The sequence below is a fragment of the Chiloscyllium punctatum genome, chromosome 21 (genome assembly GCF_047496795.1).
Source record: "Chiloscyllium punctatum isolate Juve2018m chromosome 21, sChiPun1.3, whole genome shotgun sequence".
NCBI lineage: Eukaryota > Metazoa > Chordata > Chondrichthyes > Orectolobiformes > Hemiscylliidae > Chiloscyllium > Chiloscyllium punctatum.
The window spans coordinates 18755144-18827232 of record NC_092759.1 but is presented as its reverse complement, the minus strand read 5'-3'; the positions used below and the strand labels follow the sequence as shown (position 1 = coordinate 18827232).

General features: G+C 54.8%; 1 protein-coding gene across 1 annotated transcript; it reads right to left on the bottom strand.

Moving 5' to 3' along the window:
- Positions 1-17548: 17548 nt before the first annotated feature.
- LOC140492469 (polyamine-transporting ATPase 13A3-like) lies at positions 17549-63219 on the bottom strand. The gene is made up of 20 exons (XM_072591358.1): positions 63190-63219; positions 59641-59814; positions 56757-56828; positions 54631-54701; positions 54354-54434; positions 54193-54262; positions 48464-48598; positions 47664-47736; positions 42397-42528; positions 39744-39917; positions 38476-38633; positions 32068-32256; positions 29858-29919; positions 28681-28837; positions 27540-27650; positions 24404-24566; positions 23094-23214; positions 20869-20993; positions 17749-17912; positions 17549-17641 (listed from the first exon to the last, which is right to left on the bottom strand). Exons 1-20 carry the CDS (start codon positions 63217-63219, stop codon positions 17549-17551), a joined length of 2355 nt encoding a protein of 784 aa, XP_072447459.1.
- Positions 63220-72089: the final 8870 nt, after the last annotated feature.

Genomic DNA, 72089 nt, shown 5'->3' with positions numbered 1-72089 from the left:
CAGTGCGTGACCATCCGTGCGGGACCGTCAGTGCGGGACCGTCAGTGCGGGACCGTCAGTGTGTGACCGTCAGTCTGTGACCGTCAGTCTGTGACCGTCAGTGTGTGACCGTCAGTGCGTGACCGTCAGTGCGGGGCCGTCAGTGCGGGACCGTCAGTGCGTGACCGTCAGTGCGTGTCCGTCAGTGCGTGTCCGTCAGTGCGGGGCCGTCAGTGCGGGGCCGTCAGTGCGGGGCCGTCAGTGCGGGGCCGTCAGTGCGGGACCGTCAGTGCGTGACCGTCAGTGCGGGGCCGTCAGTGCGGGGCCGTCAGTGCGGGGCCGTCAGTGCGGGGACCCTCAGTGCGTGACCGTCAGTGCGTGACCGTCCGTGCGGGACCATCCGTGCGGGACCATCCGTGCGGGACCATCCGTGCGGGACCATCCGTGCGGGACCATCAGTGTGTGACCATCAGTCTGTGACCATCAGTGTGGGACCATCAGTCTGTGACCATCAGTGTGGGACCATCAGTGTGTGACCATCAGTCTGTGACCATCAGTCTGTGACCATCAGTGTGGGACCATCAGTGTGGGACCATCAGTCTGTGACCATCAGTCTGTGACCATCAGTGTGGGACCATCAGTGTGTGACCATCAGTGTGTGACCATCCATGCGGGACCATCAGTGTGGGACCATCAGTGCGGGACCATCAGTGCGGGACCGTCAGCGCGGGACCGTCAGCGCGGGTCCGTCAGCGCGGGACCGTCAGCGCGGGGCCATCAGCGCGGGGCCATCAGCGCTGGACCATCAGTCTGTGACCATCAGTGAGTGACCATCAGTGAGTGACCATCAGTGTGTGACCATCAGTGCGTGACCATCAGTGCGTGACCATCAGTCTGTGACCATCAGTGAGTGACCATCAGTGAGTGACCATCAGTGAGTGACCATCAGTGTGTGACCATCAGTGTGGGACCATCAGTGCGGGACCATCAGTGCGGGACCATCAGTCTGTGACCATCAGTGAGTGATCATCAGTGTGTGACCATCAGTGTGTGACCATCAGTGTGGGACCATCAGTGTGTGACCATCAGTGTGTGACCATCAGTGCGGGAGCATCAGTGCGGGACCATCAGTGCGGGACCATCAGTGCGGGACCATCAGTCTGTGACCATCAGTGAGTGACCATCAGTGTGTGACCATCAGTGTGTGACCATCAGTGTGTGACCATCAGTGCGGGAGCATCAGTGTGTGACCATCAGTGAGTGACCATCAGTGTGTGACCATCAGTGTGTGACCATCAGTGTGGGACCATCAGTGAGTGACCATCAGTGAGTGACCATCAGTGTGTGACCATCAGTGCGTGACCATCAGTGCGTGACCATCAGTGCGTGACCATCCGTGCGTGACCATCCGTGCGGGACCATCCGTGCGGGACCATCAGTCTGTGACCATCAGTCTGTGACCATCAGTCTGTGACCATCAGTGTGTGACCATCCATGCGGGACCATCAGTGCGGGACCATCAGTGCGGGACCATCAGTGTGTGACCATCCGTGCGGGGACATCAGTGCGGGACCATCAGTGCGGGACCATCAGTGAGTGACCATCAGTGAGTGACCATCAGTGTGTGACCATCCATGCGGGACCATCAGTGTGGGACCATCAGTGCGTGACCATCAGTGCGGGACCATCAGTGCGGGACCATCAGTGCGGGACCATCAGTGCGGGACCATCAGTGCGGGACCATCAGTGCGGGACCATCAGTGAGTGACCATCAGTGTGTTACCATCCATGCGGGACCATCAGTGTGGGACCATCAGTGCGGGACCATCAGTGCGTGACCATCCGTGCGGGACCGTCAGTGCGGGACCGTCAGTGCGGGACCGTCAGTGTGTGACCGTCAGTCTGTGACCGTCAGTCTGTGACCGTCAGTGTGTGACCGTCAGTGCGTGACCGTCAGTGCGGGGCCGTCAGTGCGGGACCGTCAGTGCGTGACCGTCAGTGCGTGTCCGTCAGTGCGTGTCCGTCAGTGCGGGGCCGTCAGTGCGGGGCCGTCAGTGCGGGGCCGTCAGTGCGGGGCCGTCAGTGCGGGACCGTCAGTGCGGGACCGTCAGTGCGTGACCGTCAGTGCGGGGCCGTCAGTGCGGGGCCGTCAGTGCGGGGCCGTCAGTGCGGGGACCCTCAGTGCGTGACCGTCAGTGCGTGACCGTCAGTGCGGGACCATCCGTGCGGGACCATCCGTGCGGGACCATCCGTGCGGGACCATCCGTGCGGGACCATCAGTGTGTGACCATCAGTCTGTGACCATCAGTGTGGGACCATCAGTCTGTGACCATCAGTGTGGGACCATCAGTGTGTGACCATCAGTCTGTGACCATCAGTCTGTGACCATCAGTGTGGGACCATCAGTGTGGGACCATCAGTCTGTGACCATCAGTCTGTGACCATCAGTGTGGGACCATCAGTGTGTGACCATCAGTGTGTGACCATCCATGCGGGACCATCAGTGTGGGACCATCAGTGCGGGACCATCAGTGCGGGACCATCAGTGCGGGACCATCAGTGTGTGACCATCCATGCGGGACCATCAGTGTGGGACCATCAGTGCGGGACCATCAGTGCGGGACCATCAGTGTGTGACCATCAGTGAGTGACCATCAGTCTGTGACAATCAGTGCGGGACCATCAGTGCGGGACCATCAGTGTGGGACCATCAGTGTGGGACCATCAGTGTGTGACCATCAGTCTGTGACCATCAGTCTGTGACCATCAGTCTGTGACCATCAGTGCGGGACCATCAGTCTGTGACCATCAGTGTGGGACCATCAGTGTGGGACCATCAGTGTGTGACCATCAGTGCGGGACCATCAGTGCGGGACCATCAGTGCGGGACCATCAGTGAGTGACCATCAGTGAGTGACCATCAGTGTGTGACCATCAGTGTGTGACCATCCATGCGGGACCATCAGTGTGGGACCATCAGTGAGTGACCATCAGTGTGTGACCATCCATGCGGGACCATCAGTGTGGGACCATCAGTGCGGGACCATCAGTGCGTGACCATCAGTGCGTGACCATCCGTGCGGGACCGTCAGTGCGGGACCGTCAGTGCGTGACCGTCAGTGCGTGACCGTCAGTCTGTGACCGTCAGTCTGTGACCGTCAGTGTGTGACCGTCAGTGAGTGACCGTCAGTGCGGGACCGTCAGTGCGGGGCCGTCAGTGCGGGGCCGTCAGTGCGGGACCGTCAGTGCGGGACCGTCAGTGCGTGACCGTCAGTGCGTGTCCGTCAGTGCGGGGCCGTCAGTGAGTGACCGTCAGTGCGGGACCGTCAGTGTGTGACCATCAGTGCGTGACCATCAGTGCGTGACCATCAGTGCGTGACCATCAGTGCGTGACCATCAGTGCGGGACCATCAGTCTGTGACCATCAGTGAGTGACCATCAGTGTGTGACCATCAGTGTGGGACCATCAGTGAGTGACCATCAGTGTGGGACCGTCAGTGCGTGACCGTCAGTGTGTGACCGTCAGTGCGGGACCGTCAGTCTGTGACCATCAGTGTGAGACCATCAGTGCGTGACCATCAGTGCGTGACCATCAGTGCGGGACCATCAGTGCGGGACCATCAGTGCGGGACCATCAGTGCGAGACCATCAGTGCGGGACCATCAGTGCGGGACCATCAGTGCGGGACCATCAGTGCGGGACCATCAGTGCGGGACCACCAGTGTGTGACCATCAGTGTGGGACCATCAGTGTGTGACCATCAGTGAGTGACCATCAGTGAGTGACCATCAGTGTGGGACCATCAGTGTGGGACCATCAGTGTGGGACCCTCAGTGCGGGACCATCAGTGCGGGACCATCAGTGCGGGACCATCAGTGCGAGACCATCAGTGCGGGACCATCAGTGCGGGACCATCAGTGCGGGACCATCAGTGCGGGACCATCAGTGCGGGACCATCAGTGCGGGACCACCAGTGTGTGACCATCAGTGTGGGACCATCAGTGTGTGACCATCAGTGAGTGACCATCAGTGAGTGACCATCAGTGTGGGACCATCAGTGTGGGACCCTCAGTGCGTGACTGTCAGTGCGGGACCGTCAGTGCGGGACCGTCAGTGCGGGACCGTCAGTGCGTGACCATCAGTGTGTGACCATCAGTGCGGGACCATCAGTCTGTGACCATCAGTCTGTGACCATCAGTCTGTGACCATCAGTGTGGGACCATCAGTGTGTGACCATCAGTGTGTGACCATCAGTCTGTGACCATCAGTCTGTGACCATCAGTGTGGGACCATCAGTGTGGGACCATCAGTGTGGGACCATCAGTCTGTGACCATCAGTGTGGGACCATCAGTGTGTGACCATCAGTGTGTGACCATCCATGCGGGACCATCAGTGTGGGACCATCAGTGCGGGACCATCAGTGTGGGACCATCAGTGTGTGACCATCAGTGTGTGACCATCCGTGCGGGACCATCAGTGCGGGACCATCAGTGCGGGACCATCAGTGTGTGACCATCAGTGTGTGACCATCAGTGCGGGACCATCAGTGAGTGACCATCAGTGTGTGACCATCAGTGTGTGACCATCAGTGAGTGACCATCAGTGAGTGACCATCAGTGCGGGACCATCAGTGTGTGACCATCAGTGCGGGACCATCAGTGCGGGACCATCAGAGTGTGACCATCAGTCTGTGACCATCAGTCTGTGACCATCAGTGAGTGACCATCAGTGAGTGACCATCAGTGTGTGACCATCAGTGAGTGACCATCAGTGTGGGACCATCAGTGTGTGACCATCAGTGAGTGACCATCAGTGAGTGACCATCAGTGCGGGACCATCAGTGCGTGACCATCAGTGTGTGACCATCAGTCTGTGACCATCAGTGTGTGACCATCAGTGAGTGACCATCAGTGAGTGACCATCAGTGTGGGACCATCAGTGTGGGACCATCAGTGTGTGACCATCAGTGAGTGACCATCAGTGAGTGACCATCAGTCTGTGACCATCAGTGCGGGACCATCAGTGTGTGACCATCAGTCTGTGACCATCAGTGCGGGACCATCAGTGCGGGACCATCAGTACGGGACCATCAGTGCGTGACCATCAGTGTGACCATCAGTCTGTGACCATCAGTCTGGGACCATCAGTGCGGGACCATCAGTCTGTGACCGTCAGTGCGGGGCCGTCAGTGCGGGGCCGTCAGTGCGGGGCCGTCAGTGCGGGACCATCAGTGCGGGACCATCAGTGTGTGACCATCAGTGTGTGACCATCAGTCTGTGACCATCAGTGTGGGACCATCAGTGTGGGACCATCAGTGTGGGACCATCAGTGTGGGACCATCAGTCTGTGACCATCAGTGTGTGACCATCAGTGTGTGACCATCAGTGCGGGACCATCAGTGTGTGACCATCAGTGTGTGACCATCAGTCTGTGACCATCAGTCTGTGACCATCAGTGTGGGACCATCAGTCTGTGACCATCAGTGTGGGACCATCAGTGTGGGACCATCAGTGTGGGACCATCAGTGTGGGACCATCAGTGTGTGACCATCCATGCGGGACCATCAGTGTGTGACCATCAGTGTGTGACCATCAGTGTGTGACCATCAGTGTGTGACCATCAGTGCGTGACCATCAGTCTGGGACCATCAGTGAGTGACCATCAGTCTGTGACAATCAGTGCGGGACCATCAGTGCGGGACCATCAGTGCGGGACCATCAGTGCGGGACCATCAGTGTGGGACCATCAGTCTGTGACCATCAGTCTGTGACCGTCAGTGCGGGACCGTCAGTGCGGGACCGTCAGTGCGTGACCGTCAGTGCGTGACCGTCAGTGCGGGACCGTCAGTGCGAGACCGTCAGTGCGGGACCGTCAGTGCGGGACCATCAGTGCGTGACCATCAGTGCGGGACCATCCGTGCGGGACCATCCGTGCGGGACCATCCGTGCGGGACCATCTGTGTGTGACCATCAGTCTGTGACCATCAGTCTGTGACCATCAGTGTGGGACCATCAGTGTGGGACCATCAGTGTGTGACCATCAGTGTGTGACCATCAGTCTGTGACCATCAGTGTGGGACCATCAGTGTGTGACCATCAGTGTGTGACCATCCATGCGGGACCATCAGTGTGGGACCATCAGTGTGGGACCATCAGTGCGGGACCATCAGTGCGGGACCATCAGTGCGGGACCATCAGTGTGTGACCATCAGTGCGGGACCATCAGTGCGGGACCATCAGTGCGTGACCATCAGTGCGGGACCATCAGTGCGGGACCATCAGTGAGTGACCATCAGTGCGGGAACATCAGTGTGTGACCATCAGTGTGTGACCATCAGTGTGTGACCATCAGTGAGTGACCATCAGTGCGGGACCATCAGTGCGGGACCATCAGTGCGGGACCATCAGTGCGGGACCATCAGAGTGTGACCATCAGTGTGTGACCATCAGTGTGTGACCATCAGTCTGTGACCATCAGTCTGTGACCATCAGTGTGTGACCATCAGTGAGTGACCATCAGTGAGTGACCATCAGTGTGTGACCATCAGTGAGTGACCATCAGTGAGTGACCATCAGTGCGGGACCATCAGTGCGGGACCATCAGTGCGGGACCATCAGTGTGTGACCATCCATGCGGGACCATCAGTGTGGGACCATCAGTGCGGGACCATCAGTGCGTGACCATCAGTGTGTGACCATCAGTGTGTGACCATCCGTGCGGGACCATCAGTGCGGGACCATCAGTGCGGGACCATCAGTGTGTGACCATCAGTGCGGGACCATCAGTGCGGGACCATCAGTGCGGGACCATCAGTGTGTGACCATCAGTCTGTGACCATCAGTCTGTGACCATCAGTGTGGGACCATCAGTCTGTGACCATCAGTGTGGGACCATCAGTGTGTGACCATCAGTGTGTGACCATCCATGCGGGACCATCAGTGTGGGACCATCAGTGTGGGACCATCAGTGCGGGACCATCAGTGTGTGACCATCAGTGAGTGACCATCAGTCTGTGACAATCAGTGCGGGACCATCAGTGCGGGACCATCAGTGCGGGACCATCAGTGCGGGACCATCAGTGTGTGACCATCAGTCTGTGACCATCAGTCTGTGACCATCAGTGCGGGACCATCAGTGCGGGACCATCAGTGCGGGACCATCAGTGTGGGACAATCAGTGTGGGACCATCAGTGTGGGACCATCAGTGTGGGACCATCAGTGCGGGACCATCAGTGCGGGACCATCAGTGCGGGACCATCAGTGAGTGACCATCAGTGAGTGACCATCAGTGTGTGACCATCAGTGTGTGACCATCCATGCGGGACCATCAGTGTGGGACCATCAGTGTGGGACCATCAGCGAGTGACCATCAGTGTGTGACCATCCATGCGGGACCATCAGTGTGGGACCATCAGTGCGTGAACATCCGTGCGGGACCATCAGTGCGGGACCATCAGTGCGGGGCCATCAGTGCGGGACCATCAGTGAGTGACCATCAGTGAGTGACCATCAGTGTGTGACCATCAGTCTGTGACCATCCATGCGGGACCATCAGTGTGGGACCATCAGTGAGTGACCATCAGTGTGTGACCATCCATGCGGGACCATCAGTGTGGGACCATCAGTGCGTGACCATCCGTGCGGGACCATCAGTGCGGGACCATCAGTGCGGGGCCATCAGTGAGTGACCATCAGTGAGTGACCATCAGTGTGTGACCATCAGTGTGTGACCATCCATGCGGGACCATCAGTGTGGGACCATCAGTGCGGGACCATCAGTGCGGGACCATCAGTGCGTGACCATCCGTGCGGGACCGTCAGTGCGGGACCGTCAGTGCGTGACCGTCAGTGCGTGACCGTCAGTCTGTGACCGTCAGTCTGTGACCGTCAGTGAGTGACCGTCAGTGCGGGACCGTCAGTGCGGGACCGTCAGTGCGGGACCGTCAGTGCGTGACCGTCAGTGCGTGTCCGTCAGTGCGGGGCCGTCAGTGCGGGACCGTCAGTGCGTGTCCGTCAGTACGTGACCATCAGTGCGGGACCATCAGTGAGTGACCATCAGTGTGTGACCATCAGTGTGGGACCATCAGTGAGTGACCATCGGTGCGTGACCATCGGTGCGGGACCATCGGTGCGGGACCATCGGTGCGGGACCATCAGTGCGGGACCATCAGTGCGGGACCATCAGTGCGAGACCATCAGTGCGGGACCATCAGTGCGGGACCATCAGTGCGTGACCATCAGTGCGGGACCATCAGTGCGGGACCATCAGTGTGTGACCATCAGTGAGTGACCATCAGTGTGTGACCATCAGTGAGTGACCATCAGTGTGTGACCATCAGTGTGGGACCGTCAGTGCGTGACCGTCAGTGCGTGACCGTCAGTGCGTGACCGTCAGTGCGGGACCGTCAGTGCGTGACCGTCAGTGCGGGACCGTCAGTGCGAGACCGTCAGTGCGAGACCGTCAGTGCGGGACCGTCAGTGCGGGACCGTCAGTGCGGGACCGTCAGTGCGGGACCGTCAGTGCGTGACCATCAGTGCGTGACCATCCGTGCGGGACCATCCGTGCGGGACCATCAGTGTGTGACCATCAGTCTGTGACCATCAGTCTGTGACCATCAGTGTGGGACCATCAGTGTGGGACCATCAGTCTGTGACCATCAGTGTGGGACCATCAGTGTGTGACCATCAGTGTGTGACCATCCATGCGAGACCATCAGTGTGGGACCATCAGTGCGGGACCATCAGTGTGGGACCATCAGTGTGGGACCATCAGTGCGGGACCATCAGTGCGGGACCATCAGTGTGTGACCATCAGTGTGTGACCATCCGTGCGGGACCATCAGTGCGGGACCATCAATGTGTGACCATCAGTGTGTGACCATCAGTGCGGGACCATCAGTGCGGGACCATCAGTGAGTGACCATCAGCGCGTGACCATCAGTCTGTGACCATCAGTGTGTGACCATCAGAGAGTGACCATCAGTGAGTGACCATCAGTGTGTGACCATCAGTGTGTGACCATCAGTGAGTGACCATCAGTGAGTGACCATCAGTGTGGGACCATCAGTGTGTGACCATCAGTGAGTGACCATCAGTGAGTGACCATCAGTCTGTGACCATCAGTGCGGGACCATCAGTCTGTGACCATCAGTGCGGGACCATCAGTGCGGGACCATCAGTCTGTGACCATCAGTACGGGACCATCAGTGCGTGACCATCAGTGTGACCATCAGTCTGGGACCATCAGTGCGGGACCATCAGTCTGTGACCGTCAGTGCGGGGCCGTCAGTGCGGGGCCGTCAGTGCGGGGCCGTCAGTGCGGGACCATCAGTGCGGGACCATCAGTGCGGGACCATCAGTGTGTGACCATCAGTCTGTGACCATCAGTGTGGGACCATCAGTGTGGGACCATCAGTGTGTGACCATCAGTGTGTGACCATCCATGCGGGACCATCATTGTGGGACCATCAGTGCGGGACCATCAGTGTGTGACCATCAGTGTGTGACCATCCGTGCGGGACCATCAGTGCGGGACCATCAGTCTGTGACCATCAGTCTGTGACCATCAGTGTGGGACCATCAGTCTGTGACCATCAGTGTGGGACCATCAGTGTGTGACCATCAGTGTGTGACCATCCATGCGGGACAATCAGTGTGGGACCATCAGTGTGTGACCATCCATGCGGGACCATCAGTGTGGGACCATCAGTGCGTGACCATCCGTGCGGGACCATCAGTGCGGGACCATCAGTGCGGGGCCATCAGTGAGTGACCATCAGTGAGTGACCATCAGTGTGTGACCATCAGTGTGTGACCATCCATGCGGGACCATCAGTGTGGGACCATCAGTGCGGGACCATCAGTGCGGGACCATCAGTGCGTGACCATCCGTGCGGGACCGTCAGTGCGGGACCGTCAGTGCGTGACCGTCAGTGCGTGACCGTCAGTCTGTGACCGTCAGTCTGTGACCGTCAGTGAGTGACCGTCAGTGCGGGACCGTCAGTGCGGGACCGTCAGTGCGTGACCGTCAGTGCGTGTCCGTCAGTGCGGGGCCGTCAGTGCGGGACCGTCAGTGCGTGTCCGTCAGTACGTGACCATCAGTGCGGGACCATCAGTGAGTGACCATCAGTGTGTGACCATCAGTGTGGGACCATCAGTGAGTGACCATCGGTGCGTGACCATCGGTGCGGGACCATCGGTGCGGGACCATCGGTGCGGGACCATCAGTGCGGGACCATCAGTGCGGGACCATCAGTGCGAGACCATCAGTGCGGGACCATCAGTGCGGGACCATCAGTGCGTGACCATCAGTGCGGGACCATCAGTGCGGGACCATCAGTGTGTGACCATCAGTGAGTGACCATCAGTGTGTGACCATCAGTGAGTGACCATCAGTGTGTGACCATCAGTGTGGGACCGTCAGTGCGTGACCGTCAGTGCGTGACCGTCAGTGCGTGACCGTCAGTGCGGGACCGTCAGTGCGTGACCGTCAGTGCGGGACCGTCAGTGCGAGACCGTCAGTGCGAGACCGTCAGTGCGGGACCGTCAGTGCGGGACCGTCAGTGCGGGACCGTCAGTGCGGGACCGTCAGTGCGTGACCATCAGTGCGTGACCATCCGTGCGGGACCATCCGTGCGGGACCATCAGTGTGTGACCATCAGTCTGTGACCATCAGTCTGTGACCATCAGTGTGGGACCATCAGTGTGGGACCATCAGTCTGTGACCATCAGTGTGGGACCATCAGTGTGTGACCATCAGTGTGTGACCATCCATGCGAGACCATCAGTGTGGGACCATCAGTGCGGGACCATCAGTGTGGGACCATCAGTGTGGGACCATCAGTGCGGGACCATCAGTGCGGGACCATCAGTGTGTGACCATCAGTGTGTGACCATCCGTGCGGGACCATCAGTGCGGGACCATCAATGTGTGACCATCAGTGTGTGACCATCAGTGCGGGACCATCAGTGCGGGACCATCAGTGAGTGACCATCAGCGCGTGACCATCAGTCTGTGACCATCAGTGTGTGACCATCAGAGAGTGACCATCAGTGAGTGACCATCAGTGTGTGACCATCAGTGTGTGACCATCAGTGAGTGACCATCAGTGAGTGACCATCAGTGTGGGACCATCAGTGTGTGACCATCAGTGAGTGACCATCAGTGAGTGACCATCAGTCTGTGACCATCAGTGCGGGACCATCAGTCTGTGACCATCAGTGCGGGACCATCAGTGCGGGACCATCAGTCTGTGACCATCAGTACGGGACCATCAGTGCGTGACCATCAGTGTGACCATCAGTCTGGGACCATCAGTGCGGGACCATCAGTCTGTGACCGTCAGTGCGGGGCCGTCAGTGCGGGGCCGTCAGTGCGGGGCCGTCAGTGCGGGACCATCAGTGCGGGACCATCAGTGCGGGACCATCAGTGTGTGACCATCAGTCTGTGACCATCAGTGTGGGACCATCAGTGTGGGACCATCAGTGTGTGACCATCAGTGTGTGACCATCCATGCGGGACCATCATTGTGGGACCATCAGTGCGGGACCATCAGTGTGTGACCATCAGTGTGTGACCATCCGTGCGGGACCATCAGTGCGGGACCATCAGTCTGTGACCATCAGTCTGTGACCATCAGTGTGGGACCATCAGTCTGTGACCATCAGTGTGGGACCATCAGTGTGTGACCATCAGTGTGTGACCATCCATGCGGGACAATCAGTGTGGGACCATCAGTGTGTGACCATCAGTGTGTGACCATCAGTGTGTGACCATCAGTGCGGGACCATCAGTGCGGGACCATCAGTGCGTGACCATCAGTCTGTGACCATCAGTCTGTGACCATCAGTGAGTGACCATCAGTGAGTGACCGTCAGTGTGTGACCGTCAGTGTGTGACCGTCAGTGCGTGACCGTCAGTGCGTGACCGTCAGTGCGTGACCGTCAGTGCGTGTCCGTCAGTGCGTGTCCGTCAGTGCGTGACCATCAGTGCGGGACCATCAGTGAGTGACCATCAGTGTGTGACCATCAGTGTGGGACCATCGGTGAGTGACCATCGGTGCGGGACCATCGGTGCGGGACCATCGGTGCGTGACCATCAGTGCGTGACCCTCAGTGCGTGACCATCAGTGAGTGACCATCAGTGAGTGACCGTCAGTGTGTGACCGTCAGTGTGTGACCGTCAGTGCGTGACCGTCAGTGCGTGACCGTCAGTGCGGGACCGTCAGTGCGGGACCGTCAGTGCGGGACCGTCAGTGCGTGTCCGTCAGTGCGTGACCATCAGTGCGGGACCATCAGTGAGTGACCATCAGTGTGTGACCATCAGTGTGGGACCATCGGTGAGTGACCATCGGTGCGGGACCATCGGTGCGGGACCATCGGTGCGTGACCATCAGTGCGTGACCCTCAGTGTGTGACCATCAGTGTGGGACCATCAGTGTGGGACCCTCAGTGCGTGACCGTCAGTGTGGGACCCTCAGTGCGGGACCGTCAGTGCGTGACCGTCAGTGCGGGACCGTCAGTGCGGGACCGTCAGTGCGGGACCGTCAGTGCGTGACCATCAGTGCGTGACCATCCGTGCGGGACCATCCGTGCGGGACCATCAGTGTGTGACCATCAGTCTGTGACCATCAGTCTGTGACCATCAGTGTGGGACCATCAGTGTGTGACCATCAGTCTGTGACCATCAGTCTGTGACCATCAGTGTGGGACCATCAGTGTGGGACCATCAGTCTGTGACCATCAGTGTGGGACCATCAGTGTGTGACCATCAGTGTGGGACCATCAGTGTGTGACCATCCGTGCGGGACCATCAGTGCGGGACCATCAGTGCGGGACCATCAGTGCGGGACCATCAGTGTGTGACCATCAGTGTGTGACCATCAGTGCGGGACCATCAGTGCGGGACCATCAGTGCGGGACCATCAGTGAGTGACCATCAGTGCGGGACCATCAGTGTGTGACCATCAGTGTGTGACCATCAGTGCGGGACCATCAGTGCGGGACCATCAGTCTGTGACCATCAGTACGGGACCATCAGTGCGTGACCATCAGTGTGACCATCAGTCTGGGACCATCAGTGCGGGACCATCAGTCTGTGACCGTCAGTGCGGGGCCGTCAGTGCGGGGCCGTCAGTGCGGGGCCGTCAGTGCGGGGCCATCAGTGCGGGACCATCAGTGCGGGACCATCAGTGTGTGACCATCAGTCTGTGACCATCAGTGTGGGACCATCAGTGTGGGACCATCAGTGTGTGACCATCAGTGCGGGACCATCAGTGCGGGACTATCAGTGTGTGACCATCCATGCGGGACCATCATTGTGGGACCATCAGTGCGGGACCATCAGTGTGTGACCATCAGTGTGTGACCATCCGTGCGGGACCATCAGTGTGGGACCATCAGTCTGTGACCATCAGTCTGTGACCATCAGTCTGTGACCATCAGTGTGGGACCATCAGTCTGTGACCATCAGTCTGTGACCATCAGTGTGTGACCATCAGTGTGTGACCATCCATGCGGGACCATCATTGTGGGACCATCAGTGCGGGACCATCAGTGTGTGACCATCAGTGTGTGACCATCAGTGTGTGACCATCCGTGCGGGACCATCAGTGTGGGACCATCAGTCTGTGACCATCAGTCTGTGACCATCAGTCTGTGACCATCAGTGTGGGACCATCAGTCTGTGACCATCAGTGTGGGACCATCAGTGTGTGACCATCCATGCGGGACAATCAGTGTGGGACCATCAGTGTGGGACCATCAGTGTGGGACCATCAGTGCGTGACCATCAGTGTGTGACCATCAGTGTGTGACCATCAGTGCAGGACCATCAGTGCGGGACCATCAGTGTGTGACCATCAGTCTGTGACCATCAGTGAGTGACCATCAGTGTGTGACCATCAGTGTGTGACCATCAGTCTGTGACAATCATTGCGGGACCATCAGTGCGGGACCATCAGTGTGGGACCATCAGTGCGGGACCATCAGTGTGTGACCATCAGTCTGGGACCATCAGTCTGTGACCATCAGTCTGTGACCATCAGTGCGGGACCATCAGTCTGTGACCATCAGTCTGTGACCATCAGTGTGGGACCATCAGTGTGGGACCATCAGTCTGTGACCATCAGTCTGTGACCATCAGTGTGTGACCATCAGTGTGTGACCATCAGTGAGTGACCATCAGTCTGTGACAATCAGTGCGGGACCATCAGTGCGGGACCATCAGTGTGTGACCATCAGTCTGTGACCATCAGTCTGTGACCATCAGTCTGTGACCATCAGTGCGGGACCATCAGTCTGTGACCATCAGTGTGGGACCATCAGTGTGGGACCATCAGTCTGTGACCATCAGTCTGTGACCATCAGTCTGTGACCATCAGTGCGGGACCATCAGTCTGTGACCATCAGTGTGGGACCATCAGTGTGGGACCATCAGTGTGGGACCATCAGTGTGTGACCATCAGTGTGGGACCATCAGTCTGTGACCATCAGTGCGGGACCATCAGTGCGGGACCATCAGTGCGGGACCATCAGTGCGGGACCATCAGTCTGTGACCATCAGCGCGTGACCATCAGCGTGTGACCATCAGCGTGTGACCATCAGCGTGTGACCATCAGTGTGTGACCATCAGTGCGGGACCATCAGTCTGTGACCATCAGTCTGTGACCATCAGCGCGGGACCATCAGCGCGTGACCATCAGTCTGTGACCATCAGTGTGTGACCATCAGTGTGTGACCATCAGTGTGGGACCATCAGTGTGTGACCATCAGTGTGTGACCATCCGTGCGGGACCATCAATGCGGGACCATCAATGCGGGACCATCAGTGCGGGACCATCAGTGCGTGACCATCAGTGCGGGACCATCAGTGCGGGACCATCAGTGTGTGACCATCAGTCTGTGACCATCAGTCTGTGACCATCAGTCTGTGACCATCAGTGTGGGACCATCAGTCTGTGACCATCAGTCTGTGACCATCAGTGTGGGACCATCAGTGTGTGACCATCAGTGTGTGACCATCCATGCGGGACCATCAGTGTGTGACCATCAGTGTGTGACCATCAGTGTGTGACCATCAGTGCGGGACCATCAGTGCGGGACCATCAGTCTGTGACCATCAGTCTGTGACCATCAGTGAGTGACCATCAGTGTGTGACCATCAGTGTGTGACCATCAGTGCGTGACCATCAGTGAGTGACCATCAGTCTGTGACAATCAGTGCGGGACCATCAGTGCGGGACCATCAGTGTGTGACCATCAGTGTGTGACCATCAGTGTGTGACCATCAGTCTGTGACCATCAGCGCGGGACCATCAGCGCGTGACCATCAGTCTGTGACCATCAGTCTGTGACCATCAGTCTGTGACCATCAGTGTGTGACCATCAGTGTGGGACCATCAGTGTGTGACCATCAGTGTGTGACCATCCGTGCGGGACCATCAGTGCAGGACCATCAGTGCGGGACCATCAGTCTGTGACCATCAGTGTGTGACCATCAGTGTGTGACCATCAGTGTGTGACCATCAGTGTGTGACCATCCGTGCGGGACCAGCCGTGCGGGACCATCAGTGTGTGACCATCAGTGTGTGACCATCAGTGTGTGACCATCAGTGCGGGACCATCAGTGCGGGACCATCAGTGCGGGACCATCAGTCTGTGACCATCAGTCTGTGACCATCAGTGTGTGACCATCAGTCTGTGACCATCAGTGTGGGACCATCAGTGTGTGACCATCAGTGTGTGACCATCCATGCGGGACCATCAGTGTGGGACCATCAGTGTGTGACCATCAGTGTGTGACCATCAGTGCGGGACCATGAGTGCGGGACCATCAGTCTGTGACCATCAGTCTGTGACCATCAGTGTGTGACCATCAGTGTGTGACCATCAGTGAGTGACCATCAGTGAGTGACCATCAGTGAGTGACCATCAGTCTGTGACAATCAGTGCGGGACCATCAGTGCGGGACCATCAGTGCGGGACCATCAGTCTGTGACCATCAGTGCGGGACCATCAGTGCGGGACCATCAGTGTGGGACCATCAGTGTGTGACCATCAGTGTGGGACCATCAGTCTGTGACCATCAGTCTGTGACCATCAGTCTGTGACCATCAGTGCGGGACCATCAGTCTGTGACCATCAGTGTGGGACCATCAGTGTGTGACCATCAGTGTGTGACCATCAGTGTGGGACCATCAGTCTGTGACCATCAGTGCGGGACCATCAGTGCGGGACCATCAGTCTGTGACCATCAGTCTGTGACCATCAGTCTGTGACCATCAGCGCGGGACCATCAGCGCGTGACCATCAGTCTGTGACCATCAGTGTGGGACCATCAGTGTGTGACCATCAGTGCGGGACCATCAGTGAGTGACCATCAGTGTGTGACCATCAGTGCGGGACCATCATTGTGTGACCATCAGTGCGGGACCATCAGTGCGGGACCATCAGTGCGGGACCATCAGTGTGTGACCATCAGTCTGTGACCATCAGTCTGTGACCATCAGTGCGGGACCATCAGTGTGTGACCATCAGTGCGGGACCATCAGTGCGTGACCATCGGTGTGGGACCATCGGTGCGGGACCATCGGTGCGTGACCATCAGTGTGTGACCATCAGTGCGGGACCATCAGTGTGTGACCATCAGTGCGGGACTATCAGTTTGTGACCATCAGTCTGTGACCATCAGTGTGAGACCATCAGTGCGTGACCATCAGTGCGTGACCATCAGTGCGTGACCATCAGTCTGTGACCATCAGTCTGTGACCATCAGTGTGTGACCATCAGTGTGGGACCATCAGTCTGTGACCATCAGTCTGTGACCATCAGTCTGTGACCATCAGTGCGTGACCATCGGTGTGGGACCATCGGTGCGGGACCATCGGTGCGTGACCATCAGTGTGTGACCATCAGTGCGGGACCATCAGTGTGTGACCATCAGTGCGGGACTATCAGTTTGTGACCATCAGTCTGTGACCATCAGTGTGAGACCATCAGTGCGTGACCATCAGTGCGTGACCATCAGTGCGTGACCATCAGTCTGTGACCATCAGTCTGTGACCATCAGTGTGTGACCATCAGTGTGGGACCATCAGTCTGTGACCATCAGTCTGTGACCATCAGTCTGTGACCATCAGTGCGGGACCATCAGTGTGTGACCATCAGTGTGTGACCATCAGTGTGTGACCATCAGTGCGGGACCATCAATGTGTGACCATCAATGTGTGACCATCAGTGTGTGACCATCAGTGAGTGACCATCAGTGCGGGACCATCAGTGCGGGACCATCAGTGAGTGACCATCAGTGAGTGACCATCAGTGTGTGACCATCAGTGAGTGACCATCAGTTTATCCAAGTCCCCCTGCAACCAGTAACATTCTTCCACACTGTCCACCACTCCACCGACTTTAATGTCATCTGCAAACTTACTAACCCATCCACCCATGCCTGCGTCTGAGTCTCGGCTGGGGCTGTTTTCCCTGGAGCATCGGAGGCTGAGGGGTGACCTATTAGAGGTTTATAAAATGACAGAATATACAGAGGGATCACTGCAAGATTACTCCACTTATTTAAGAATCTCAAAGGACTTTACAAATGGTGTGAGAGGAATGTTGATGGACTGAATAATAGCTCTCTGCAGGTGATCGAGAGTGTCAGACTGTGTGAGTAAAGTGTCAACAGTTGAATAGCACACGAAGGGATGGTCTATAATCTGATGAATTGAGAGAGAGAGAGAGACACAATTACAAAACATTCCAACTCAACCTGTGGAGATTGGGTGCCCCCACACGTCTTCTTCACATTCCTCCAGGTGATGGTGGCTTTGGAGCTGGCAGTAGGCAACTTGGCTTTAACTCGGATCACCCTCTCACTCACTCCGATCATCCCAGACTCCTTAGCTACATGGATAGCTGTCAGGGTACTGTCACCTGTCAGACAGAGGGAGAGTGACGGTGAGGGGACTGTCACCTGTCAGACAGACGGAGAGTGACAGTGAGGGGACGATCCCCTGTCAGACAGACAGAGAGTGACGGTGAGGGGACTGTCACCTGTCATACAGACAGAGAGTGACGGTGAGGGGACTGTCCCCTGTCAGACAGAGGGAGAGTGACAGTGAGGGGACTGTCCCCTGTCAGACAGACGGAGAGTGACGGTGAGGGGACTGTCACCTGTCAGACAGACGGAGAGTGACGGTGAGGGGACTGTCACCTGTCAGACAGACGGAGAGTGATGGTGAGGGGACTGTCATCTGTCAGACAGAGGGAGAGTGAGGTGAGGGGACTGTCACCTGTCACACAGACGGAGAGTGACGGCGAGGGGACTGTCACCTGTCAGACAGACGGAGAGTGACGGTGAGGGGACTGTCCCCTGTCAGACAGACGGAGAGTGACGGTGAGGGGACTGTCCCCTGTCAGACAGACGGAGAGTGACGGTGAGGGGACTGTCCCCTGTCAGACAGACGGAGAGTGACGGTGAGGGGACTGTCACCTGTCAGACAGAGGGAGAGTGAGGTGAGGGGACTGTCACCTGTCACACAGACGGAGAGTGACGGCGAGGGGACTGTCCCCTGTCAGACAGACGGAGAGTGACGGTGAGGGGACTGTCCCCTGTCAGACAGACGGAGAGTGACGGCGAGGGGACTGTCCCCTGTCAGACAGACGGAGAGTGACGGCGAGGGGACTGTCACCTGTCACATAGACGGAGAGTGACGGCGAGGGGACTGTCCCCTGTCACACAGACGGACAGTGACCGTGAGGGGACTGTCACCTGTCAGACAGAGGGAGAGTGACGGTGAGGGGAATGTCACCTGTCAGACTGACGGAGAGTCACGGTGAGGGGACTGTCACCTGTCACACAGAGGGAGAGTGACGGTGAGGGGACTGTCACCTGTCAGACAGCCGGAGAGTGACGGTGAGGGGACTGTCCCCTGTCAGACAGACGGAGAGTGACGGTGAGGGTCTGTCACCTGTCAGACAGACGGAGAGTGACGGTGAGGGGACTGTCCCCTGTCAGACAGACGGAGAGTGACGGTGAGGGTCTGTCACCTGTCAGACAGACGGAGAGTGACGGCGAGGGGACTGTCCCCTGTCACACAGACGGAGAGTGACGGCGAGGGGACTGTCCCCTGTCACACAGACGGAGAGTGACGGCGAGGGGACTGTCCCCTGTCACACAGACGGAGAGTGACGGCGAGGGGACTGTCCCCTGTCACACAGACGGAGAGTGACGGTGAGGGGACTGTCCCCTGGTCCCACTCTCCGTGTCATTCCCCCATTCCCACTGATCCCACTCTCCGTGCCGTTCCCCCGATCCCTCTCTCCCTGTCGTTCCCCCCCTTTCCCCCCTGATCCCACTTTCCCTGCGTTCCCCCTGATCCCTCTCTCCCTGTCGTTCCCCCCTTTCCCCCGATCCCACTCTCTGTGTCGTTCCCCCGTTCTCCCCGATCCCACTCTCTGTGTCGTTCCCCTGTTCCCTCCGATCCCACTCTCCCTGCGTTCCCCCGATCCCACTCTCCCTGCGTTCCCCCTGATCCCACTCTCCGTGTCGTTCCCACTGATCCCACTCTCCATGCCGCTCCCCCCGTTCCCCTGATCCCACTCTCCGTGCCTTCCCCCCTGATCCCACTCTCTGTGTCGTTCCCCCGTTCCCCCCGATCCCACCCTCTGTGCTGTTCCTCCCGTTCCCCCGATCCCTCTCTCCGTGCCGTTCCCCCTGTTCCCCCGATCCCAGTCTCCGTGCCGTTCCCCCCGTTCCCCCGATCCCACTCTCCATGCCGTTTCCCCCGTTCTACCTGATCCCAGTCTCCGTGCCGTTCCCCCCGATCCCCCCTGATCCCACTCTCTGTGCCATTTCCCCCGTTCCCCTGATCCCACTCTCCGTGTCGTTCCCCCTGATCCCACTCTCCGTGTCGTTCCCCCGATCCCACTCTCCGTGCCGTTCCCCCCATTCCCCCCTGATCCCACTCTCTGTGCCATTCCCCCCAGATCCCAGTCTCCGTGTCGTTCCCCCATTCCCCCTGATCCCACTCTCCGTGCTGTTCTCCCCGTTCCCCTGATCCCACTCTCCGTATCGTTCCCCCGTTCCCCCCTGATCCCACTCTCCGTGTCGTTCCCCCTGATCCCACTCTCTGTGCCGTTCCCCCCATTCCCCTTGATCCCACTCTCCGTGTCATTCCCCCGTTCCCCCCTGATCCCACTCTCTGTGCCGTTCCCCCCCATTCCCCCGATCCCACTCTCCGTGTCATTCCCCCGTTCCCCCCTGATCCCACTCTCCGTGTCGTTCCCCCTGATCCCACTCTCCATGTCGTTCCCCCTGATCCCACTCTCCGTATCGTTCCCCCTGAACCCACTCTCTGTGCCGTTCCCCCCGTTCCCCCCTGATCCCACTCTCCGTGTCGTTCCCCCTGAACCCACTCTCTGTGCCGTTCCCCCCGTTCCCCCCTGATCCCACTCTCCGTGTCGTTCCCCCTGAACCCACTCTCTGTGCCGTTCCCCCCATTCCCCTTGATCCCACTCTCCGTGTCATTCCCCCGTTCCCCCCTGATCCCACTCTCCGTGCCGTTCCCCCCGTTCCCCCTGATCCCACTCTCCGTGTCGTTCCCCCGTTCCCCCTGATCCCACTCTCCGTGCCGTTCCCCCCATTGCCCCTGATCCCACTCTCCGTGTCATTCCCCCGTTTCCCCCCTGATCCCACTCTCCGTGTCATTCCCCCGTTCCCCCCTGATCCCACTCTCCGTGCCGTTCCCCCCATTCCCCCTGATCCCACTCTCCGTGTCATTCCCCCCATTCCCCCTGATCCCACTCTCCGTGTCATTCCCCCATTCCCCCTGATCCCTCTCTCCATGCCGTACCCCGTTCCCCCTGATCCCACTCTCCGTTCAGTTACCTGTGATCATCACAATGCGGATATCCGCCTTTAGCAGTTCCCGGAACACCGAGGAAGTGGATTTCTTCAGCTTGTTCTCCAGGATGACCAGGCCCGTGAATGTCATGTTCTGTTCCACAAACTCCCTACAATATGGAGCACATCCCGGGAATTTCACCTCCTGCTAGGAGTTACCCTCCTCCCTCCACTGCTACAGGGACACAGCAACGGGTACAGACCATTCAACCCACTGGACCTGTCCTTCAGCTCCCCTCCCCCTCCCTCGATTCCCTGAGAGACCACGGCACAGTGCGATCCCAGCCTGGGCTGAAGAATTCCAAACTCCACTGGATCTCTGATGAAGACACCTCTTCTGACCTCAGTGCTCAGTGATCAGCCCCCACCCTGGGTGACAGATTGTTCGTGTGTACGTTGTGGGGTACAGACTGTCATTGACCCCTTACCCCAATCCAGCACAAACACCCTCCCAGCAGCAAACCCCCACCAGGCAATACCATCACCTCTCACCCCCCCCCCCAACAATACCTTCACCTCTCACCCCCCCCGCCCCCCAACAATACCATCACCTCTCACCCCCCCCCGCCCCCCCCCCCAACAATACCATCACCTCTCACCCCCCCCACCCCTCCCAACAATACCATCACCTCTCACCCCCCCGGCCCCTCCCAACAATACCATCACCTCTCACCCCCCCCCCACCCCCCCCAACAATACCATCACCTCTCACCCCCCCCCAACAATACCATCACCTCTCAGCCCCCCCTTCCAACAATACCATCACCTCTCACCCCCCCCTCCCAACAATACCATCACCTCTCACCCCCCCCCCCGCCCCCCAACAATACCATCACCTCTCACCCCCCCCGCCCCCCCCCCCAACAATACCATCACCTCTCACCCCCCCCACCCCTCCCAACAATACCATCACCTCTCACCCCCCCGGCCCCTCCCAACAATACCATCACCTCTCACCCCCCCCCCCACCCCCCCCAACAATACCATCACCTCTCACCCCCCCCCAACAATACCATCACCTCTCAGCCCCCCCTTCCAACAATACCTTCACCTCTCACCCCCCCTCCCGACAATACCATCACCTCTCACCCCCCCTCCCAACAATACCATCACCTCTCACCCCCCCACCCCTCCCAACAATACCTTCACCTCTCACCCCCCCTCCCGACAATACCATCACCTCTCACCCCCCCCTCCCAACAATACCATCACCTCTCACCCCCCCCTCCCCTCCCAACAATACCATCACCTCTCACCCCCCCTCCCCTCCCAACAATACCATCACCTCTCACCCCCCCACCCCTCCCAACAATACCATCACCTCTCACCCCCCCCGGCCCCCCAACAATACCATCACCTCTCACCCCCCCCTCCCAACAATACCGTCACCTCTCACCCCCCCCCCTCCCAACAATACCATCACCTCTCACCCCCCCCCCCCTCCCAACAATACCTTCACCTCTCATCCCCATCACCCCAACCCTAACCCCACAGATACATCTGTCAGAATCTGGCTCACTCACAGAACCATCTGAATCTCTCTCTCACACGCACACACTTACACACACACATACACACAGACACACATACACAAACACACACACACACACTTACAGACACACATACACAAACACACACACACACACTTACACACACACACACACAGACACAGACACATACACACAGACACACATACACAAACACACACACACACACAGACACACACACTTACACACACACATACACATACACACACACACACACACACACACACACTTACACACACATACACACACACACTTACACACACACACACACAGACACACAGACACACATACACACACACACTCACACACTTACACACACACATACACACACAGACACACATACACAAACACACACACACACACTTACACACACACACACACACACAGACACAAACACACACACACTTACACACAGACACACACACACTCACACATGGGCACGCAAACACACACACAGACACACGCACGCATGCACACACAGACACTGACACACACACTCACACACTAACACACACATACAAACACACACACAAACACACCGACACACACCCACACACACAAATAAACACAGACACAGACACACAAACATACAAACACAAACACACACACATACATTTACCCCCCCCCCCCTCCCCCCGCCCCCTGTGCCCCAGCAGCACTGACCTGTTCACCTTCCGGATGTCGGATTCCCTCAGTGTGCCCTTGAATTCCCGGAAGGCGAGACCGATGACACGGTAACCACACAACGTGAAACTCTCCATCACCTCCAGAAAATCATCAGGTACTGGCAACGACAGCAGCTCCCAGTCAGTATCCCAGCAGGAAAGGAACCTCCCGGTCAGTATCCCAGCAGGAGAGTAACCTCCCTGTCAGTATCCCAGCAGGAAGGCAGCTCCCTGTCAGTATCCCAGAGGAGAGGAACCTCCCTGTCAGTATCCCAGCAGGAAGGCAGCACCCTGTCAGTATCCCAGCAGGAGAATAACCTCCCTGTCAGTATCCCAGCAGGAGAGTAACCTCACCCTCAGTATCCCAGCAGGAGTGTAACCTCGCGGTCAGTAACCCAGCAGGAGAGTAACCTCCCGGTTAGTATCCCAGCAGGAGGTAAGCTCCCTGTCAGTATCCCAGCAGGACAATAACCTCCCTGTCAGTATCCCAGCAGGTGAGTAACCTCCCTGTCAATATCCCAGCTGGAGAGAAACCTCCCTGTCAATATCCCAGCAGGAGAATAACCTCCTGGTCAGTATCCCAGCAGGGGAATAACCTCCCTGTCAGTATCCCAGCAAGAGAGTAACCTCCCTGTCAGTATCCCAGCAGGAGAGTAACCTCCCAGTTAGTATCCCAGCAGGAGGGAAGCTCCCTGTCAGTATCCCAGCAGGAGAATAACCTCCCTGTCAGTATCCCAGCAGGAGAGTAACCTCCCAGTTAGTATCCCAGCAGGAGGGAAGCTCCCTGTCAGTATCCCAGCAGGAGAATAACCTCCCTGTCAGTATCCCAGCAGGAGAATAACACCCCCCCCCCCCAGTATCCCAGCAGGAGAGTAACCTCCCCATCAGTAAGCCAAGGGTGGGGATGGGGGTAGAGAATGAGGGTGGGGGAGAGAGTGAGAATGGTTTTGGAGAAAATGGGGAGGTGGGAGAGAGTTGGGGGGAGAAAGTGAGGGAGGGGTTAGAGAGAGTAAGACAGAGAATAGGTGTGTGCCTGGGTACGTGGCACAGGGCGTGGTGCATGACTGGGTGTGGGGCACAGGGCGCGGGTGTGACCGGGCGTGGGGCAGAGAGCACGGGTGTGACCAGGCGTGGGGCACAGGGCGCGGGTGTGACCAGGCATGGGGCACAGAGCGCGGGTGTGACCTAGCGTGGGGCACAGGGCGCGGGTGTGACCAGGCGTGGAGCATGGAACGCGGTGCGTGGCCTGGCTGGAGCACGAGCTCCTGTCTCTGTGCCAGAGTGGAACTCCCTTTGGCATCTCCCTACCTGACTCAGTGGTGCACAGTTTGATGATGGTCTCAGGGGCGCCTTTGCAATATGCCACCAAACTCTGCTCATCCAAATTCTTTGCAATCACCGTCATCCGCTGCAGGGCCGAGGAGAAAGGAAACTGTCGGAGGATCCCAATTCCCGATCGGAATCGGCAAACCTGGGATAGAGAGAGAGAGAAAAGGAAGCATTTTTCCTCACTGGGAGAGGGAGGGAGGGAGAGAAAAACATGGAGAGAGAGAGAGAGAGATAAAGAGAGGGAGGGAGAGGGGGAGATAGAGGGGCAGAGAGAGACAGAGAGAGGGAGATTGGGAGATAGAGGGACAGAGAGAGAGACAGAGAGAGGGAGAGGGGGACAGAGGGGGAAAGAGGGACAGAGGTACGGGTAGTTCTCCGAAAAAGCTGTAGGTGGGTTCCAGTGAAAACTTGCTCTAGAGAAAATCACTGAATACAAATACTGGGGCCGATGGGAATAGTGGGGTTGGGGCAGACCAGAAGAAAATAATACTCATGCTTGCTGAAAAATCACCCAAAGATCTAACACAAAGGTGAGCCATATTTCTCAACAAAAGGAAAGTAAATTTAACACACTACATTGGAAAAGGGGGACAGTATCCTCTGACAGAAAGCTCATCTGTTGGCAGTTGCCAGCACATGGACATTGGAGCATGTACAGAACAGTGTGGACATTGGGGCATGTACAGAACGGTGTGGACAGTGGGACGTGTACAGAACGGTGTGGACATTGGGGCATGTACTTAACGGTATGGACAGTGGGACATGTACAGAACGGTGTGGACAGTGGGACATGTACTGAACGGTGTGGACAGTGGGGCGTGTACTGAACGGTGTGGACAGTGGGACATGTACAGAACTGTGTGGACAGTGGGACGTGTACAGAACGGTGTGGACATTGAGGCATGTACTGAACGGTGTGGACATTGGGGCGTGTACAGAACGGTGTGGACAATGGGACATGTACTTAACGGTGTGGACAGTGGGACATGTACTGAACGGTGTGGACATTGGGGCGTGTACAGAACGGTGTGGACAGTGGGACATGTACTTAACGGTATGGACATTGGGACATGTACAGAACGGTGTGGACATTGGGGCATGTACTGGACGGTGTGGACAGTGGGACATGTACTGAACGGTGTGGACATTGGGGCATGTACTGGACGGTGTGGACAGTGGGACGTGTACAGAACGGTGTGGACAGTGGGACATGTACTTAACGGTATGGACATTGGGACATGTACAGAACGGTGTGGACATTGGGGCATGTACTGGACGGTGTGGACATTGGGGCGTGTACAGAACGGTGTGGACAGTGGGACATGTACAGAACGGTGTGGACAGTGGGACGTGTACAGAACGGTGTGGACAGTGGGGCATGTACTGAACGGTATGGACATTGGGGCATGTACAGAACGGTGTGGACAGTGGGACATGTACAGAACGGTGTGGACATTGGGGCATGTACTGAACGGTGTGGACAGTGGGACATGTACTTAACGGTGTGGACAGTGGGGCGTGTACAGAACGGTGTGGACAGTGGGACATGTACTTAACGGTGTGGACATTGGGACATGTACAGAACGGTGTGGACATTGGGGCATGTACTGAACGGTGTGGACAGTGGGACATGTACTTAACGGTGTGGACATTGGGGCTTGTACTGAACGGTGTGGACAGTGGGACATGTACTTAACGGTGTGGACATTGAGGCATGTACTGAACGGTGTGGACATTGGGACGTGTACAGAACGGTGTGGACATTGAGGCATGTACTTAACAGTGTGGACAGTGAGACATGTACAGAACGGTGTGGACAGTGGGGCGTGTACTGAACGGTGTGGACAGTGGGGCGTGTACTGAACGGTGTGGACAGTGGGACATGTACAGAACTGTGTGGACAGTGGGACGTGTACAGAACGGTGTGGACATTGAGGCATGTACTGAACGGTGTGGACAGTGGGACGTGTACAGAACGGTGTAGACAGTGGGGCATGTACTGAACGGTGTGGACATTGGGGCATGTACTGAACGGTGTGGACAGTGGGACATGTACTGAATGGTGTGGACAGTGGGACATGTACTGAACGGTGTGGACAGTGGGACATGTACTGAACGGTGTGGACAGTGGGGCGTGTACAGAACGGTGTGGACAGTGGGACATGTACTTAACGGTGTGGACATTGGGACATGTACAGAACGGTGTGGACATTGGGGCATGTCATGAACGGTGTGGACAGTGGGACATGTACTTAACGGTGTGGACATTGGGGCATGTACTGAACGGTGTGGACAGTGGGACATGTACTTAACGGTGTGGGCATTGAGGCATGTACTGAACGGTGTGGACATTGGGACGTGTACAGAACGGTGTGGACATTGAGGCATGTACTTAACAGTGTGGACAGTGAGACATGTACAGAACGGTGTGGACAGTGGGACATGTACTGAACGGTGTGGACAGTGGGGCGTGTACTGAACGGTGTGGACAGTGGGACATGTACAGAACTGTGTGGACAGTGGGACGTGTACAGAACGGTGTGGACATTGAGGCATGTACTGAACGGTGTGGACAGTGGGACGTGTACACAACGGTGTAGACAGTGGGGCATGTACTGAACGGTGTGGACATTGGGGCATGTACTGAACGGTGTGGACAGTGGGACATGTACTTAACGGTGTGGACAGTGGGACATGTACAGAACGGTGTGGACAGTGGGACATGTACTGAACGGTGTGGACATTGGGGCGTGTACAGAACGGTGTGGACAGTGGGACATGTACTTAACGGTATGGACATTGGGGCATGTACTGAACGGTGTGGACAGTGGGACATGTACTTAACGGTGTGGACATTGGGGCATGTACAGAACGGTGTGGACAGTGGGACGTGTACTTAACGGTGTGGACATTGGGACGTGTACAGAACGGTGTGGACATTGGGACGTGTACAGAACGGTGTGGACAGTGGGACGTGTACAGAACGGTGTGGACATTGGGACGTGTACAGAACGGTGTGGACAGTGGGACGTGTACAGAACGGTGTGGACATTGGGACATGTACAGAACCATCATTAAGCAGGCGCTGTTTACATGGAGAATGCGTTCCACTCACCAGGCCATTGGTCACTTGGCTGTTGGAGTTGGTGGTTTCCGTTGGTTTCACGATAATCAGCGGATTGGTGCGTTTCAGTCTCCTGGCCTGGGAAACCATCTCCTCCAGAACCTGCAGGGAGCCACAGCAGGTCAGCACCCAAGGGTCAGGGGTCAGGGCTGTGGCCTCTGCACTCTCACCTTTCCCAGGTCAAGCTCAGACTTGGCTAGGTCCCACTTGGTCTGTGTGGGCAGAGACTGTTCAGGAACCAGATCCAGGGAGTGGTCACTGGGCAGTGAGACGCTCATGAGAAACCCTCAGCTCTAAATCCCAATCGCGAACCGGGGCAGCACGGTGGCTCAGTGGTTAGCACTGCTGCCTCACAGCGCCAGGGACCCAGGTTCAATTCCAGCCTCGGGCAACTGTCTGTGTGGGTTTCCTCCTGGTGATCCGGTTTCCTCCCACATTCCAAAGATGTGCCGGTCAGGTGAATTGCCTGTGCTAAATTGCCCGAAGTGTTAGGTGCATTAGTCAGAGGGAAATGGGTCTGGATGAGTAACTCTTTGGAGGGTTGGTGTGGACTTGTTGGGTTGAAGGGCCTGTTTCCACACTGTAGGGAATCTGGTCTAATCTAAACTGCAAGCATAAACCCTATTGTAACATCAAAACATAAAACCTAACCCTTAACCTATTGGATGGTCTGTACCAAGGGAGCGCTGCACTGTTGGAGGGTCAGTGCTGAGGGAGTGGGCACTGTCAGAGGGTCAGTACTGAGGGAGTGCTGCACTGTCGGAGGGTCAGTGCTGAGGGAGTGCCGCACTGTCAGAGGGTCAGCGCTGAGGGAGCGCTTTACTGTCGGAGGGTCAGTGCTGAGGGAGCACCACAGTGTCGGAGGGTCAGTGCTGAGGGAGCGCCGCACTGTCGGAGGGTCAGTGCTGAGGGAGCGCCGCAGTGTTGGAGGGTCAGTGCTGAGGGAAACCCCAAGTCCTACCATTTACCCTCTCTCGGAAACCCCTCCTTCATCTCCCTCATCCCACCACCCTACCCGTCTTTGTCAACTTCCCTCAGAGTCTCTCCCTACATTTCCCCTCCCCCTTCGCTCAGTGGAGGGACATGATGGAGGGGAGAAATGGAGCACAGGGCCCAGACAGGGATCACGTACCCAGTTGGTGGCACGGAAGATGGTCAGATCCAGTGGGTCACCCTGGAGTGTGGTCTCTGAGGAGGCCAGGGTCAGGGAGTGACAGGTTGCCATGGCAGCCAGAACTTCGTCCTCATTAAACACTTGCATCTTCAGGTCATCATTACTGTAGATGAAGCTGGAAATCCAGAGAGAGAGAGAGAGAGAGACACACACAGTCACTTCACTGTTTATATAGGACTGGTCCCCCCGCGGGCCCTGTCTGTATGGGAGAGGTCCCCCCTGCAGGCCCTGTCTGTATGGGACCGGATCCCCCCGCGGGCCCTCTCTGTATGGGACCGGTCCTCCCCGCGGGCCCTGTCTATATGGGACTGGTCCATCCCGCGGGCCATGTCTGTATGTGACTGGTTCCCCTTGCAAGCCCTGGCTTTATGGGACCGGTCCTCCCCGCGGGCCCTGTCTATATGGGACTGGTCCATCCCACGGGCCCTGTCTTTATGGGACCGGCCCATCCCGCAGACCCTGTCTTTATGGGACTGGTCCATCCTGTGGGCCTTGTCTGTATGGGACCGGTCCCCCCCGCGGGCCATGTCTATATTGGACCGGTCGCCCCCGCGGGCCCTGTCTCTCTATGGGACCGGTCCCCCCTGCGTGCCCTGACTGTATGGGACCGGCTCCCCCCCCCCCACCCCACCGTGGGTCCTGTCTGTATGGAACTGGTCCTCCCCCATGGGTTCTGTCTCTATGGGACCAGGACATCCCGCAGGCCCCTGTCTATATGGGACTGGTTCCCCCACGGGCCCTGTCTGTATGGACCGGTCCATCCTGTGGGTCCTGTCTGTATGGGACTGGTCCCCCCAACAGGCCCTGTCTGTATGTGACCAGTCTGCTGAGGACTGTCGTAGTTTCGGACAGCCTCCCACTGCCTTCCACAGGGCACTGAGAGATGTGTCAGAAATGTTGGCCCATCCAGAGACCCCAAAACTCCCCTCAGTGGATAAATCGTTAGTCACTGATGCCCTTCGTCTCTTCTAGGCCCAAGCTGCTAAGTGACTGGATAGGCTGGACAGTATTCTCCCAGCTCCGGAATCTCTCCATCCCTGGATGGGAGACGGCCACCTTTCGGAAAGCAGCAATCCATGTGCAGCGGCTGCTGTTTTCATCCTTTGCTCCAGTAACTCTCTGACGGCGTACTCACTTTTTATTTTTGGCACGAACCACGCCAAACAAATCCATTCCATTTTCCGTCAAGGTGCCAGTCTTCAAAAGAACAAAAACAGAGGAATGGTTCAGAAGGCCGTTGGGACGATAAACCAAGCCGGCCCACCGTCAGTGAACGCTCAGTCCAACTGACAGCACAACCTTCCCCATGAGCGGGCACCACCAACAGGCACCTCAACGGCCGACCCAAACCAACCAGGGAATTGACTCAAACACACCCATTAGCCTGTCACTGATCAGCTCATTCTTTCCCATCCCTCAGTACCCTCTCCAGCAACTTTCCCATCACTGACGTCAGGCTCACTGGTCTGTAGTTACCCGAAACATCCCTATGACCCTTCTAGTACAGGGGGACAACATGAGCAACCCTCCAGTCCTCCGGCATCTCACCTGTGTTTAAGGATGCCACAAAGATGTCTGTCAGGGCCCCAGCTTTTCCCTCTCTCGCCTCCCTCAGCAACCTGGGATAGATGCCATCTGGCTCTGGGGATTTGTCCACCTTAATAACCTCCATCCTACCCAATACATTTTCCCTCCTTATGTCAATGCGATCCAGAGTAAACAAACTTCAATCTCTAATCTCAGCATTCATCATGTCCCATTCCTCAGTGAACACTGATACAAAGTAATCATTGACAATCTCACCCACTTTCTCAGGTTCGACACACAACCTTCCTTCCCTATCCTTTCGTGGACCGACCTTTGCTCTAATTACCCTCTTGCTTCTTATCGAAGAATAAAAGGCCTTGGCTTTCTCCCTAATTCTGCTCACCAAAGCTTCTCATGACCCCTTTTAGCCCACTTGATTCCTTGTTTAAGAATGCCGTTGGGGGCAGAGATATGGCGGGAGTAGAGAGGGGGGAGCGATGCTGAGAATGCCGGTGGGGGGGGGCACTGGACTGATGTGTTAATACTGGGTTGAGGTTCAGACAGACAGAGATGTTCACAGGGGGGACTGTATGCATTACACTGTGAGGTCATGAAGGTTCACCCCCTCACGCTCAAGTGGAACCCCAGGGTGAGACACCTGAAATGTATCTTTCAGCACACTCACCCACTCCTGAGGCAGAACGGCAGAGGTTCAGGCCTCCACTTCCAAGGTGTAATCACAGAATCTACAATCAACCCGCAGCACTGAGGGAGCAGGCACTGTCAGAGGGTCAGTGTTGAGGGAGCAGGCACTGTCAGAGGGTCAGTGTTGAGGGAGCAGGCACCGTCAGAGGGTCAGTACTGAGGGAGGGGCACTGTCAGAGGGTCAGTGTTGAGGGAGCAGGCACTGTCAGAGGGTCTGCAATAAGGGAGCGGGCACTTTCGGTGGGTCAGTGCAGAGGGAGTGCCACACTGTTGGAGGGTCAGTTCTGAGGGGGTGCCGCACTGTCAGAGGGTCAGTGTTGAGGGAGTGGGCACTATCAGAGGGTCAGTACTGAGGGAGGGGGCACTGTCAGAGGGTCAGTGTTGAGGGAGCAGGCACTGTCAGAGGGTCAGTGTTGAGGGAGTGGGCACTGTCAGAGGGTCAGTGCTGAGGGAGTGGGCACTGTCAGAGGGTCAGTACTGAGGGAGGGGGCACTATCAGAGGGTCAGTACTGAGGGAGGGGGCACTGTCAGAGGGTCAGTGTTGAGGGAGCAGGCACTGTCAGAGGGTCAGTGTTGAGGGAGCGGGCACTGTCAGAGGGTCAGTGCTGAGGGAGTGGGCACTGTCAGAGGGTCAGTGCTGAGGGAGTGGGCACTATCAGAGGGTCAGTACGGAGGGAGGGGGCACTGTCAAAGGGTCAGTACTGAGGGAGGGGGCACTGTCAGAGGGTCAGTACTGAGGGAGCAGGCACTGTCAGAGGGTCAGTGTTGAGGGAACAGGCACTGTCAGAAGGTCAGTGCTGAGGGAGGGGGCACTGTCAGAGGGTCAGTGCTGAGGGAGTGGGCACTATCAGAGGGTCAGTACTGAGGGAAGGGGCACTGTCAGAGGGTCAGTACTGAGGGAGCAGGCACTGTCAGAGGGTCAGTGTTCAGGGAACAGGCACTGACAGAAGGTCAGTGCTGAGGGAGTGCCTCACTGTTGGAGAGTCAATGCTGAGAGAGTGGGGTGTAGGGGGATGGGGAGGTCAGTGCCGCAGGGAGTGGTCCCTGTGGGCAGGCTGGCTCTCGGCCTGGTCAGACGGAAACCCTCTTGTTGTCCGGCCCCCCCATACCCACCTTGTCGAAGCAGACCAGGTCAAGTTGCCCACACAGGTTGATCCGGTGCGGGCTGATGCAGTAGATGCCACGCCTCTTCAGCCGTCTCTGGGCGTACACCACCCCCACCGTCACGGCAGCTGGCAATGCCGGTGGAACCACGATGGTAATCACATCGAAGGCCTTCAGCAGGATCTCAGCGATGGGCTCCTGTCACCAACAACAACACCACACCACAAACTGAGACAGGCAGGGGTCCAGAGAGGGACAGGGGAGAGGGGGAGGGGGGAGGGGGAGAGATGGGGAATAGGAGGGGGAGGGAGAGGGAAGGGGAGAGGGGAGGGAGGGGGAAAGAGGAAGAGATGGGGAGAGGGGGAGGGTGAGAGAGGGGATGAGAGAGGGAGGGGGAGGGGGGGGGGGGTGGAGAGAGAGAGACGGGGGACCGAGGGGGGAGAGTGAGGGTGATAGAGAGGGGGAGAGAGGGTGGGGGATGGAAGGAGGTGTGGGAGAGAGAAGGGGAGGGAGGTGGGGAGGGGGAGAGGGTGGGGGAGAGAGAGGGGGGGAGGGAGACGGTGGGGGGTAGAGATGAGGAGTGGGAAGGGGAGGGAGAGAGGTGGGGAGGGAGAGAGAGAAAGAGGGTGGGGGGGAGAGGTGGGGAGGGGGAGGGTGAGGGAGGGGGTGGGCGGGAGAGATGGGGAGTGGGAGGAAGACGGAGAGGGAGAGAGGTGGGGAGCAGGAGAGAGGTGGGGAGGGAGGGAGAGAGGTGGGGAGGGAGAGGGGGAAAGTGGGAAGGAGAGAGGTAGGGAGGGGGAGAGAGGTGGTGAGGGAGAGAGGTGGGGATGTGGAGGGGAAGGGTGGGTAGGTAGAGAGAGGGTGGGGGGAGAGAGCAACACAGCACAGCTGCTGTGGTCCTGATAACAGCCATGACACCGATTGTGTAAAGGGGCAGGTCTACCTTTTGGAACTGAACTGGGACAGCATGAGCAGGCCATTCTGCCCCTCGATACTATTCCACCGCTCAGTCCAATTAGAGGTGCATTTTCCCACCCACTCCCTGAATGTCTTTCAATGATCAAACCTTCCTCCTCCATCGTTTACTGCATGGGAAGTCATTCTGCCCATCGTGTGTGTGTACGCCTGAGAGGCACACAGCACAGTCACAGGCCCTTCAGCCCACAGTACCTGTGGTGACCAGAGTTATCCCAGCTTCCTACTCCTGGCCACACCACCTGGAGGCTACGGCAATGTAAGGGAGTGTCTCAGCTCTGAGAGTTTCTGACGTAAGCACTCTTTCAGGCAGAGAGTCCTGCAACATTTCCCCACCTCTTCCTCACAGCCGGTCACCTCCTACTTTAAATCTCGGACCCACGGTTACAACTCGTCTTTTTTTAAATGCACTTGTAGGACCTGGGCATCACTGGAAAGACCAGCATTTATTACCCTGTCCCTAGTTGCCCCCCTTGAGAAGGTGGGGGTGAACTGCCTTCTTGACCCACTGCAGTCCATGTGCTGGAGGGTAGACCCACAATGTCCCTGAGGGAGGGAATCCAAGGATTCTGACCCAGCCCCACTGAGGGAACGGTGATATATTCCCAAGTCAGGATGGTGAGGGGCTCAGAGGGGAACTTGCAGGGGGTGGGGTTCCCATGTACCTGCTTCCCCTTGTCCTTCTGGATGGAAGTGGCCGTGGGTTTGGAAGGTGCTGCCTGAGGATCTTTGGTGAGTTTCTGCAGTGCATCTTGTAGATGGTACACACTGCTGTTACTGAGTGTCGGTGGGTAAGGGAGGGAGGGGGTGTTTGTGGGTGTGGGGCCAATCAAGCGGGGGCTGCTTTGTCCCTGGATGGTGTCGAGCTTCTTGAGTGTTGTTGGAGCTGCCCCCATCCAGGGGCAAGTGGGGAGTATTCCCTCACCCTCCTGATGTGTACCTTGTAGATGGTGGGACAGGCTTTGGGGGGGGAGTCAGGAGGGGAGTTACTGACCCCAGGAGTCCCAGCCTCTGACCTGCTCTTGCAGTCACTGTGTTTATGTGGAGGGTCCAGTTCAGTTTCTGGTCAATGGTAATCCCCAGGATGTTGATAGTAGGGGATACTGTGATGGTAAGAAGCAGTGGTTAGATTGTCTCTTGTTGATGATGTTCATAACCTGGCATTTGTGTGATGTGAATGTTACTCACCACTTTTCAGCCCAAGGCTGGATACTATCCAGCTCTTGCTGCATTTGAACATGGGCTGCTTCGGTGTCTGAGGAATTGTGAATGGTGCTGAACGTTGTGCAGTCATCAGTGAACATCCCCAGTTCAGAGTTTCTGATAGAGGGAAGGTCATTGTGATTGATGAAGCAGCTGGAGAGGGTTGGCCTGAGGACACTACCCTGAGGAACTCCTGCTGAGATGGCCTGGAGACCAGCTGCTATTTTACACAGCTCCAGAATAGTCTTCTGGGGTCAGCCAACATATCCAACCTGCCTTCTTAGCCACTTTAAGGTCCTGAGACACAGGTTTCTGTGGATATACCCACTCAAGGCTGGGAGGTAAAGGGAATGCTGTCTGACTAAAGAAATTGAGGGTTTGGTTAAGAAAAAGAAGGAAGCATATGTCAGGTATAGACAGGATAGATCGAGTGAATCCTTAGAAGAGTATAAAGAAAGTAGGAGTATACTTAAGAGGGAAATCAGGAGGGCAAAAAAGGGGACATGAGATAGCTTTGACAAATAGAATTAAGGAGAATCCAAAGGGTTTTTACAAATACATTAAGGACAAAAGGGTAACTAGGGAGAGAATAGGGCCCCTCAAAGATCAGCAAGGCGGCCTTTGTGTGGAGCCGCAGGAGATCGGGGAGATACTAAATGAATATTTTGCATCAGTATTTACTGTGGAAAAGGATATGGAGGATATAGAATGTAGGGAAATAGATGGTGACATCTTGAAAAATGTCCATATTACAGAGGAGGAAGTGCTGGATGTCTTGAAACACATAAAAGTGGATAAACCCCCAGGTCCTGATCAGGTGTACCCTAGAACTCTGTGGGAAGCTAGAGAAGTGATTGCTGGGCCTCTTGCTGAGATATTTGTATCATCGATAGTCACAGGTGAGGTGCTGGAAGACTGGAGGTTGGCCAACATGGTGCCACTGTTTAAGAAGGGCGGTAAAGACAAGCCAGGGAACTATAGACCGGTGAGCCTGACCTCGGTGGTGGGCAAGTTGTTGGAGGGAATCCTGAGGGACAGGATGTACATGTATTTGGAAAGGCAAGGACTGATGAGGGACAGTCAACATGGCTTTGTGTGTGGGAAATCATGTCTCACAAACTTGATTGAGTTTTTTGAAGAAGTAACAAAGAGGATTAATGAGGACAGAGCAGTAGATGTGATCTATATGGACTTCAGTAAGGCATTCGACAAGGTTCCCCATGGAAGACTGATTAGCAAGGTTAGATCTCATGGAATACAGGGAGAACTAGCCATTTGGATATAGAACTGGCTCAAAGGTAGAAGACAGAGGGTGGTGGTGGAGGGTTGTTTTTCAGACTGGAGGCCTGTGACCAGTGGAGTGCCACAAGGATCGGTGCTGGGCCCTCTACTTTTTGTCATTTACATAAATGATTTGGATGTGAGCATAAGAGGTACAGTTAGTAAGTTTGTAGATGACACCAAAATTGGAGGTGTAGTGGACAGTGAAGAGGGTTACCTCAGATTACAACGGGATCTTGATCAGATGGAGTTTAATTCAGATAAATGTGAGGTGCTGCATTTTGGGAAAGCAAATCTTAGCAGGACTTATACACTTAATGGGAAGGTCCTAGGGAGTGTTGCTGAACAGAGACCTTGGAGTGCAGGTTCATAGCTCCTTGAAAGTGGAGTCGCAGGTAGATAGGATAGTGAAGGTGGCATTTGGTATGCTTTCCTTTATTGGTCAAAGCATTGAGTACAGGAGCTGGGAGGTCATGTTGCGGCTGTACAGGACATTGGTTAGGCCACTGTTGGAATATTGCGTGCAATTCTGGTCTCCTTCCTATCGGAAAGATGTTGTGAAACTTGAAAGGGTTCAGAAAAGATTTACAAGGATGTTGCCAGGGTTGGAGGGTTTGAGCTATAGGGAGAGGCTGAACAGGCTGGGGCTGTTTTCCCTGGAGCATCGGAGGCTGAGGGGTGACGTTATAGAGGTTTACAACATTATGTGGGGCATGGATAGGGTAAATAGGCAAAGTCTTTTCCCTGGGGTGGGGGAGTCCAGAACTAGAGGGCATAGGTTTAGGGTGAGAGTGGAAAGATATAAAAGAGATGTAAGGGGCAATGTTTTCATGCAGAGGGTGGTATGTGTATGGAATGAGCTGCCAGAGGAAGCAGTGGAGGCTGGTACAATTGCAACATTTAAAAGGCATATGGGAAGGGTTTAAGAGGGAGATGGGCCAAATGCTGGCATGTGAGACTAAATTAATATTGGACCAAAGGGTCTGTTTCTGTGCTGTACAGCTGTTTGAGCCTTTAGTTGTCCCTAACAGGCAGAAGGCAGACTGTGTTTACAGAACCCGACATGTTTGGGCTATAAGCAGCAGTTGCTGAGCAGCCCTGAGTGTGCTGATAGTTACACCAACAACTGGATTAACACCATTACACCTGCTAACTGGCTGAAGGTGAGATATATTCGCACACAGGGATCCTCTGCAAACGAAAGGAACATGCTTTACCCTTGTGTTTCTGTTTGTGTTACCGAGGAACTTGGAGAGCCTATGGTTCTGCGTGGCACGGTGGCTCAGTGGTTAGCGCTGCTGCCTCATAGTCTGTGTGGAGTTTGCACATTCTCCCCGTGCCTGCGTGGGTTTCCTCCGGGTGCTCCGGTTTTCTCCCACAATCCTAATATATGCAGGTTAGGGTGGATTGGCCGTGCTAAATTGTCCCATAGTACCCAGGGATGTGCAGGTTCGGGTGGATTGGCCGTGCTATATTGTCCCATAGTGTCCAGGGATGTGCAGGTTAGGGTGGATTGGCCGTGGGAAATTGTCCCATCGTACCCAGGGATGTGCAGGTTAGGGTGGATTGGCCGTGCTATATTGTCCCATAGTACCCAGGGATGTGCAGGTTAGGGTGGATTGGCCATCGGAAATTGTCTCATAGTGTCCAGGGATGTGCAGGTTAGAGTGGATTGGCCATGGGAAATTGTCCCATAGTGTCCAGGGATGTGCAGGTTAGGGTGGATTGGCTGTGGGAAATTGTCCCATAGTGCCCAGGGATGTGCAGGTTAGGGTGGATTGGCCGTGGGAAATTGTCCCATAGTACCCAGGGATGTGCAGGTTAGGGTGGATTGGCTGTGCTATATTGTCTCATAGTGCCCAGGGATGTGCAGGTTAGGGTGGATTGGCCATGGGAAATTGCCCCATAGTACCCAGGGATGTGCAGGTTAGGGTGGATTGGCCATGGGAAATTGTCCCATAGTGTCCAGGGATGTACAGGTTACAGTGGGTTGGCCGTGCTAAATTGTCCCATAGTGTCCAGGGATGTGCAGGTTAGGGTGGATTGGCCATGGGAAATTGCTCCATAGTGCTCAGGGATTTGCAGGTTAGGGTGGATTGGCCATGGGAAATTGTCCCATAGTACCCAGGGATGTGCAGGTTAGGGTGGATTGGCTGTGCTATATTGTCTCATAGTGCCCAGGGATGTGCAGGTTAGGGTGGATTGGCCATGGGAAATTGCCCCATAGTACCCAGGGATGTGCAGGTTAGGGTGGATTGGCCGTGGGAAATTGTCCCACAGAGTCCAGGGATGTGCAGGTTAGGGTGGATTGGCCGTGCTAAATTGTCCCATAGTGTCCAGGGATGTGCAGGTTAGGGTGGATTGGCCATGGGAAATTGCTCCATAGTGCTCAGGGATTTGCAGGTTAGGGTGGATTGGCCATGGGAAATTGCTCCATAGTGTCCAGAGATGTGCAGGTTAGGGTGGATTGGCCATGGGAAATTGTCCCATAGTGTCCAGGGATGTGCAGGTTAGGGTGGATTGGCCATGGGAAATTGTCCCATAGTGCCCAGGGATGTGCAGGTTAGGGTGGATTGGCCATGGGAAATTGTCCCATAGTGTCCAGGGATGTGCAGGTTAGGGTGGATTGGCCATGGGAAATTGTCCCATAGTGTCCAGGGATGTGTAGGTTAGGGTGGATTGGCCATGGGAAATTGTCCCATAGTGTCCAGGGATGTACAGGTTACAGTGGGTTGGCCATGGGAAATGCAGGGTTATCAGCAAGGGAGGGATGGGTCTGGGGGTTATGTGGGTCCGTGTCGACACAGTGGGCTGAATGGCCTGTTCCACACTGCAGGGACTCTGTGTCAGGGATCCCCCTGTATATTCAATGTTGCTGGCTGCGAACACCCAAGATGATTGATCTCCCAGACTGGAGCCCTGTGATTTGGAGAGTGTGCCCCTAGTCCTGGAGCTTACCCCTCGGATGGAGCTGATGATGATGGTGTAAATGAAGCCGAGCGCAGCTGCTAACACCAGGCAGATAACAAACCGGCGAGCATCCCGGAACAGCTTGAAATCCACCGGCTTCGGGAAGAGAATGGACCGCACCAGCTGTCCTTTGGTGGTGAGGAAGCCTGGAGAGAGGACACAGGTGGGTGAAGAGAGACAGCGATAGACTGAGTGTGTGAGAGAGAGGGGCGCCTGACATAGCTCCCCACAAAGAGACTCAGAAATTAACACCGACCAACGGTCTGGGATGTCCACCGAGAAACACCGAAACAGGCGCCCTTTACTGTCTTGGTCCTGGAGGCAAAAGTGAGGATTGCAGATGCTGGAGATCAGAGTCAAGATTAGAGCGGTGCTGAAAAAGCATAGCAGGTCAGGCAGCATCCGAGGAGCAGGAAAATCCAACGTTTCGGGCAAAAACCCTTCATCAGGAATTCCTGATGAAGAGCTTTTGCCCGAAATGTCGATCCTCCTGCTCCTCAGATGCTACCTGACCTGCTATGCTTTTCCAGCACCGCTCTAATCTTGACTCGGTCCTCCCCTATCCTCAAGATGCTGATGCATTAGGGGGTTACTCAGCTGCCCTCTGACTTACCCTCATCAGGACCTGTGCAGGAAGGCCCAAGTTCAACCCCATCGCAACAATTTATACCCTGGGAGAGAGAGGGCACCGATGCTCACACATGAAAGGTCATCTCTTGAAGCCTTGTGGCTGTTGTTTGAATTAGCCGGGGGAAGGGGGGGTTCAGAAGCTTTCTCCATAGCCAGGCCTCGACCAGGTAGAAAGCAGCGGATGCTGGAAATCGGAAACAAAAACAGGTTGCTGGAAAAGCTCAGCAGGTCTCGCGGCGTTTGTGAGAGAGAAATCAGAGTTAACATTTCAGGTCTGGTGAGCCTTCCTCAGGATGCTAGGGGTCAGTGGACCCGAAACATTAACTCGGATTTCTCTCCGATAGATGCTGCCAGACCTGCTGAGCTTTTCCGGCAACTTCTGATGTGTGCCTCAACCAATTAGCCCCCTTCTGGCCTGCGTGATGAATTGTCATGACAGGTTGAGATTTGGCATTCTTGTGATGTATCCTGATGAGAGCAAGCTGAAAATTTTCAGTCTTTTCAGTGAATGTAATCATCTGCAACCCCTCGACTGGAAACCACAGGGGCATCAGTTTCAGTTTTCCAGTCCCCGGGCCAGCAGGGATTTTGTGGCAGGTTCCCACCAGACGGGAGTCAGGACGTACCCGTGCGAATCACCACGGCCTTCACAAAGTCCTCGTAGGGTCGGACCTGAATGATCAGGGTGCCACAGAAGAGCACATGCCGCTTGTAGTCCTGCAGCCTGAAGATCGGGTCATTGTAGTTGCCTGCTTCACAAATGTCAGGCAGCGGAGTCTTGGTCACAGGCACGCTCTCTCCTGGACAGCAAGAAGCAGAAATCAGCAACAGGCCAAGCCAATGGCGCCCCAGGGAACCTTGTGATGAATTAGACTGGGACACTGGAGACACAGGTTCAAATCCAGTCACCAGCTCAGGACTTCAACTTGAATTAATTCCACAAATCGGGAATTGAAATCTGCTTTCTGTGAGGATGTGACCAAGGGGACAGATGAAGGCAGAATTGTCGATGCTGTCGACATGGACTTTAGCAAGACCTTCAGCAAGGTTCCTAATGGTTGATTAGTTACTAAGGCTAGTTCACAAGTGAGAAAGTGAGGACTGCAGATGCTGGAGTATCAGAGCTGAAAATGTGTTGCTGGAAAAGCGCAGCAAGTCAGGCAGCATCCAAGGAACATCCAAGAAGGGCTTATGCCCGAAACGTCGATTCTCCTGCTCCTTGGATGCTGCCTGACCTGCTGCGCTTTTCCAGCAACACATTTTCAGCTAGTTCACAAGTGATGCAGGGAGAGCTAGCTATTTGGATACAGAACTGGCTCAAAGGTAGAAGACAGAGGGTGGTGGTGGAGGGTTGTTTTTCAGACTGGAGGCCTGTGACCAGTGGAGTACCACAAGGATCGGCGCTGTGTTCTCTACTTTTTTTCATTTACATAAATGATTTGGATGCGAGCATTAGAGGTACAGTTAGTAAGTTTGCAGATTACATCAAATTTGGAGGTGTAGTGGACAGCGAAGAGGGTTACCTCAGATTACAACAGGATCAGGACCAGATGGGCCAATGGGCTGAGAAGTGGCAGATTGAGTTTAATTTAGATAAATGTAAGGTGCTGCATTTTGGGAAAATCAAATCAGGGCAGGACTCATACACTTAATGGTAAGGTCCTAGGGAGTGTTGCTGAACAAAGAGACCTTGGAGTGCAGGTTCATAACTCCTTGAAAGTGGAGTCACAGGTAGATAGGATAGTGAAGAAGGCGTTTGGGATGCTTTCCTTTATTGGTCAGAGTATTGATTACAGGAGTTGGGAGGTCATGTTGCGGCTGTACAGGACATTGGTTAGGCCACTGTTGGAATATTGCGTGCAATTCTGGTCTCCTTCCTATCAGAAAGATGTTGTGAAACTTGAAAGGGTTCAGAAAAGATTTACAAGGATGGAGGGGGTACCAGAGATAGGGAAGGGGTGTCGGGGCTGGAGGGGGTTACAGAAATAGGAAGGGGCTGTAGGGGCTGGAGTGGGTTACAGAGATAGGGAGGGGGTATAGGGGCTAGAGGGGGTTACAGAGATAGGGAGGGGGTGTAGGGGCTGGAGGGGGTTACAGAGATAGGGAGGGGGTGTAGGGGCTGGAGTGGGTTACAGAGATAGGGAGGGGGTATAGGGGCTAGAGGGGGTTACAGAGATAGGGAGGGGGTGTAGGGGCTGGAGGGGGTTACAGAGATAGGGAGGGGGTGTAGGGGCTGGAGGGGGTTACAGAGATAGGGAGGGGGTGTAGGGGGTTACAGAGATAGGGAAGGATGTAGGGGCTGGATGGGATTATAGAGATAGGGAGGGGTGTAGGGGCTGGAGGGGGTTACAGAGATAGGGAGGGGGTGTAGGGGGTTACAGAGATAGGGAAGGATGTAGGGGCTGGATGGGATTATAGAGATAGGGAGGGGTGTAGGGGCTGGAGGGGGTTACAGAGATAGGGAGGGGTGTAGGGGGTTACAGAGATAGGGAGGGGGTGTAGGGGCTGGAGGGGGTTACAGAGATAGGGAGGGGTGTAGGGGGTTACAGAGATAGGGAGGGGGTGTAGGGGCTGGAGGGGATTACAGAGATAGGGAGGGGGTGTAGGGGGTTACAGAGATAGGGAAGGATGTAGGGGCTGGATGGGATTATAGAGATAGGGAGGGGTGTAGGGGCTGGAGGGGGTTACAGAGATAGGGAGGGGGTGTAGGGGCTGGATGGGATTATAGAAATAGGGAGGGGGTGTAGGGGCTGGAGGGGATTACAGAGATAGGGAGGGGGTGTAGGGGGTTACAGAGATAGGGAAGGATGTAGGGGCTGGATGGGATTATAGAGATAGGGAGGGGGTGTAGGGGCTGGAGGGGGTTACAGAGATAGGGAGGAATGCAGGAGCTGGAGGAGGTAACACAGATAGGGAGGGGGTGTAGGGGATGGAGGGTGTTACAGAGATAGGGAGGGGGTGTAGGGGCTGGAGGGGGTTACAGAGATAGGGAGGGGGTGTCGGGGCTGGAGGGGGTGACAGAGATAGGGAGGGATGTAGGTGATTGAGGGGATTACAGAGATAGGGAGGGGGTAATGGGGCTGGAGGGGGTGACAGAGATAGGGAGGACTATCAGAGTGCACTGTGGTTGGGTAATACTGGAGGGTTGGAAAGTGGAGGAAAGGGTCAGACCCGAGAATGGGAATGGGGCTCCGAGTCAGCTCAGGTAGTGGATGTTACTGAATGGTGGAGCAGAGTAGACGTGAATGGTGTGTTCCTGATCTCAGTTCTTGCACTGACCTGTCAGCATGCTCTCATTAACCACCACCGCACCGTTCATCAGCACCACGTCGCACGGCAGGATCATCTCCTGTTCCGGGATAATGATAACATCACCAGGAACCAACTCCGACGAGCTGACTATCTCAGAGGCTGTGCACAACAGACAGGGCCATTACACACTCACCCCTGGGGGTCATTACACATTCATCCCCGGGGGAGCCATTACACACTCACCCCGGGGGGCCCATTACACACTCAAACCAGAGTGGGCCATTACACACTCACCCCCAGGGGGGCCATTACACACTCAAACCAGAGTGGGCCATTACACACTCACCCCCAGGGGGGCCATTACACACTCACACCAGGGGGGCCATTACACACTCAACCCCACAGGGGGGCCATTACACACTCACCCCCGGGGGGGCCATTACATAGAACATAGAACAATACAGCGCAGTACAGGCCCTTTGGCCCTCGATGTTGCGCTGATCCAAGCCCACCTAACCTACACTAGCCCACTATCCTCCATATGCTTGTCCAATGCCTGTTTAAATGACCATAGAGAGGGAGAGTCCACCACTGCTACTGGCAGGGCATTCCATGAACTCACAACTCGCTGAGTAAAGAATCTACCCCTAACATCTGTCCTATACCTACCACCCCTTAATTTAAAGCTATGCCCCCTCGTAATACCTGACTCCATACGTGGAAAAAGGTTCTCATGGTCAAACCTATCTAAACCCCTAATCATCTTGTTCACCTCTATCAAGTCACCCCCAAACCTTCTTTTCTCCAATGAAAACAGCCCCAAGTGCCTCAGCCTTTCCTCATAGGATCTTCCTACCAAACCAGGCAACATCCTGGTAAACCTCTTCTGCACCCGTTCCAGTGCCTCCACATCCTTCCTATAGTATGGTGACCAAAACTGCACACAATACTCCAGATGAGGCCGCACCAGAGTCTTATACAACTGCAACATGACCTCAGGACTCCGGAACTCAATTCCTCTACCAATAAAGCCCAGTACGCCATAAGCCTTCTTCACCGCACTATTTACCTGGGTGGCAACTTTCAGAGATCTGTGTACATGGACACCAAGATCCCTCTGCTCATCCACACTACCAAGTATCCAACCATTAGCCCAGTACCCCATCTTTTTGTTATTCATACCAAAGTGAATCACCTCACACTTACCCACATTGAACTCCATTTGCCACTTTTCTGCCAGCTCTGCAACTTATCTATATCCCGCTGTAACCTGACACATCCTTCCTCACTGTCAACAACTCCACCGACTTTCGTATCATCCGCAAACTTGCTCACCCAACCTTCTAACCCCTCCTCCAGGTCATTTATAAAAATGACAAACAGCAATGGTCCCAAAACAGATCCTTGCGGAACACCGCTTGTAACTGCACTCCAAGATGAACCTTTACCATCAACTACTACCCTCTGTCTTCTTCCAGCCAGCTAATTCCTAATCCAAACCTCCAACTCACCCTCAATGCCATACCTCTGTATTTTTTGCAGTCGCCTACCATGGGAAACCTTATCAAACGCCTTACTAAAATCCATATACACCACATCTACCGCTTTACCCTCGTCCACCTCCTTAGTCACCTTCTCAAAGAATTCAATAAGGTTTGTGAGGCACGACCTGCCCTTCACAAAACCATGCTGACTATCCTTGATCACATTATTCCTATCCAGATGTTCATAAATCCTATCCCTTACAATTCTCTCTAAGACTTTGCCCACAACAGAAGTGAGACTCACCGACCTATAGTTACTAGGGTTATCCCTACTCCCCTTCTTGAACAAGGGAACCACATTTGCTATCCTCCAGTCTTCTGGCACTACTCCTGTAGACAACGAGGACATAAAAATCAAGGCCAATGGCTCTGCAATCTCCTCCCTTGCTTCCCAGAGAATCCTAGGATAAATGCCATCAGGCCCAGGGGATTTATCTATTTTCACCCTTTCCAGAATTTCCAATACCTCTTCCCTACATACCTCAAAGCCGTCCATTCTAATTAATTGTGACTCAATATTCACATCGGCAACAATGTCCTGTTCCTGAGTGAATACTGACGAAAAGTATTCATTCAGTGTCTCCTCAATCTCTTCAGCCTCCACACGCAACTTCCCACTACGATCCTTGACTGGACCTATTCCTACCCTAGTCATTCTTTTATTCCTGGCATACCTATGGAAAGCCTTTGGGTTTTCCCTAATCCTATCAACTAAGGGCTTTTCACGTCCCCTCCTTGCTGCTCTTAGCTCTCTCTTCAGATCCTTCCTGGCTACCTTATAACTCTCAATCGCCCCAATTGAACCTTCACGCCTCATCTTTACATAGGCCGCCCTCTTCCCTTTAACAAGGGATTCCAATTCCTTATTAAACCACGGCTCCCTCACAAGACCCTTTCCTCCCTGCCTGACAGGTACATATTTATCAAGGACACTCAATAGTTGCTCCTTGAACAAGCTCCACATATCAATTGCGCCCTTGCCTTGAAGCCTACTTTTCCAAGCCAAGCATCCTAAGTCGTGCCTCACCGCATCATAATTTTCCTGCCCCCAGCTATAACTCTTGCCATGCAGTGCACACTTATCCCTCTCCATCACTAGAGTAAAAGTCACCGAATTGTGGTCACTGTCCCCAAAGTGCTCACCTACCTCCAATTCTAACACCTGGCCTGGTTCGTTACCCAGAACCAAATCCAGTATGGCCTCACCTCTTGTTGGCCTGTCTACATATTGTGTCAGGAAACCCTCCTGTACACATTGGACAAACACCGACCCATCTAACGAACTCGAGCTATAAGCTTTCCCAGTCAATATCAGGAAAGTTAAAGACCCCCATAACAACCACCCTATTACTTTCATTCTTCTCCTGAATCATCCTTGCAATCCTTTCTTCTACGTCTCTAGGACAATTAGGAGGCCTGTAGAAAACTCCTAACTCCTAACCTTTCCTATTCCTAACCTCAGCCCAAACTACCTCAGATGGCGAGTCTTCATCCATCGTCCTTTCCACCGCTGTAATACTATCTTTGACAAGCAATGCCACACCTCCCTCTCTTTTACCCCCACCTCTGAACCTACTAAAACATTTAAACCCTGGAACCTGCACAGCCAATCCTGTCCCTGTTCTACCCATGTCTCCATAATAGCCACAACATCGAAATCCCAGGCACCAACCCACGCTGCAAGTTCACCTACCTTATTTTGTATACTTCTTGCATTGAAGTATACACACTTCAAGCCACTTTCCTGTTTACAGGCACCCTCCTTTGAGATTGATGCCATGTTCCTAACCTCCCTACACTCCAGGTCCTGCACCCTAAAGCTACTGTCTAGGTTCCTGCAGAGTTAGTTTAAACCCCTCCCAAGAGCACTAGCAAACCTCCCTCCAAGGATACTGGTGCCCCTCAGGTTCAGGTGGAGACCATCCTGTTTATAGAGGTCCCACCTTCTCCAGAAAGAACCCCAGTTATCCAGAAACCGGAATCCCTCCCTCCTGCACCATCCCTCACACCGGGGTGGGGGGGGGGGGGGGGGGGCTTACACACTCACACCCAGAGGGGGCCATTACACACTCACCCCCAGGGGGGCCATTCCACACTCACCCCCGGGGCAGCCATTACACGCTCACACCCAGAGGGGGCCATTCCACACTCACACCTGGGGGGGGGCCATTCCACACTCACACCTGGGGGGGGCCATTACACACTCACACCTGGGGGGGGGGCCATTCCACACTCACACCTGGGGGGGGCCATTCCACACTCACAACTGGGGGGGGCATTCCACACTCTCACACCCAGAGGGGGCCATTCCACACTCACACCTGGGGGGGGGCCATTACACACTCACACCTGGGGGGGGGGGCCATTCCACACTCACACCTGGGGGGGGCCATTACACACTCACACCTGGGGGGGGGCATTCCACACTCTCACACCCAGAGGGGGCCATTCCACACTCACACCTGGGGGGGGGGGACCATTACACACTCACACCTGGGGGGGGGACATTACACACTCACCACCAGGGTGGCCATTACACACTCTCACACCCAGAGGGGGCCATTCCACACTCACACCTGGGGGGGGGGGGGGACCATTACACACTCACACCTGGGGGGGACCATTACACACTCACACCTGGGGGGGGACATTACACACTCACACCGGGGGGGCATTACACACTCACCACCAGGGTGGCCATTACACACTCTCACACCCAGAGGGGGCCATTCCACACTCACACCTGGGGGGGGGGGGGGGCCATTCCACACTCACACCTGGGGGGGGGACATTACACACTCACACCGGGGGGGCATTACACACTCACCACCAGGGTGGCCATTACACACTCACCACCAGGGGAGCCATTACACACTCACCCCCTCTCTCTCTCTCTCCCCCTCTCCCTCTCTCTCTCTCCCCCTCCCTCCCTCTCTCTCCACCTCTCCCCTTCCCTACTCCCTCTCTCTCTCCCTCCTCCCTCCCCCTCTCTCTCTCCCTCCCTCTCTCCCCCTCTCTCTCCCGCTCCCTCCCCCCTCTCTCTCCCTCTCTCCCCTCTCTCTCTCTCCCACCCCCTCTCTCTCCCGTCACCCCCCCTCTCTCCCCTCCCCGCGTCTCTCTCTCTCCCTCCCTCTCTCTCTCCCTCTCCCCCTCCCACCCCCCTCTCTCTCTCTCTCTCCCTCCCTCTCCCCCCTCCCACCCCCCTCTCTCTCTCCCTCTCTCTCCCCTCCCTCCCTCTCTCCCTCTCCCTGGCCCTCCTCCTCCTCCCTCCTCTGCCTTTGCTCTATGAAATCACCCTGCCCGTCTCTCCCCTTGAAATTATTTCCTCCATTCCCTTCGGAATGTTTCCCATGGGATCTGCTCCCTTCCCACCTTCAGCAGCCCCATTCCCACCTGCTGCCTCTCGGGGTATGTTGTGCCTTTTCTTTCCCATCCATGTCCCTCAGGAGCCTGGCTCCTGCTGCTCCAGGAACAGCGTCCCCTGACTGAACCACATCCAAACCTTCACAATTAGGAATGCCTCCAATAAACCTCCCCATTTGCCTGCTCCGCTCGGAAGGGTCTCTGTGCGGCCAGTGTAGCCACGGTAGCATCAGCTCCCCCTAGGGTGAAGGGGATCCCACCCTGTTGCTACCTCCCTTGTTGCTGCGGATCCCAGCCTATCCTTCCCTGGAGCAGCTGGAATGAGCTCTCTGATTCAGGCCGTGACCAGGCCCTGGGCCCGGGTGAGAGAACCTGGCCCAGACTTACCACTGCCCTTCCTGAGCACGCTCACCCGAATGGAGTTGTGTGACTGCACCATCTCGTGAAGCATCGTGTATTGCTGCAGAAACAGACCCAGTGTCAGGGGGGATTCGCAGACCCCCGTCCCATCACACTGTGCGGGTAATCACAGACACAGACCCCCCGTCCTGTCACCATGTGGGGGAATCACAGACACAGACCCCCATCCTGTCACCGTGTGGGGGAATCACAGACACAGTCCCCCGTCCCATCACACTGTGAGGGAATCACAGACACAGACCCCCCATCCTGTCACCGTGTAGGGGTATCACAGACACAGACCCCCGTCCTGTCACCGTGTGGGGGGAATCACAGACACAGTCCCCCGTCCCCATCACACTGTGAGGGAATCACAGACACAGACCCCTGTCCTGTCACTGTGTGGGGGAATCACAGACACAGACCCCCGTCCCGTCACCGTGTTGGGGGAATCACAGACACAGACCCCCGTCCCGTCACTGTGTGGGGGAATCACAGACACAGACCCCTGTCCTGTCACTGTGTGGGGGGAATCACAGACACAGACCCCCGTCCCGTCACCGTGTGGGGGGAATCACAGACACAGACCCCCTGTCCCGTCACCGTGTGGGGGAATCACAGACACAGACCCCCCGTCCTGTTACCGTGTGGGGGGGTATCACAGACACAAACCTCGTCCTGTCACCGTGTGGGGGGTATCACAGACACAAACCCCGTCCCCGTCACCGTGTGGGGGGTATCACAGACACAGTCCTGCCAGTCTGGGGTGATACCCGAGTCAGTCTCACCTTTCGGGCCGTGTACAGAGACAGAGCGATCGAGCAGATACTCATCACGATGATGGCCACAGCGTAAGGGTAATATGCTTCAACAAACCACAGGATCACACTAAACGCTTGAAACGCATAGAACGGATTCAGGATCTGCAGAGAGAGCAGGCAGGGGGTAAGGATTCTGTGAGACAGTAACTGAGAGAGTGGGCAGTGGGTAAGGATCTCTGAGGACTGTAACAGAGACAGTGGGCAGTGGGTAAATTCTGTGAGACTGTAACAGAGAGAGTGGGCAGTGGGTAAGGATTCTGTGAGACTGTAACAGAGAGCGGGCAGTGGGTAAGGAATCTGTGAGACTGTAACTGAGAGAGCAGGCAGGGGGTAAGGAATCTCTGAGACTAGAACAGAGAGCGCGGGCAGTGGGTAAGGATTATGTGAGACTGTAACAGAGTGAGCGGGCAGTGGATAACGATTATGTGAGACTATAACAGAGAGCGCGGGCAGTGGAGAATGATTCTGTGAGACTATAACAGAGAGCGCGGGCAGGGGGTAAGGAAACTCTGAGACTGTAAGAGAGAGAGTGGGCAGTGGGTAAGGATTCTGTGAGACTGTAACAGAGAGAGTGGGCAGTGGGTAAGGATTCTGTGAGACTGTAACTGAGAGAGCAGGCAGTGGGTAAGGATTCTGTGAGACTGTAACTGAGAGAACGGGCAGTGGGTAAGGATTCTGTGAGACTGTAACTGAGAGAGCGGGCAGTGGGTGAGGATTCTGTGAGACTGTAACTGAGAGAGCGGGCAGTGGGTAAGGATTCTGTGAGACTGTAACAGAGACAGCGGGCAGTGGGTAAGGATTCTGTGAGACTGTAACAGAGAGCGCGGGCAGTCAGTAAGGATTCTGTGAGACTGTAACAGAGAGCGGGCAGTGGGTAAGGATTCTGTGAGACTGTAACAGAGAGCGGCAGTGGGTAAGGATTTTGTGAGACTGTAACAGAGAGCACGGGCAGTGGGTAAGGATTCTGTGAGACTGTAACAGAGAGCGCGGACAGTGGGTAAGGATTCTGTGAGACTGTAACAGAGAGCGGGCAGTGGGTAAGGATTCTGTGAGACTGTAACAGAGAGAGCGGGCAGTGGGTAAGGATTCTGTGAGACTGTAACAGAGAGAGTGGGCAGTGGGTAAGGATTCTGTGAGACTGTAACAGAGAGCGCGGACAGTGGGTAAGGATTCTGTGAGACTGTAACAGAGAGCGGGCAGTGGGTAAGGATTCTGTGAGACTGTAACAGAGAGAGCGGGCAGTGGGTAAGGATTCTGTGAGACTGTAACAGAGAGAGTGGGTAGTGGGTAAGGATTCTGTGAGACTGTAACAGAGAGAGCGGGCAGTGGGTAAGGATTCTGTGAGACTGTAACAGAGAGCGCGGGCAGTGGGTAAGGAATCTCTGAGACCTGTAACGACAACAGGCAGTGGATAATGAATCTGTGAGACTGTAACAGAGACAGCGGGCAGGGAGTAAGGATTCAGTGAGACTGTACCAGAAAGAGCGGGCAGTGGTTAAGGAATCTGTGAGACTGTAACAGAGAGAGAGCGGGCAGGGGGTAAGGAATCTCTGAGACTGTAACTGAGAGAGCGGGCAGTGAGTAAGGATTCTGTGAGACTGCAACCGAGAGAGCGGGCAGTGGGTAAGGAATCTGTGAGACTGTAACAGAGAGAGCGGGCAGTGCGGTAAGGATTCTGTGAGACTGCAACCGAGAGAGCGGGCAGTGGGTAAGGAATCTGTGAGACTGTAACAGAGAGAGCGGGCAGTGGGTAAGGATTCTGTGAGACTGTAACAGAGAGAGCGGGCAGTGGGCAAGGAATCTATGAGACTGTACCAGAGAGAGCAGGCAGTGGGTAAGGATTCTGTGAGACTGTAACAGAGAGAGAGCGGGCAGTGGGTTAGGAATCTGTGACACTGTACCAGAGAGAGCGGGCAGTGGGCAAGGAATCTATGAGACTGTACCAGAGAGAGCAGGCAGTGGGTAAGGATTCTGTGAGACTGTAACAGAGAGAGCGGGCAGTGGGTAAGGAATCTGTGAGACTGTAACAGAGAGAGCGGGCAGTGGGTAAGGAATCTGTGAGACTGTAACAGAGAGAGGGCAGTGGATAAGGATTCTGTGAGGCTGTAACAGAGAGAGTGGGCAGTGGGTAAGGAATCTGTGAGACTGTAACAGAGACAGTGGGCAGGGAGTAAGGATTCTGTGAGACTGTAACAGAGAGAGTGGGCAGTGGTTAAGGAATCTGACAGACTGTACCAGAAAGAGTGGGCAGTGGGTAAGGATTTTGTGAGACTGTAACAGAGAGAGTGGGTAGTGGGTAAGGATTCTGTGAGACTGTAACTGAGAGAGCGAGCAGGGGCTAAGGATTCTGTGAGACTGTACCAGAAAGAGCGGGCAGTGGGTAAGGATTTTGTGAGACTGTTACAGAGAGCGCGGGGAGTGGATAACGATTCTGTGAGACTATAACTGAGAGAGCGGGCAGTGGGTAAGAATTTATGAAACTGTAACAGAGAGAGCGGGCAGTGAGTAAGGATTCTGTGAGACTGTAACAGAGAGAGCGGGCAGGGGGTAAGGAATCTCTGAGACTGTAACGACAACAGGCAGTGGATAAGAATCTGTGAGACTGTACCAGAGAGAGCAGGCAGTGGGTAAGGAATCTGTGAGACTGTAACAGAGACAGCGGGCAGGGGATAAGGATTCTGTGAGACTGTAACAGAGAGCACGGGCAGTGGGTAAGGAATCTGTGAGATTGTAACAGAGAGCACGGGCAGTGGGTAAGGAATCTGTGAGATTGTAACAGAGAGAGCGGGCAGTGGGTAAGGAATCTGTGAGACTGTAACAGAGAGAGCAGGCAGTGGGTAAGGAATCTGTGAGACTGTAACAGAGACAGCGGGCAGGGGATAAGGATTCTGTGAGACTGTAACAGAGAGCACGGGCAGTGGGTAAGGAATCTGTGAGATTGTAACAGAGAGCACGGGCAGTGGGTAAGGAATCTGTGAGATTGTAACAGAGAGAGCGGGCAGTGGGTAAGGAATCTGTGAGACTGTAACAGAGAGAGCAGGCAGTGGGTAAGGATTCTGTGAGACTGTAACTGAGAGGGCGGGCAGTGGGTAAGGATTCTGTGAGACTGTAACAGAGAGAGAGCGCGCAGTGGGTAAGGAATCTGTGACACTGTAACAGAGAGAGCGGGCAGTGAGTAAGTAATCTCTGAGACTGTAACAGAGAGAGCGGGGGGTGGGCAAGGAATCTATGAGACTGTACCAGAGAGAGCAGGCAGTGCGTAAGAATTCTGTGAGACTGTAACAGAGACAGCGGGCAGGGGGTAAGGATTCTGTGACACTGTAACAGAGAGAGCGGGCAGTGAGTAAGTAATCTCTGAGACTGTAACAGAGAGAGCGGGGGGTGGGCAAGGAATCTATGAGACTGTACCAGAGAGAGCAGGCAGTGCGTAAGAATTCTGTGAGACTGTAACAGAGAGAGCGGGCAGTGGGTAAGGATTCTGTGAGACTGTAACAGAGAGCACAGGCAGTGGGTAAGGAATCTGTGAGACTGTAACAGAGACAGTGGGCAGGGAGTAAGGATTCTGTGAGACTGTACCAGAAAGAGCGGGCAGTGGGTAAGGAATCTGACAGACTGTACCAGAAAGAGTGGGGCAGTGGGTAAGGGATTTTGTGAGACTGTAACAGAGAGAGTGGGCAGGGGGTAAGGATTCTGTGAGACTGTAACTGAGAGAGCGAGCAGGGGCTAAGGATTCTGTGAGACTGTACCAGAAAGAGCGGGCAGTGGGTAAGGATTTTGTGAGACTGTTACAGAGAGCGCGGGGAGTGGATAACGATTCTGAGACTATAACTGAGAGAGCGGGCAGTGGGTAAGAATTTATGAAACTGTAACAGAGAGAGCGGGCAGTGAGTAAGGATTCTGTGAGACTGTAACAGAGAGAGCGGGCAGGGGGTAAGGAATCTCTGAGACTGTAACGACAACAGGCAGTGGATAAGAATCTTGTGAGACTGTACCAGAGAGAGCAGGCAGTGGGTAAGGAATCTGTGAGACTGTAACAGAGACAGCGGGCAGGGGATAAGGATTCTGTGAGACTGTAACAGAGAGCACGGGCAGTGGGTAAGGAATCTGTGAGATTGTAACAGAGAGAGCGGGCAGTGGGTAAGGAATCTGTGAGACTGTAACAGAGAGAGCAGGCAGTGGGTAAGGAATCTGTGAGACTGTAACAGAGACAGCGGGCAGGGGGTAAGGATTCTGTGAGACAGTAACAGAGAGCACGGGCAGTGGATAAGGATTCTGTGAGACTGTAACAGAGAGAGCGGGCAGTGGGTAAGGATTCTGTGAGACTGTAACAGAGAGAGCAGGCAAGGGGTAAGGATTCTGTGAGACTGTAACAGAGAGCACGGGCAGTGGGTAAGGATTCTGTGAGACTGTAACAGAGAGAGCGGGCAGTGGGTAAGGATTCTGTGAGACTGTAACAGAGAGAGCGGGCAGGGGCTTAGGATTTTGTGAGACTGTAACTGAGAAAGTGGGTAGTGGGTAAGGATTCTGTGAGACTGTAACAGAGAGAGTGGGCAGGGGGTAAGGATTCTGTGAGACTGTAACAGAGAGCGGGCAGTGGGTAAGGATGCTGTGAGACTGTAACAGAGAGCGCGGGCAGTGGGTAAGGAATCTCTGAGACTGTAACAGAGAGCGGGCAGTGGGTAAGGATTCTGTGAGACTGTAACTGAGAGAGCGGGCAGTGGGTAAGGAATCTGTGAGACTGTAACAGAGAGAGCAGGCAGTGGGTAAGGAATCTGTGAGACTGTAACAGAGACAGTGGGCAGGGGGTAAGGATTCTGTGAGACTGTAACAGAGAGCACGGGCAGTGGGTAAGGATTCTGTGAGACTGTAACAGAGAGAGCGGGCAGTGGGTAAGGATTCTGTGAGACTGTAACAGAGAGAGCGGGCAGGGGCTTAGGATTTTGTGAGACTGTAACTGAGAAAGTGGGTAGTGGGTAAGGATTCTGTGAGACTGTAACAGAGAGAGTGGGCAGGGGGTAAGGATTCTGTGAGACTGTAACAGAGAGAGCAGGCAGAGGGTAAGGACTTTGAGAGACTGTACCAGAGAGAGCGGGCAGTGGGGATGGTGAATTCACCTGTTACACCTGGTCAATATTAATCCTTTAACATAATTTGAAAAAGAAAATTTGCTTTTGACTCATTTTTATTTTGTTCTCTTCTGGGATGTGGGTGTTGCTGGGCCCAGCATTTCCTGCCCCGTCCCTAGTTGCCCCCCTCGAAAAGGTGGGGGGTGAGCTGCCTTCTTGACCCACTGCAGTCCATGTGCTGGAGGGTAGACCCACAATGTCCCTGGGGGAGGGAATCCCAGGATTCTGACCCAGCCACACTGAGGGAACGGTGATATATTTCCAAGTCAGGATGGTGAGGGGCTCAGAGGGGAACTTGCAGGGGGTGGGGTTCCCATGTATCTGCTGCCCCTTGTCCTCCTAGATGGAAGTGGCCGTGGGTTTGGAAGGTGCTGCCTGAGGATCTTTGGTGAGTTTCTGCAGTGCATCTTGTAGATGGTACACACTGCTGCTACTGAGCATCGGTGGGTGAGGGAGTGGGTGTTGAAGGGGGCACAGGGAGGGGTGTGCCAACCTGACGGTCAGACCAGCTGCCACATTTGCGAGATTGGGCTTGTGGTAGTCTTGCCAAGCAGCTGGGAATTGACCCACCTCTTTCCCGAGGAGTTTCCAATACGGAGGCACTTGCACTGCTATAACATTCGGTCCGTAAATCAGCTTCCTGGGAAAAACGACAGAGAGAGAGTCAGTCATAAACAGCGAGCTGGAAACCTCTGGGACCGCAGAGACTCCGCGTTTTGTCGGAGTGCTACCTGTTTTGTGATTCCTGGTAGACCAGCCCATCGAGGTATTTGCTGTGGAGATCGGAGCAGGAGACATTTTGTTCCAGACCCCTGTGGAAAGAGACAGGAATGAGGGGCTAACACCGGCAGGAGCTGGAGAAAGGAGGAGAATTCAGGGAAGGGGAAACCAAAGTGGCGGTCCCTGATTAATGAAGGATTGATAGTCAGGACAGGGAGAATGCTCGTTCCCAGGCCCAGCCTGTCTCTTTCACACCCAAACAGTCCAGCCCAGGAACAGGTTTCCTACCTCAGTACGATGAAGGATCTCTTGTTCGGATCCCAGATATACCGGACACTCTGATGCTGCAAAAAGCGAATCTGGGACAGGACAGAGAGAGGGACACAGCCGTCAGCAGCACTCCGAGATTGCCCCTCTTTCACACTCCCTGCCCCTTTCTCGTTCCATTTCCCCCGAGAGAAGATAAAGAGATAGCCAGGCAGGAGAACACTGCGAGATCTCAGAGAGGAACTGCAACAGATCAGACAATGTTCAATTCTCACTCCCACAGTACTGACCCTCCAATAGTGTGGCCCCAAAACCCCCTCCCTATCTCTGTAACCCCCTCCAGCCCCTCCCTATCTCTGTAACCCGCTCCAGCCCCTACACCCCCTCCCTATCTCTGTAACCCCCTCCAGCCCCTACATCCCCACCCTATCTCTGTAACCCACTCCAGCCCCTACACCCCCTCCCTATCTCTGTAACCCCCCTCCAGCCCCTCCCTATCTTTGTAACCCCTCCAGCCCCTACACCGCCTCCCTACCTCTGTTACCACCTCCAGCCCCTACACCCCCTCCCTATCTCTGTAACCCCCTACACCTCCCCATCTCTGTCACCTCCACCAGCCCCTACACCCCCTCCCTATCTCTGTAACCCCCTCCAGCCCCTACATTCCCTCCCTATCTCTGTAACCCCCTCCAGCCCCTACATTCCCTCCCTATCTCTGTAACCCCCTCCAGCCCCTACACCCCCTCCCTATCTCTGTAACCCCCTCCAGTCCCTCCAGCCCCTCCCTATCTCTGTAAGCCCCTCCAGCCTATACCTCCTCCCTATCTCTGTCCCTCTGTAAGCTCCTCCCTATAGTCTCTGCCCTGGGGTGGGGGAGTCCAAACTAGAGGGCATAGGTTGAAGGTGAGAGGGGAAGGATATAAAAGGGACCGAAGGAGCAACTGTTTCACACAGAGGGTGGTATGGGTATGGAATGAGCTGTCTTTTGTTTCTTTCCTCTCTCCCCCTAAACCTATGCCCTCTAGTTCTGGACTCCCCGACCCCAGGAAAAAGACCTTGTCTATTTACCCTATCCATGGGGGACAGTGTGGAGGGAGCTTTACTCTGTATCTAACCCCATGCTGTCCCTGACCTGGAATGTTTGATGGGGGACAGTGTAGAGGGAGCTTTACTCTGTATCTGACCCCGTGCTGTCCCTGACCTGGAATGTTTGATGGGGGACAGTGTAGAGGGAGCTTTACTCTGTATCTAACCTTGTGCTGACCCTGTCATACAGTCATAGAGATGTACACCATGGAACAGACCCTTCGATCCTGTCCATGCCGACCAGATATCCCAACCCAATCTAGTCCCACCTGCCAGCACCCGGCCCATATCCCTCCAAACCCTTCCTATTCATATACCCATCCAAATGTCTCTTAAATGTTGCAATTGTACCAGCCTCCACCACATCCTCTGGCAGCTCATTCCATACACTTACCACTCTCAATGTGAAAGAGGTTTTATATCTTACCCCTCTCACCCTAAACCTATGCCCTCTAGTTCTGTACTCCCCGACCCCAGGGATAAGACCTTGCCTATTTACCCTATCCATGCCCCACATAATTTTGTAAACCTCTATAAGGTCACCCCTCAGCCTCCGACGCTCCAGGGAAAACAGCCCCAGCCTGTTCAGCCTCTCCCTTTAGCTCCAACCCTGGCAACATCCTTGTAATTCTTTTCTGAACCTTTCAAGTTTCACAACATCCTTCCTGTCGCAGGGAGATTGGAATTGCAATCAATATTCTGAGGAGGGTGGTGGACCTTCAGAATTCCCTCTCCCAGGAGGCTCTTTGTTGGGAATATTTCAGGCTGGGATCTGTGGGTAGGTGTTCTCTCGGGATATGGGTAGGGGGCAGCAAGGAGGAGTTAAACCAAGGTCAGCTGCCATGTATTGGAACAATCTGGATGGACCAAATGGTCTCCCCGCTCCTGTTCCTTTGGTTTGTGACCCAGACTGCAAGAAATGCCTCAACTCAGTGTGACACGTTTCTCACCTTCCTGTAGGAGCACCTTGGGATAATTTGTGATGTAGGGGCTATGTAAATGCAAGCTTCTGTTGTTGCTGCTGGAGAGAGAATGGCCAAGGAAAGGGTTTGAAGGCTGACCTGGATCCCTGTAAACGAGATGTTTTTTCTGAGCAGGGAGAACTCATCCACGTCCTCGATGGTCTCTCGGTCCTGTTGTCAGTCTGAGTACTGTACTTCAGGTAGAGAAACTTCACTCTCTGACGGTGCCACTCCTCAACTCATCCTGGGGGGGGGCAAGGTGGGGGGGGAGGGAGAGGGGGAGAGAGAGAGAATCAGATGGGAGAGAGGGAGAGAGAGAGAGAGAGAAGCAGAGCGGGAGAGAGAGAGAGAGAGAGAGAGAGAGAAGCAGATGGGAGAGAGAGAGAGAGAAGCAGAGCAGGAGAGAGAGGAGAGAGAAGCAGAGGGGGGAGAGAGAGAGAAGCAGAGAGGGAGAAAGAGATGCAGAGAGGGAGAGAGAGAGAGAAGCAGAGGGGAGAGAGAGAGAGAGAAGCAGAGCAGGAGAGAGAGGGAGAGAAGCAGAGGGGGGAGAGAGAGAGAAGCAGAGAGGGGAGAAAGAGATGCAGAGAGGGGAGAGAGAGAGAGAAGCAGAGGGGAGAGAAAGAGAAGCAGAGAGGGGAGAGAGAGAGAAGCAGAGGGGAGAGAGAGAGAAGCAGAGAGGGGAGAGAGAGAGAAGCAGAGGGGAGAGAGAGAGAAGCAGAGGGGAGAGAAAGATAAGCAGAGAGGGGAGAGAGAAGCAGAGGGGAGAGAGAGAGAAGCAGATGGGGAGAGAGAGTGAAACAGAGCGGGAGAGAGAGAGAGAAGCAGAGGGAGAGAGAGAGAAGTGGGGGGGGGAGAGAGAGAAGCGGGGAGAGAGAGGGAAGCAGAGGAGGGAGAGAGAGGGAAGCAGAGGAGGGAGAGAGAGAGAGGAAAGCAGAGGGGGAGAGAGTGAAGCAGAGGGGGAGAGAGAGAGAGAGAGAAGCAGAGGGGGAGAGAGAGCAGCAGAGGGGGAGAGAGAGAGAGAGAGAAGCAGAGGGGGAGAGAGAGGGAAGCAGAGGAGGGAGAGAGAGAGGGAGAAGCAGAGGAGGGAGAGAGAGGGAAGCAGAGGAGGGAGAGAGAGAGGGAAGCAGAGGGGGAGAGAGAGAAGCAGAGGGAGAGAGAAGGAGCGGGGAGAGAGAGAGAAGCAGAGGGGGAGAGAGAGAGAAGCAGAAGCAGAGGGGGAGAGAGAGGGAAGCAGAAGCAGAGGGGGAGAGAGAGAAGCAGGGGGAGAGAGAAGGAGAGGGGAGAGAGAGAAAGCAGAGGGGGAGAGAGAGAGAGAAGCAGAGGGGGAGAGAGAGAGAGGGAAGCAGAGGGGGAGAGAGAAGGAGAGGGGAGAGAGAGAGAAGCAGGGGGAGAGAGAGAGAAGCAGGGGGAGAGAGAAGGAGAGGGGAGAGAAAGAGAAGCAGAGGGGGAGAGAGAGAAGCAGAGAGAGAGAGAGAGAGAGAGAGAAGCAGAGGGGAGAGAGGAGAGAAGCGGGGGGGGAGAGAGAAGCAGAGGGGGAGAGAGAGAGGCAAAGGGGGGAGAGAGAGAGAGAGAAGCAGATGGGGAGAGAGAGAGAGAAGCAGAGGGGGAGAGAGAGAAAGAGAGAGAGAGAGAGAGGCAAAGGGGGGGAGAGAGAGAAGCGGGGGGGAGAGAGAAGCAGAGGGGGAGAGAGAGAGAGAGAGAGGCAAAGGGGGGAGAGAGAGAGAGAGAGAGAGAGAGAAGCAGAGGGGAGAGAGAGAGAGAGAGAGAGAGAAACAGAGGGGAGAGAGAGAGAGAAGCAGAGGGGGAGAGAGAGAGAAGCAGAGGGGGGGAGAGAGAGAGAGAGAGAGAGAGAAACAAACAGAGGGGGGGGGAGAGAGAGAAGCAGAGGGGGAGAGAGAGAAGCAGAGGGGGGAGAGAGAGAGAAGCAAAGGGGGGGTGGAGAAGTGGGGGGAGCGGAATAGGGAGGAGATGAAGATACGACACAGAAGCAGAAATGTTACAGCACTCAATGAATATGAACCTTTTTGTGAAATCAATCCTTACCTTCCCACCTCAGCTACAACTTACACTGATCACAAAGTTCAGAGGTAGACGGAATATCTGTCTCACACTCATGCCAGACTCTAACCATCACCAAGAAAGGAGAATCTAACCACCACTGCCCCTGGATGTTCAATGGTGTTACCATCACTGAATACCCCACGGTCAACATCCTGGGGGTTACCATTGACCAGATACTCAGCTACTGGATTAGTGGTGCTGGAAGAGCACAGCAGTTCAGGCAGCATCCAACGAGCAGGCCAGTCATACCAAAACTGCAGCAATTGTCAGAGGCTGGGAATCCTGCAGTGTGTAACTCCCCTCCTGACTCCCCCCAAAGCCTGTCCCACCATCTACAAGGTACAAGTCAGGAGGGTGAGGGAATAATCCCCTCTTGCCCCTGGATGGGGTCAGCCCCAACAACACTCAAGAAGCTCGACACCATCCAGGGACAAAGCAGCCCCCATTTGATTGGCCCCACACCCACAAACATCCCCTCCCTCCCTTACCCACCGATGCTCAGTAGCAGCAGTGTGTACCAGCTACAAGATGCACTGCAGAAACTCACCAAAGATCCTCAGGCAGCACCTTCCAAACCCACGGCCACTTCCATCTAGAAGGACAAGGGGCAGCAGATACATGGGAACCCCACCCCCTGCAAGTTCCCCTCTGAGCCCCTCACCATCCTGACTTGGAAATATATCGCCGTTCCCTCAGTGTGGCTGGGTCAGAATCCTGGGATTCCCTCCCTCAGGGACATTGTGGGTCTACCCTACAGCACATGGACTGCAGCGGATCAAGAAGGCAGCTCACCCCCCCATCTTCTCAAGGGGGGCAACTAGGGACGGGGCAGGAAATGCCGGGCCCAGCCAGTGATGCCCAAGAATACTGAAAGGAAATGAAGAAGGAAGTTGCAGAGAGAGAGAGAGACAATGAACCTTACCGTGGTTTTCATCAGGACATACTCAGCGTCTTGGAGATGGCACGGGGCACAGAAGGACTTCATGTGCCATTCTGGTCTCCAGTAGAACACCATGATCAAGAGGCCACACGACAGGATGGTGGCGAGAGTGGAAAAGACAGCTCGCCACCAACTCCAGCAGTAACCATAAACCACCTGGAAACAGCAACACCAGGAAGGCCGCATTAACCCGACAGCAAATCACTCCGATCCCAGATCCCAGCCCTCAAAGGCTAGCTCCCTCAACACTGTCACACTCCCAGGACAGGGACAGCACGGGGGTGGATACAGAGTACAGCTCCCTCTACACTGTCCCCCCATCAAACACTCCCAGGACAGGGAGAGCACAGGGGTGGATACAGAGTACAGCTCCCTCTACACTGTCCCCCATCAAACACTCCCAGGGACAGGGACAGCATGGGGTTAGATACAGAGTAAAGCTCCCTCTACACTGTCCCCCCATCAAACACTCCCAGGGCAGGGACAGCACGGGGGTGGATACAGAGTACAGCTCCCTCTACACTGTCCCCCCATCAAACACTCCCAGGGACAGGGACAGCATGGGGTTAGATACAGAGTAAAGCTCCCTCTACACTGTCCCCCCATCAAACACTCCCAGGGCAGGGACAGCACAGGGGTGGATACAGAGTACAGTTCCCTCTACACTGTCCCCCATCAAACACTCCCAGGGACAGGGACAGCACGGGGGTGGATACAGAGTACAGCTCCCTCTACACTGTCCCCCATCAAACACTCCCAGGGCAGGGACAGCACAGGGGTGGATACAGAGTACAGCTCCCTCTACACTGTCCCCCCATCAAACACTCCCAGGACAGGGACAGCACGGGGTTAGATACAGAGTAATGCTCCCTATATACTGACACCATAAAATGCTCCCAGAACAGGGACAGTATGGGGTTAGATACACAGTAACGCTTCCTCTACACTGTCCCCTGTCAAACGCTCCCAGGACAGGGACAGCACAAAGTTAGAGACCAAGTAAAGCTTCCTCTACATATCTCCACCATCAAACACTCCCAGGACAGGGACAGCACAGGGTTAGATACGAGGTAAAGCTCTCTCTACACTGTCCCCATCAAACAGTCGAGGTCCAGGACAGCACGGGGTTAGATACAGAGTAAAGCTCCCTCTACACTGTCCCCCATCACACACTCCCAGGACAGGGACAGCGTGGGGTTAGATACAGAGTAGTTCCCTCTACACTGTCCCCCTCATCAAACACTCCCAGGGACAGGTACAGCACAGCATGGGGTGACATGAAGTGTAAAGCTACCTCTACACTGTCCCCCATGAAACCCTCCCAGGACAGGAGCAGCACGGGGTTAGTTACAGAGTAAAGCTCCCTCTACACCGTCACCCCTATCTAACGCTCCCATGACAGGGACAGCAGGGGGTGACATGAAGTGTAAAGCTGCCTCTACACTGTACCCCAGCACACCCTCCCAGGACAGGGACAGCGCGGGGTTAGATACAGAGTAAGGCTCTCTCTACGGTGTCCCCCCATCAAACGTTCCCAGGACAGAGACAGAATGTGGTTAGATACAGAGTAAAGCTACCTCTACACTGTTACCCATCAAACCCTCCCAGGACGTCGTGGGGTGTGCTGTTGAACAAAGAGACCTTGGAGTGCAGGTTCATAGCTCCTTGAAAGTGGAGTCACAGGTAGGTAGGACAGTGAAGAAGGTGTTTGGTATGCTTTCCTTTATTGGCCAGAGTATTCAGTACAGGAGTTGGGAGGTCATGTTGCAGCTGTACAGGACATTGGTTAGGCCACTGTTGGAATATTGTGTGCAATTCCGGTCTCCTACTATCAGAAAGATGTTATGAAACTTGAAAAGATTCAGAAAAGATTTACAAAGATGTTGCCAGGGTTGGAGGGTTTGAGCTATAGAGAGAGGCTGAACAGGCTGGGACTGTTTTCCCTGGAGCGTCGGAGGCTGAGGGGTGACCTTATAGAGGTTTACAAAATTATGAGGGGCATGGATAGGGTAAATAGACAAAGTCTTTTCCCTTGGGTCGGGGAGTCCAGAACTAGAGGGCATAGGTTTAGGGTGAGAGGGGAAAGATATAAAAGAGACCTAAGGGACAACTTTTTCACACAGAGGGTGGTACGTGTATGGAATGAGCTGACAGAGGAAGTGGTGGAGGCTGGTACAATTGCAACATTTAAGAGGCATTTGGATGGGTATATGGATAGGAAGGGTTTGGGGGGATATGGGCCGGGTGCTGGCAGGTGGGACTAGATTGGGTTGGGATATCTGGTCGGCATGGACGGGTTGGACCGAAGGGTCTGTTTCTGTGGTGTACATCTCTATGACTATATGACAGGGACAGCACAAGGTTAGATAAGAGTAAAGCTGCCTCTACACTTTCCCCCATCAAACATTCCAAGTCAGGGACAGCATGGGGTTAGATACTGAGTAAAGCTCCCTCCACACTGTCCACCATTAAACACTCCCAGGATGGGGACAGTATGTGGTTAGATACAGAGTAACGCATTCCTCTACACTGTCCCCCCATCAAACCCTCCCAGGACAGGGACAGCACAGGGGTTAGATACAGAGTAAAGCTCCCTCTACACTGTCCACCATCAAACATTCCATGTCTAGGACAGCATGGGGTTAGATACAGAGTAAAGCTCGCTCTACACTGACCACCATCAAACCCTCCCAGGACAGGGACAGCACAGGGGTTAGATACAGAGTAAAGCTCCCTCTACACTGTCCACCATCAAACATTCCATGTCTAGGACAGCATGGGGTTAGATACAGAGTAAAGCTCTCTCTACACTGTCCCCCATCAAACATTCCAGGTCAGGGACAGCACGGGGTTAGATACAGAGTAAAGCTCCCTCTACACTGTCCCCATCAAACATTCCAGGTCAGGGACAGCACGGGGTTAGATACAGAGTAAAGCTTCCTCTACACTGTCCCCCATCAAACATTCCAGGTCAGGAACAGTACGGGGTTAGATACTGAGTAAAGCTCCCTCTACACTGTCCCCCATCAAACATTCCAGGTCAGGAACAGCATGGGGTAAGATACTGAGTAAAGCTACCTCCACACTGTCCACCATTAAACACTCCCAGGATGAGGGACAGCACCGGATTAGATACAGAGTAAAGCTCCCTCTACACTGTCCCACCATCAAACGCTCCCAGGACAGGAACAGTATGGGGTTAGATACAGAGTAAACCTCCCTCTACACTGTCCCGCCATCAAACCCTCCCAGGACAGGGACAGCACAGGGTTAGATACAGAGTAAAACTCCTTCTACACTGTGTCCCCCATCACACCCTCCCAGGACAAGGACAGCATGGGGTTAGATACATCAAGTAGCATTCTCAGACCAGAATCTCCTGACCAAGAATGCCAGGCAATGTGACCCGCACTGAGTTCGGACTGGCAGAGATTGGTCACCAGACTATGTAGTGATCTCGGTGTAGATGGCGGGTGGTGGCTGGTGTCGCTAGCCTGGGACAGATAGTGGTCGGTGAAAGGCTGCCGTTACCATCTCGTTGCCTTCGCTGACATTGGCCATCCGGTAGTTGAGTGGGCTCTGAGACACCGCATCACCGGACGCCGGGCAGCTTGTGTCACCGGGTGTGTCATGGATGGCAAGCAGCTCCTCTAGGGTGTCTCGTGAACCCCTGGCATCACCTGCTGTCCCCTTGGGTACGCCCTGGCCATTCCTCTTGCTCTTCGGCATGGGCGCGGCTTCACCTCACTCCCATCATCGCCTCATGCCTTATCGTCACGCCATCTGGGAATATAGAGCAGCTGGGCATACTGGGAAAATACAGCCATGTAAACACAACAAGCAATCCCAGGGCTCCCTCTGCCTGGAGTTGGCCAGTGCCCTGGCAGAGATCAGGGTCACCTCGAAGGCAGGTGTGTCAGATCGAGGGGGGCTTGAGGAGTCTGGGTCGGAGATCTCGGGTGTTTCCCAGAACAAGAGGCAATCTCTTGCTGGTGTCAGCAGACAAGGAAGGGGCAGGAGGGATGTGTCCACCCCATCTCCTTTCTCTCTCCACTTCCACACCCTCAGCCAGAGGGGAGCAGGGTCCAAATCCAGGGTTGGAGAATCGGGGACGGGGCCATTTCTGAGTGAGACTGCTGCATTGTTCGACTGACCTGCCTCAGGGAGCTGTGGAGGCACAGCCGCTGAAGACATTCCTGATAGAGCTCAAAGGATTTTTCCAAAGGTGAGGCAATCTCTCAGCACTGACCCTCCAACAGTGCGGCACTCCCTCAGCACTGACCCTCCGACAGTGCGGCGCTCCCTCAGCACTGACCCTCCGACAGTGCGGCGCTCCCTCAGCACTGACCCTCCGACAGTGCGGCGCTCCCTCAGCACTGACCCTCCGACAGTGTCCACTCCCTCAGCACTGACCTTCCGACAGTGCCCACTCCCTCAGCAATGGCCCTCCGACAGTGCGGCGCTCCCTCAGCACTGACCCTCCGACAGTGCGGCGCTCCCTCAGCACTGACCCTCCGACAGTGCGGCGCTCCCTCAGCACTGACCCTCCGACAGTGCGGCGCTCCCTCAGCACTGACCCTCCGACAGTGTCCACTCCCTCAGCACTGACCTTCCGACAGTGCCCACTCCCTCAGCAATGGCCCTCCGACAGTGCGGCGCTCCCTCAGCACTGACCCTCCGACAGTGCGGCGCTCCCTCAGCACTGACCCTCCAACAGTGCAGCGCTCCCTCAGCACTGACCCTCCGACAGTGCGGCGCTCCCTCAGCACTGACCCTCCGACAGTGCGGCGCTCCCTCAGCACTGACCCTCCAACAGTGCGGTACTCCCTCAGTGCTGACCCTCCGACATTGCGGTGCTCCCTCAGCACTGACCCTCCGACAGTGCGGTACTCCCTCAGCGCTGACCCTTCAACAATGCAGCACTCCCTCAGCGCTGACCATCCGACAGTGCCCACTCCCTCAGCACTGACCTTTCAACAGTGTCCACTCCCACACCCTTGACCCTCCGACAGTTCCCCTCTCTCTGCACTGACCCTCCGACAGCGCCTGCTCCTTCAGTGCCGACCCTCCGACAGCGCCTGCTCCCTCAGTGCTGACCCTCCGACAGCGCCTGCTCCCTCAGTGCTGACCCTCCGACAGTACCCGCTCTCTCTGCACTGACCCTCCGACACTGCCCGCTCCCTCAGCACTGACCTTCCAACAGTGTCCACTCCCTCAACCTTGACCCTCCGACAGTGCCCTGCTCCCTCAGCACTGACCCTCCGACAGTGCCCACTCCCTCAGCACTGACCCTCCGACAGTGCGGCACTCCCTCAGCACTGACCCTCCGACAGTGCCCGCTCCCTCAGCACTGACCCTCCGACAGTGCGGCACTCCCTCAGCACTGACCCTCCGACAGTGCCCACTCCCTCAGCACTGACTCTGCGACAGTGCACACTCCCTCTGCACTGACCCTCCGACAGTGCACACTCCCTCTGCACTGACCCTCCGACAGTGCACACTCCCTCTGCACTGACCCTCCGACAGTGCCCGCTCCCTCAGCACTGACCCTCCGACAGTGCCCGCTCCCTCAGCACTGACCCTCTGACAGTGCCCACTCCCTCAGCACTGACCCTCTGACAGTGCCCACTCCCTCAGCACTGACCCTCCGACAGTGCCTGCTCCCTCAGCGCTGACCCTCCGACAGCACCTGCTCCCTCAGCACTGACCCTTCGACAGCGCCTGCTCCCTCAGCGCTGACCCTCCGACAGTGCCCGCTCCCTCAGCGCTGACCCTCCGACAGTACCCACTCCCTCAGCGCTGACCCTCCGACAGCGCCCGCTCCCTCAGCACTGACCCTCCGACAGCGCCCGCTCCCTCAGCACTGACCCTCCGACAGCGCCCGCTCCCTCAGCATTCACCCTCCAACAGTGCCCGCTCCCTCAGCACTGACCCTCCGACAGTGCCCACTCCCTCAGCGCTGCAGTGGGAGGTTCCGGTCAGATTTGTCTCCTGAAATCTCTGCAGTGGGAATTGAACCTACAACCGTCTGACTCAGTGTCCAGAGTGCTAGCTGTTCGGCCTTGGCCACTGACCTGCACGAAGAAAGGAGGGGAGGAAACTGCAAAGGGCTTCCTTGTACAGGAATACCAGGAGCAGGCTCTTACCACATTCAGCCTCAGCAGCCGCGGAGCTCACTGAAGGAGTGAGTCAGGTTGTGATGGGTTAGCCTGCAGGGAGCCATGGATGTGCTCCTCAGATAGACTCCGTTTCCATCCTTCCTGATATCCGCTGGCACCTCTTTAGCTTTGCTTCCACAGCTGGGAGACTCTCTCTTCCAAGGTACAGACGGAACTCTGTGCCAACACTCCAAATCCACAAGCAACAGAAAGACCATTAACAACGAAATGAATACAAAGCAACATCAATCTGCCCCCATGAGATTTTCAGTTGAGCACTTCTCTTTGTGTCTGTGATTCCTGAAGAAGGGTCACTGGACCTGAAACAATCGTTCTGCCTTCTCTCCCTCTCCCTGCAGGATCGGACAGATCCTGCGGAGTATTTTCCTGGCAATTGCTGCCTCTGAAAACAAACCAAGTTTTCCAATCTCTCCTTGTCGTTAATACCCTCCAAAACCAGGCAAAAAACCTGTTCCTGCACCTTTTCTCAAGCTTCCAAATCCTTCAGGTAATGTGGCGACCAGAACTGGACACAATATTCCAAAAGTGGCCTCACTAACCTCCTATACAGCTGCAACATAACTTGCTAATTTTATACTCTCTGTCCCGACCAATGAAGGCAAGGATGCACACACCTCCTTGACCACCTTCTCCACTTTACACCTCGATCCCTCTGATGCTACTAAGGGTTCTGCCATTTACTGTATACCTCCCTCCTGCATTAGATCTCCCAAAACGTTTGGAGATCTCACTTCACATTTGTCCGGATTAAACTCCACCCTCTATTTCTCTGCCCAAATCGATCTATTGCCCGCTGTATTCTCCTCAGTATCCGCAGCTCCCACAATCTTTGTGTCGTCTGCAAACTAATTACTCAGGCCATGTACACCCTCCACCAAACCATTTCTACATTTTACAAACAAGTGGTGCCAGCTCTGATCCCTGTGGAACACCACTGCTCACAAACCTCCAGTCAGAAAATCACCCTTCCATCACTCTGCCTGTCTTCTGTGACCCAGCCAGTTCTGTATCCATCTTCCCCATTCACTGCGATCCCATGAGACTCCACCTTCGTATCAGCCTGCCATGAGGGACCTTGCTAAAGGCCATGTAGACAACTTCCACCACCCAGACACATCAATCACCTTCCTCCAAAGCTCAATCAGATTTCTGAGACACAATCTCCTCCATACAAAGCCATGCTGCCTGTCGCTAACAAACCCATCTTTTTCCAAAGTGGTTAGCACTGCTGCCTCACAGCGCCAGAGACCAGGGTTCAATTCCAGCCTTAGGCGACTGTCTGTGTGGAGTTTGCATCTTCTCCCTGTGTCTGCGTGGGTTTCCTCCAGGTGCTCCGGTTTCCTCCCACAGTCCAAAGATGTGCAGGTCAGGTGAACTGGCCATGCTAAATTGCCTGTAGCCTAAGGTAAGGGGTAGATGTAGATGTAGGGGTATGGGTGGGTTATGCTTCGGCGGGGCGGTGTGGACTTGTTGGGCCGAAGGGCCTGTTTCCACACTGTAAGTAATCTAATCTAAAAACAAACATTGTTCTCTTAATGTTCTTTAGATAAGGAAATCTGCTATTTTCACTTGGTCTAGCCTCCATGACAATAGGGTAGACTCTCATCGAATCCCTAGCGTGTGGAAGCAGGCCATTCAGCCCATACCATCCCTTCCTATGAGTATCCCTTACAAATCCAGGCCCCACTCTATCCCTGTATTTCCCATGGCAACCCACCTACCCTGAACACTATGGGCCAATTTCCCATGGCCAATCCACCCAAACCTGTACATCTTTGGACTGTGGGAAGAAACCGGAGCACCTGGAGGAAACCCACGCAGACACGGGGAGAATATGCAAACTCCCCACAGAGGCAGCAGTGCTAACCACTGAGCCACCATGCTGCCCTGAATTTACTCAGGAAGCAATTCAAGTTGCCACCACTGCCTTCTGAAGGACAATTAGAGTCACCCAACATGGAAACAGACCCTTCGGCCCAACCAGTCCGTGCTGACCATAATCCCAAACTAAACCAGTCCCATCTGCCTGCTCCTGCAACATACACCTCCAAACCCTTCCCTATTGATGTCCTTATCCAAATGTCTTTTGAGTGTTGTAACTGTACTCATATCCACCAATTCCCCAGGGAGTTCATTCGACACATGGACCATACTCTGCGTAAAAAAAAATTGCCCCCCCCACCCCCGCGTCTTTTTGAAGCCTTAAAAACTGGGGGTGGGAAACCAATGGAAGGGAATGGAACTTCACCAGCTCCCTCCCCCTCCACTCTCCTGCAGGCTTCATTCAGCAGCAAGGTGAAAGTTACCACCACCAGGAAACCTCCCAACATTCCCACTGACAGAGGCAAGGCAGCAACGTCACCCCCCTGGGTTACCATGACGTGCAATGGAAAGGGAAGAGGAGGAGGAATGTGAGACAGAGGCATTGCTGGTGATGCATGGCCAGCCACTTACCTTCTCAGCCTTGCGTTGTGACCGGACAGCCTGATTGTCAGTGTTCCTTCATTGGCTGGGCAATGGACAAGGGAGACTTGTATTCAGAAGCAGTGAAGTCACAATATCCCATTGTGGTCCAGGGGGGGGCTAGAACCGCAACTGTTGACGACAGAATCAGCTGTGACCACAGCGACAAAGTTAGCGAGGGTTCTCTAAAAGTTCACCAATTCTGACACACGCTCCGCACTCGGATCGTAGTCCATTCCAAACACATTGTCATAACACAGGCTCAGCCAGCCCATCTCCTGTAAATCAACTCCACGAGGCAGCACCGCTGTTAAAGTGCTAACCAGGGCTAGGAGCATCCTCAGGACTGCAGGCTTGAGTTTTGTTTTTTGAAAAACATCCATTTATGGGACGTGGGTGTCACTGGCTCGACCAGCAGTCATGGCCCATCCTTCATCCCTCCAGGAGGTGGCGACGGTGAGCCACCTTCCTGACCTGCTGAGGTCCCTGTTGTGGTGGAGGGAAGGAGTTGCAGGATTTTGATTGGAGGAATGGCCTTGATCTCTCCAGACCAGGATGGTGAGTGGCTTGGAAGGAGACTTGCCGATGACAGAGCTCCTCCAAGTGGGACAGGCCCTGGGTTTGAAAGATGCCGTTGGTAAGTTGCTGCAGTGCATCTTATCGATAGCACAGATCTCTGCCATTGAGCATCAGTGAAGGACATTTGTGTCAAACACAGTTGATGTGGTGCCAATCAATCGGGGGCTGCTTTCTACCAGATGGTGTCGAGCTTCTCGAGTGTTGTTAGAGCTGCTCTCCATCCAGGGCAAGTAGGGAGTATTCCATCACACTCCTGACTTGAATTGAATTTATTGTCCTGTGTACCGAGGCACAGTGAAAAGCTTTGTCTTGCGAGCAATACAGGCAGATCACAGAGTTAAGTCGCATAGGTAGTAAATAATAGGTAAACAGCGGCAAAAACAAAAACACAGGTACAGGCGAATGTTAAGAGTTTGTGAGTCCATTCAGTATTCTAACAACAATAGAGTAGAAACTGTTTCGAAACCGGCTGGTGTGTGTGTTGAGGCTTCTGTACCTTCTCCCCGATGGTAGAGGCTGTAGAAAAACATTGTCAGGGTGGGAGGGATCTTTGAGAATGCTGGCAGCCTTCCCTTGACAGCGGGCCTGCTAGATGGATTCTATCGATGGGAGGTTGGCCTTTGTGATTGTCTGGGCCGAGTTCTATAGGTATGTTAGGAATAAAAGAATGACTAGGGTAGGAATAGGTCCAATCAAGGATAGTAATGGGAAGTTGCGTGTGGAGGCTGAAGAGATTGGGGAGGCACTGAATGAATACTTTTCGTCAGTATTCACTCAGGAACAGGACATTGTTGTCGATATGAATACTGAGGCACAAATAAGTAGAATGGATGGCTTTGAGATATGTAGAGAAGAGGTGTTGGAAATTCTGGCAAGGGTGAAAATAGATAAGTCCCCTGGGCCTGATGGCATTTATCCTAGGATTCTCTGGGAACAAGGGAGGAGATTGCAGAGCTATTGGCCTTGATTTTTGTGTCCTCTTTGTCTACAGGAGTAGTGCCAGAGGACTGGAGGCTAGCAAACGTGGTTCCCTTGTTCAAGAAGGGGAGTAGGGATAATCCTAGTAACTATAGGCCAGTGAGTCTCACTTCTGTTGTGGGCAAAGTCTTAGAGAGAATTGTAAGGGATAGGATTTATGCACATCTGGATAAGAATAATGTGATCAAGGATAGTCAGCATGGTTTTGTGAAGGGCAGGTCGTGCCTCACAAACCTTATTGAATTCTTTGAGAAGGTGACTAAGGAGGTAGATGAGGGGAAAGCGGTAAATGTGGTATATATAGATTTTAGTAAGGCGTTTGATAAGGTCCCCCATGGTAGGCTACTGCAGAAAATACAGAGATATGGCATTGAGGGTGAGTTGGAGGTTTGGATTAGGAATTGGCTGGCTGGAAGAAGACAGAGGGTAGTAGTTGATGGCAAAGGTTCATCTTGGAGTGCTGTCACTAGCGGTGTTCCGCAAGGATCTGTTTTGGGACCATTGCTGTTTGTCATTTTTATAAATGACCTGGAGGAGGGGCTAGAAGGTTGGGTGAGCAAGTTTGCGGATGATACGAAAGTTGGAGGAGTTGTAGACAGTGAGGAAGGATGTGGCAGGTTACAGCGGGATATAGATAAGCTGCAGAGCTGGGCAGAAAGGTGGCAAATGGAGTTCAATGTAGCTAAGTGTGAGGTGATTCACTTTGGTAAGAGTAACAAAAAGATGGGGTACTGGGCTAATGGTCGGATACTTGGTAGTGTGGAAGAGCAGAGGGATCTTGGTGTCCATGTACACAGATCTCTGAAAGTTGCCACCCAGGTAAATAGTGCAGTGAAGAAGGCATATGGCGTACTGGCTTTTATTGGTAGAGGAATTGAGTTCCGGAGTCCTGAGGTCATGCTGCAGTTGTATAAGACTCTGGTGCGGCCACATCTGGAATATTGTGTGCAGTTTTGGTCGCCATACTATAGGAAGGATGTGGAGGCACTGGAACGGGTGCAGAGGAAGTTTACCAGGATGTTGCCTGGTATGGTAGGAAGATCCTATGAGGAAAGGCTGAGGCACTTGGGGTTGTTTTCATTGGAGAAAAGAAGGTTTGGGGTGACTTGATAGAGATGTACAAGATGATTAGGGGGTTAGATAGGGTTGACAGTGAGAACGTTTTTCCACGTATGGAGTCAGCTATTACAAGGGGGCATAGCTTTAAATTAAGGGGGGGGTAGATATAGGACTGATGTTAGGGGTAGGTTCTTCACTCAGCGAGTCGTAAGTTCATGGAATGCCCTGCCAGTAGCAGTGGTGGACTCTCCCTCTTTATGGGTATTTAAGCGGGCATTGGATAGGTATATGGAGGATAGTGGGTTAGTGTAGGTTAGGTGGGCTTTGATCGGCGCAACATTGAGGGCCGAAGGGCCTGTACTGCGCTGTATTCTTCTATGTTCTATGTTCACCACTCTCTGTAACCATCTTCAATCTTGAATGGTGCAGTTGCCATGCCAGGTAGTGATACATCCAGACAGAATGTTCTCGATGGCGCACTTATAAAGTTGGCAAGGGTATTCGCTGTCATGCCAAATTTCCTCAGCTTCCTGAGGAAGAAGAGACCATGTTGGGCCTTTGTAACCAGTGTATCCACATGAAGAGTCCAAGAAAGCTTGTTGTGGATGATCACTCCCAGGAGCTTGACACTCTCCACTGGTTCCACCTCTGTGCTGTTAATGTGTAGGGGGGGCATGAGTAACATCCAGCTGAAAGTCAATAATGAGTTCCTTGATTTTGCCGGCATTGAGAGCTAGGTTGTTCACAGTGCACCATTTTTCCAGGTCTTCCACCTCCCGTCTGTAGTCTGTTTTTTGCCACCTGAGATTTGACCAACTATGGTGGTGTCATCACCGAACTTGTAAATGCCATTAGTTGGGTATTTGGCGATGCAGTCATGGGCATACAGTGAGTACAGTGTGGGGGCTGAGTACGCATCCTTGGGGTGCTCCAGTGTTGCGTGTTGGTGAGGATGAAATATTGTCCCCAATCTTCACTGACTGTGGCCTGTGGGTCAGGAAACTGAGGATCCAGTTGCAGAGAGTGGGGCTTAGTCCAAGATCACTAAGTTTAGTAATCAATCTCGAGGGGACAATAATGTTGAAGGCTGAACTGTAGTCAATGAGTAGGATTCTTACATAGATGTTCTTAGTGTCAAGATGTTCTAGGGAGGAGAGAAGGGCCAGTGATACA

Coding starts and splice junctions, on each gene's coding strand:
- LOC140492469 (XM_072591358.1), bottom strand. CDS start 63,219: ATGGCCAATGTCAGCGAAGGCAACGAGATG. Junction 54,263..54,353: donor TACCAGGAATCACAAAACAG/GTAGCACTCCGA, acceptor CGTTTTTCCCAG/GAAGCTGATTTACGGACCGA. Junction 20,994..23,093: donor GACATCCGGAAGGTGAACAG/GTCAGTGCTGCT, acceptor TCCATATTGTAG/GGAGTTTGTGGAACAGAACA.